This window comes from Rhipicephalus microplus, chromosome 1 (assembly GCF_043290135.1).
Source record: "Rhipicephalus microplus isolate Deutch F79 chromosome 1, USDA_Rmic, whole genome shotgun sequence".
NCBI classification, from domain to species: domain Eukaryota; kingdom Metazoa; phylum Arthropoda; class Arachnida; order Ixodida; family Ixodidae; genus Rhipicephalus; species Rhipicephalus microplus.
Genome location: NC_134700.1, coordinates 79,713,126 through 79,779,885, shown reverse-complemented (window position 1 = coordinate 79,779,885; position 66,760 = coordinate 79,713,126). Strand labels below are relative to the sequence as shown.

Below are 66,760 nucleotides of genomic sequence, written 5' to 3'. Positions count from 1 at the left end.
GGCACCGGTGTCGATACGATGCGTAACAGAGGACGCGCGACCGAGAGAACTTCGCCCGACATCGAAAGAAGAACGGTATTCTTGCAAGAGGTCCAGAAGCTGGGAACGCTGTACTTACATAAGGTTGTCATCAATGTAGAGGCCAAATACATCAGGATATGATGGATTAGAAGTTGAAACAGCACTGATGGTACGCGAATCGGGACAACGCCAGTCTTCGGGTACGTCCACGACTTGTGCGTCGTCGACTGGTTCCACTCTGCAGAGACATTCCCCTCGAATCAAGGTAACTGTGTGCGGGAATGAGTTGGTCACAAAAATAGCGGCGTTACCCTTGGTGATTTGCACAGTCGCGAAAGGTACTGGCAACCCTTTCCTTCTGGAAGCATGGTCGGATGGCGAAACGAGTGCAATTGTGTCGGAGAGACCAGTGCAGTAGACCGATACACCCATCGTCGAGCTTGGAGGCACTATAGTATCGTCTTTCACAAGAACCTTGCTCAGTGTCGAGGGAGCGTCTTCTGGTGTCAAATGCGAGAAGGGCGAGAGTTCAATTTCGGCGGCGGCACAATGAATGATGGCGTCGTTGCGGGAGAGAAAATCTCATCCCAGGATGACGTCATGAAAGCATGCAGGAATGATGATGAATTGGGCGACATACAGAACGTCCTCAATGACAACGCCAGCAGTGCACCCTCCTCTAGGATGAATACGATGTGAACTAGTGGTACAAAGAGCCAACCCAGAAATTGGCGTCGTCACTTTTCGAAGCAAGCGGCAAAGGTTTTCGTTCATAACTGATACGGCAGCTCCAGTGTCAATAAAAGCAGATGCAGCAACACCGTCCACAAGCATGTCAATGACATTAGATGGGCGGCTCTGAGGGCTATCACAATGCAATAGCGTCGCAGTCCTTGCCTCTGGGACTGCGACGAATAGTTTTCTCGCTCATGAGCAGCCGAACATGGCCGCATCGGGGACAGGGACCGACGTCGTGGAGACAGCGACCTTCGAGGAGACGGAGCTGGGCGAGACGACAGTGGCATAGACGGCAGTTTGTCGTTATACGGACGGCTAAGCTGGCCAGCAACAGGCGAACAAATGGGATCCGGCAGTACTCGAGTGAAATAACGAGCTGCGTGACCAGCGTAACCACAAGCAAAGCAGATGGGCCGGTTGTCGGGCGTGCGCCATCGGTTCGCCGGGGTGGGTCTCCCCGGAACGGTGGCTGGAAAGGCTGCATGGTGGGCTGAAAATGAGGCTGAGGCGTGGCGCCAACATACGCAGCCGGCATACCCGCTGCAAATGACGGAGGTCGTGCGGCAGCTTCGGCGTAAGTTAGTTTGTCAGGCGCTTGAACAGTTGGAGGTGGTCTGGGGACCACTTGGGCGTAACCTGGGGGTGCAGGGGCCGGAAGTTGTTGTGGGTGGTACGCAGGCATGACCTTCGCTATTTCCTGCTCAATTGCTCGGCGGATGGGCGGAAGAATGGTAGTTGCCGATTGTTGAACACCCGGTGGGTGCACAAAGGGAAGGAGAGAGAACTGGCGCGCGATTTTCTCGCGTATGAAGGACTTGAGGTCTGCTAGTAACGCCACCTGATTTCATCTCGCCTCCAAGCCAGCAAGCCCTGCATCTCGTGGTGCGGAGCGACGGGTCATCGAACGCTGCCGGCGGAGCTCCTCGTAGCTCTGGCACAGCATGATGACCTCAGCCATAGTGTCTGGGTTTTTGGCAAGCAGCATCGTGAAGGCATCATCGTTAATGCCCTTCATGACGTTCCGGATCTTTTGGTCGGATATGCTGTCGTTAGATTTTTTGCACAAGTCCAGGACATCTTCCATGTAACTGGTGAATGATGCACCGGCCTGCTGAGAGCGTTCGCCTAAGCGCTGCTCAGCATGCAGTTTAAGAACGGCAGGGCGGCCAAAAACGTTGGTGATAGCGGTCTTCCAATCGAACCAGGTTGCGAAATCGGACGCGTGGTTGTTTTACCACAAACTTGCAACACCCGCAAGGTAGAACACCAAGTTTGTCAACTTGCCATTCTCGTCCCATTTGTTTGGGACGCTGACGCGCTTGTAAATGGTGAGCCAGCCCTCCACGTCAGTGCCATCGGCACCCGTGAAGATGGGTGGATCGCGGTTCCTGGGGACACCAGGACAAAGGGGTGGCCTGCGAGGAGGTGTTTGCTGAGAGGCGTCGTGGGACATGGTAGATTGAAGGGTACGTGATCATTGTTCTAAGGGCATCGAAGGGGATCGTAGCACTCTCCACCAGTGTGTTATGGCGTTTATTAGCCGGACACAGCGAGCATACACAATGGCGACAGTAACGGCCAAACGCGGACCCTCAGCTCGAGCGGTGTCCTTTTTGAGTAGACCCACTAGAAAGCACTTGAGAGTTCAACCCATTTTAGTGTTCGGATGCTTCTCTACACTATCTATCTATCTATCTATCTATCTATCTATCTATCTATCTATCTATCTATCTATCTATCTATCTATCTATCTATCTATCTATCTATCTATCTATCTATCTATCTATCTATCTATCTATCTATCTATCTATCTATCTATCTATCTATCTATCTATCTATCTATCTATCTATCTATCTATCTATCTATCTATCTATCTGTCTGTCTGTCTGTCTGTCTGTCTGTCTGTCTGTCTGTCTGTCTGTCTGTCTGTCTGTCTGTCTGTCTGTCTGTCTATCTATCTATCTATCTATCTATCTATCTATCTCTCTATCTATCTATCTATCTATCTATCTATCTATCTATCTATCTATCTATCTATCTATCTGTCTATCTGTCTGTCTGTCTTTCTGTCTGTCTGTCTGTCTGTCTGTCTGTCTGTCTGTCTGTCCGTTCGCATCTAGTCCTTTCATGATCACCTCCTAACTTAGGGTGATCCAAAAGTAGTTTCGGAAGGTAAGACGGCATATGATGAATTTGAGGCGCTGGTCAGCACATGAAAAATGCCTAATCCTTTTGTGCACATCGTGAAACACTTCCCGCAAGACAGTGGCACATACCCGCGGGTGGTTGTGTGCCTCAGGTATGCGAGGGTATGCCACGGTTGATTCAACTACCCAGGAATGACCAGAACACGCATGGGCAATTCCAACGCGTGAGTGTTAAGAAAAACCAGACATCGGCAGCGTTGACCCGACAATGACAACGAATTAATGTCACGGTTCCAGCAGGAATCGAACCCAAGCATTCTGGGTGACAATCACGAATTCTACCACCTGAAGCTTACATATGTACTCTAGTTAAAAAAATCAGGCATCACGTTTGGTTAACGTCAATTGTAGTTTGGCGCCGTGCTTTGGAGTGAATTTGTGTAGCAGTGTCCAGGGCTGCCATCTTCAAGAGCATCTGCGCCTATAATGAGCTTATTGCTTCTGGTGTTGCTAATACTCATTTTTTTTGTTTGGCATCATTGCACACGTGAAAACTGGTTATATATAGATCTGCGATTCTTCAACATTTGTCGGTGCGTGTAACATTTATAGATATACCTGCCGTCATTTGATAACGTGGAGCTCAGTAAAAAATTGCAACAGCGTCACCTTTTCTCCGCATGCTTTGCATTTGTCGATTCCTAAGGTACGTAAGTGGGATTTGCCGAATATTTTTACTCGTGTTATTGTGGCTCCCTGTCAAAATTCACAACCTTAAAGGGTATTTCTCCGAAACGGTTAGGAGAGCTGGTGCTTTTATTGAAGGAAAGGCGAAGATTAGGCAAATTGGTCAGCCATCTTTTGAGCTTTTACTCGCCCTACTTCTCCTGTCATTCCATCTCGTGAAAGAGACCAACGTAAGAGTTGAAGCTGCCATTTTCTTTATATTTCTTTTTGTATTTAGTTGGTATCTCTGTTAAAACGATAGCGTTAAAGAGCTCGTGTTGCAGAAAACCCGCCACTGGCGTCGGTCCCGTTGGTTGTAAGCGAAAAATTGTTTGTGCGTCACTGACTGAAAAATGAAGTTACCAAGATAGCCGCGGGACGCCTCCTCTTGTCACCGCGTGCATGAGCGACTACATTGAGAAAGTAGCGCATTCGAAGAAACAAAAAGTGCTCAAGGTCACGAGGCGCGGTAGGTTCTTTGCCCTGCCACCTTTCTCTTCTTAGCTTCCAGCGCTTTCGTCGGGACGAGAGAAGAGATGATGCAATTGCAGCATGTGAAAATCCTTTGTAACTCCACTCGCACTGGACGAATTAAAATTTTTGTGGCGTTCAATTCGTGATGCATTCAGATCTTCCAGTAAATTCATTCTATGGTTGACCTTTAACGCAAATAGGGCTGACCTTTAACGCAATTTGTTCGACAGGTGTCACGACGACAACGAACCCATTCGTCGATCATAGCGCGTGCTGATCATGTCCAGTGTGTGGGTGTTTGTGTGCGCGCATGTGTATGTTACAAAACATGTGAATAAGTATGCACTTAGCGGTTGAAGGGTGCACTAGGGGCCGGATTTCGCTATCGCGTTCAACTCCGAAAGGCGAAGCTTAAGGGTCCCCAAAATTTTCTTCTTGTTTCTGTCTCGTTTTTATTTCTTAATTTTTGTTTCACAAGTTCTAATTTGGCATGCCTCATGGCCAATCTCTCTAGGTGGGTTGTGCCATTTTCTCGCGAATCTGCTCGTTGCAGAACAACGCTAGACACCGCCCATTAGAACCATTGCTTTCTCACTTGACTGCTCATTCATGAAGTGTCAATGTCTCGCAAACGACTATCGAGTATTCACACTCATCTTCGAACATATGGAGAGGCCTAAACTATTTTCGCACTTCGAGTCATATGCCACTAGTTGCGTTTCTAACCACTGAACGAAATATGAAACAGGTGGTTTGGTTGTGTGAATTCGGACGACTAAGCGTGCTGCACGTGGATGCACAGGCCACGTGCACACACGTGCTTTCTTAAAATATTTATGTCGAGCAAATCGCATGCTGCAATCAAAGTTTTAAAGTGAAATACCTTTTTATTACTGAATAGCAGCAGTTACGGGGTGACTCGCAAGTTGTTTTTGACAGTCTTGCCCTACATGTCAATTTAAGCTTACTTTGCGCTTTACACTGAGGATGGCCAAAATGCTGCCAAGACAATTTGATGAGTTTACGTGTTTGCTATCCTAAACTTATTTTGGATCTTTTTAGGCACACAAAGTGGGCATCATCCTTATGCTTGTAATTGGGCTTCTAATGTGGCCTGCGCAACACGAGGGCGCGATATGGATTGCTCCTCACGGCAAAAGCATTTACATGAATAGTTTGCTCCCACCTTACCATGGACCGCCTCGTATCGTTCTCTTAGGTAATAACACCCGCTGAACTTGTCGCTTTGCCTGTTCAATGATTGATTTGTGGTGTTTAACGTCGGATATCTACCATACAAAATTGAGACACGACGTTGTGTAGGGCTCCGTAAATTTAGACCAACTTGAATTCTTTAACATGCACCCAAAAATAAGCAGTTGGGCCTACTACATTTTCGCCTCCATCGAAAATGCAGCTGCCGCAGCCGGAATCCAATACCGCGACCTGCGGGTCAGTATCCGAGTACCTTAGGCACTAGACCACCGCGGCGGAGGGTTTCGCTTCTTCGAAGCACCCAGTTTGCAAAGCAAGATAATGTATGCATATTTTGCTAGATGAATTCTAGTATCACATTATACACGTTTCGCACAGCAAAGCCAAGTTCTTCTGGTGGGCTGGTTGCAGCCTAAGTTTCGGCCGCCGACGCAAGATATCGGCCTATCTATATCACGAGCACGGCTACAGTTCAGCCAAGCTTGAACGAGGTGGCCTGGAATCCCCTATCCGACGACTTCTAAGCAGCGCTGTGCCACGGGTGACCCAAGCCAACTGCGATGACGCAGGACCGCAAGCGCGGAGAGCAGTAGGCGATTCGGGCGTTTTCGGCGCCTTCCTTATGCATGATGCATCTGTAGTACGCAGCATCTGGAGGTACTGACGCTCAACCACGCAGAAGCCGACGGAAGTGGTTGTATATTAGATGCAAAGCAGCTCCTTACTGTGTAACACCGTACGTACATGAATCCACGTGAACGCGCCGCAACACGCTCCTCGCTACAGGTGTTGGAGCGGTGCCAATAGATCACGCCGCAACTGCGCGTTACCGTCATGATCCCCTTGCAGTGTGCTCTGACGTCACTCTCTTCCTCGCTTGCGCTCGCGCCCAAGTGGTAACCTCGTCCATTCTTCCGCAACGTTTGCTGCTACCGCCTCTCGCAGCGCTGCCACGAACGCCACTCGCTACACCCCCGACTCGTTGGTACTGGAAGAATGATCCAGAACCTCTCGAAGAAGCTCCTGTACCGAGTGTGTTGCCTTGCGCGACCACGACCTCATGGTCCTTGCGCTGTTCCTCGTTCCCAACCTGCCATAGGAATGGGTTAAGCGCTGCTTGTGAGGAGCCGCTGACTGATTGAGGCCAAACATGTTAACGAGCGCCTCCTAAAAGTGTACTGACACAGAATAGCACTGCCGAAATAGCCTTAGAAATCGATTTCCGTAAGGAAGCGTATATCATCTGCAAATATCAACAGCGAATATAATTTGAAAGGTATCTTAAATCGCCCAATGAGGCTTACTGAGCGATCGACTCCATCGTGCTATTGACACCATCGAAGAGTACCCTATAAAAACCCCCTATTTCCCTCCCATCACCGCGCTGCAGTCAATAAAATGGGTAAAGACGACGTCCTAGCCGCCATATTTCTTTAGCCGCGTATGTTACTGCAATTGCTGGTCGCGAGTGCATGGCCTTGGCGCACGCTGTGGTGTTTTGTGTTAGGTGCATGGACCCTGCAGTCCCGTTTATTTCTCGACAGTAATTCTTGATGGGGGCTATGCGGAAGTGCGTCACAGTTCCGTGTGCTGATGCGATCGAGAGTTGCGCACACTAGGTGGCGATACTTTCATTCTGATGACTTCTCGTTTTTGGAGCTCTCTAACCAAAACTGTTAAATAATGAGGGGCTTGTAATTGGTGATCTGTTTCGTGTTGCAGCAAACGATGTGTCGTGTTTTGAATAACAGGCCCCGAACAACACATTGCACCTGAGAGCACGAGGCCTTAGTTTTTGTGTCAGAACCCCTTTAGGGCCTGAGCCCATGCACCCGTTACAGCGCTTGGCTTTTCTGACGCGGCAAAACGCCCTCTCCCCAAGGGGAGTTGGGGCTGGTGGCTACGCGACGCTGTGCGCCCTCTCTATCCATAGGGAGAGGGCGAAGCGCCCCGTCCAGAAAGCGGCCCCCTTGACGCGCTATAACATGTACGTATGGTCAAATCTTTGTAGACGCGGGAGACTTCAACGTCACCAGGAATCATAATGGTACAAAAATACTTTTCTTTCCTTTTCTGCGTACCTAAAAAATGTCAATGTTATATATTGACTCTGCGTGTCCTCAATATTGTTTGGGCAAAGTATTGGTTGGCACTGTTTTGATATAAAAAAGAATAAAATAAATCAGGAAGTGTCACATCTCCTTCTCTACCATTTGTAGTCTTTTGAACGTGCGATAATCACTTGCATTTTATTTGTTCAGTGTACAAACATGCCACTTGCTAAGACATCTGTGCTATAGCCGGAAATGAAAAAAAGTGGACAAGAGTGCACGTAGGTACAGAGTATGCCGACCCGTCTGACGTGCATATACTGTTTATCGTGGTTGGCTTGGGCGTAAAGTGAATAGAAGCGAGCCCAGTGAAAATATATAATGCAGGACGGACTATTGAAACCTTACAGTCAATTATTAGTAGATGAGGCTTCCCCGAACCGTGGCTTTCAGTGATGAAACTCAGTTCACTAGTGCGCAGTATCAGTTATTCATGAACGAAAACAGAATACGCCACCTTCGCATTGCACCTTATCATCCGCATTTCTACGGTTGAGCCAAAAGGGAAGTGTGAGCGACTAAACTTGGACTGCGCAAGAACGCTAGTGGTACACTCACTGAAAGGTTGATTAAACTGAATCTAGCAGCAGTATAACAACCCACCAGATCTCTGTAAAACTCCTCCGCTATTTTAACTATCCTATCCATATTGGTAGTTATTTTGACAAAGAAGGCAAAATAACTACCAATTGGATAGTTAAAATAGATAGGATAGTTAAAATAGTGGAGGAGTTTTACAGAGATCTGTACAGTAGCCGAGACAACCACGACCTTAATACTCTAAGAACTAGCAGTAACCCAGATGACGCCCCACCAGTATTGATAGAAGAAGTCAGAAAAGCTTTGGAGAGCACGCAAAGAGGCAAAGCAGCTGGTGAGGATCAGGTAACATCAGATCTGCTGAAAGATGGAGGACAGATTGTGTTAGAAAAATTAGCCACCTTGTTTACGAGGTGTCTCCTGACGGGAAGAGTACCAGAGTCTTGGAAGAACGCTAACACATCTTAATACATAAAAAAGGAGATGACAAGGACTTGAAGAATTACAGGCTGATTAGCTTGCTCTCTGTAGTATACAAGCTATTTATAAAGGTAATTGCTAACAGCGTAAAGAAAACATTAGAATTCAATCAACCAAAGGAACAAGTAGGATTTCGAACAGGCTACTCAACAATTGACCACATTCATACTATCAATCAGGTAATAGAGAAATGCTCAGAGTATAACCAACCACTATACATAGCCTTCATAGATTACGAGAAGGCGTTTGATTCAATAGAAATATCAGCCGTCATGCAGACACTGCGGAATCAGGGCGTAGATGAAGTATATATAATTATTCTGGAAAAAATATACAGGGGATCAAATGCTACCACAGTGCTTCATAAAGAAAGCAACAGAATACCAATCAAGAAGGGTGTAAGGCAGGGGGACACAATCTCCCCAATGCTATTTACCGCGTGCTTACAGGAGGTTTTCAGAAGCCTAGAATGGGAACAGTTAGGGATAAGAGTTAATGGAGAATACCTTACTAACCTGCGCTTCGCCGATGACATTGCATTGCTGAGTACCTCAGGGGACGAATTGCAACTCATGATTACGGGGTTAGACAGGGAGAGCAGAAAGGTGGGTCTTAAAATTAATCTGCAGAAAACGAAAGTAATGTAGAACAACCTCGGAAAGGAGCAGCGCTTCGAGATAGGTAATAGTGCACTTGAAGTTGTAAAAGACTGTCTACTTAGGGCAGGTAATAACCGCAGAACCCAACTACGGGATTGAATAACTAGAAGAATAAGAATGGGGTGGAGCACATTTGGCAAGCACTCTCATATTATCACTGGTAGATTGCCACTATCCCTCAAGAGGAAGGTATATAACAGCTGTATCTTGCCGGTACTTAGCTACAGAGCAGAAACCTGGAGACTTACAAAGAAGGTTCAGCTTAAATTGAGGACGACGCAGCGAGCAATGGAAAGAAAAATGGTAGGTGTAACCTTAAGAGACACGAAGAGAGCAGAGTGGATTAGGGGACAAACGGGGGTTAAGGATGTCATAGTTGAAATAGAGAAGAGGAAATAGACATGGGCCGGGCATGTAGCGCGTAGACAGGATAACCGCTGGTCATTAAGGGTAACTAACTGGATTCCCAGAGAAGGGAAGCGGGTTAGGGGGAGACAGACGGTTAGGTGGGCCGATGAGATTAAGAAGTTTGCGGGTATAAATTTGCAGCAGCAAGCACAGGACCGAGTTAACTGGCGGAACATGGGAGAGGCATTTGTCCTGCAGTGGACGTAGTCAGGCTGATGATGATGATTATGATGATGATGATGATGATGATAACAAACCACAACTGCCAAGTGGCAAAACACCAGCCTTCACGATGCTTGGTTTAGAGCCTCGTTGCAATAGATGCCGTTGTTTCACGCCAACACTTTTCTAACGCAGATACTGGGAAGTTAGGAGACTCTAGTTAGGAAAGTTAGGAAATTAGGATACAGTAACTACAGGATTAAATTCGGGTGTGAAGCTGGCATTGTGCAGGCCCATGATGGCCACCGCACGGTATCCATCAAGGCTACAGACAGCGAACATCATCGTTAGCAACTGAGAGCCTGCTCGGAGCAAGAAAAACAGTGTGGGACTCGTGCCGTTGAAGAGGACGTCAAACAAGAGCCTGGTACTGAGGCACCATAACAGAAGCTGGCTAGGCTGGGGCGCCAGTGGCCTTAAGCAGATTGCACTGCTGACTAGACAATTGTTGGGATTTAACATCCCAAACCGACGTGATAATGACAGACGCCGTTGTGGAGGCCGTCGAGAATTTTAACATTGGGCGATCTTCAAGTTGCACCTAAGTTTTATTGTTTGTTTGTGTCATCTATGTACTGACACATACCCACTTTGGGTGATTTTCCATCAAATCAAGTAGTAGCCTACATGTGATACACTGATTGAGAGCGCAAGTGCAAGGGCTGCAGTCATTTTTGTCTTCGTTGCAAAAGCGGCGGTCGCCATAGGGATTTTTCATAAAGACCAGCGGGCCATCGTAACGGGTTGCAAGTTATTTCTAATCCAAACTATTCATATCACGCTCTACAGCCATCACGGTAGCCTTCCGAGCATATTAGGTTGCCTTGTTGACGCCCTAAATTTGAACTTCTTACCCCCCTTCTAGTGCATTGTTTCAATGTGAACAAGGCCGTCGCAGGAGAGTCAAAACGTTCACTATTTCACTATTTTTAAATTTGGTGAGCATCTTTGTTTAAAATTGAGCGTGAACATTCCCGAACACACCAATTTACATGGAACTGATGATTTCAAGAAAATGTTGTCAAAACGCGCCGTTTAGGCGCGAGAATCTCCATCCACTGAAGAAGAAGTTGCACGTGCGTTGCATTCATCGAGATCGGCTCGATAGTTGGAAATTACAATCACCAGATTATGATACAGAATTCCACATCTGAATTACTACCTACATAAAGCTGGACTAACAGCATCTCTATTATGTCTCTTTTGAAGGAATCAAAATCAATAGATCATTTCTTCTTGTCCTGTCAACGATATTATTATCAAAGGAAAAGATAATGCAGGAAAAGATACTTGGTCAAACCAATTCAGAAGCTAGGTTTAAAAATAAACGTGGAAGTAATTTTACCCTTCGGAGGCATTACATTAGGTTATAGCCACAGGGAGGTTTACTCTGCCGTATGTTAGTACATAATGGCAACAAAAAGATCACCTTGTTAGTGTATTGTTATTATTTACGGCTACGAGACTACCTGAATGCCTGACCTAGCACACTTGATGATCCTGCCTCCCGGTTCTTGGCCGATCCCCCTTTGTGGGCGAGTGCCAGCAAAGCTGAAGGCTAATCGTCATCATCATCATCTGCTTGTTCTAGAACAATGCTGGACACCGCCACGGTAAGACGCCATTTTCTAGTCTCCTGTTTTAGCTAGTCGACGCTGTTGGTTTCTCATTTAACTGCGCATTCATGAAGCATTCAATGTCTCGCAAAACTCCTCTGAGTATTCACACTCACCTTGAAACATATCTAGACCAAAACAATTCAGTTTAAACATAAGTTGTGTCATCGAACTTCGTGTCTTCACAACTGTAGTCGCGTTTCTAACCTGTTCATCAGAATCCACAGGAGTTCCAATGGTTATGAGTAGCGAGAGCGTGCATTGAAAAAAAAACTGTCGGTTGTTTATGCATTATTTCAAACAAATGGTTTGGTTGTGTGGAAGCTGCCACTGAAAATTTCAGTATGTGGATTCGCAGCCTGTGTGAAGCACATGCTTTTTTCGCACCTTTATATCGAGGACAATGCCTGAAGAAATCGCAGCGACAAAGTAAATAACGTTGTATTCTGCAGCAGCAGCATTTATGCGGTGACTCTCATGCCATTTTGGTCACTTTAGACATGAACTCCAGGCCGATTTTTTTTCCTGGCCGCTACTTGTTCATTCTAGCTTACATTTGCGCATTTCACTGTGGATGATCAATTAGCTCCCCGAACCACTCAATGAGTTGACATGCAGTAGCAGCATTTATGTGGTGACTCGCATACCGGTTTGGCCACTTCTGCATAAACTTCTTGACGGTTTCTTTTGCTGCTAACTTTTGATGTAAGCTTATTTTTGCAGATTATATTGCAGGTTGCAAGTAGCTTCCAAAATGACTCAATCAGTTGAGGTGTTTGCTATTGCTATAGGTCGAGAAACTTTTGCGGTTTTCAGTTCATGTGTATATTTTTTTACATAGATAGTTGGGCTTTTAAATTGGCATTACGCAACATGAGGGCTCGATGCAGATTCCTCTTAACCACAGATGCATTTAGATGGGTAGGTTTGTAGCCCCCAACACTGCGTGTTTCGTATTGTGCGTGTCGTGCATAACTACCAATAATTGTGCCTTCTTGCTCCTTTATTGCACCTAGTTTTCATGCAAGCCATGAAGATGTTACAAGCATGTTTTGATAGACGAATTCTAGTGTTCTTTGTATACGTTTTACAGAGCAAGGCCCACTTCTTATCTCGTGCTGGTTACCGCCTAACACTCGGCCACCAACGCAATCCTGGCTTCCCTGCATCAGCTGCACACCAGGAGTTCAGCCCCGATCGACAGAGGTGGTTGGGACTCCTCTATCCGAAGCCTTCCACGTAGCGTGGTGATACGGTCGACTCGACTCAACAGGGACGACGCAGTACCGCACGTGCGGACAGCAGTTGGCGACTAGGGCGTTTGCGCCGCCTTCCCGATGCATGATGCACCTGTGGTACAGCGCCTGGAGGCGCCAATGCTCGACTACACTAGGAAGACGGCTCTGGTGGGTGCATATATAAACATATATATGCTGCTTCGTTGCACCAGACGAACTACTAGACGTGGTAAAATAGGCTGTTGTCGTATACAGTAAAAAAACAAAGAAACGGGGCTGATTCCTCTTTTTAGAAATTGTTATAACAAGGAAGTGAAGCGCGTCTTCACAAAGGTAGCTGAGTGTTTATTGTGCATTGTTTTGCCACAGGGGCGAAGGAATGATTGCTACAGCTACAACTTGCAAATTCACGCTAAAACGACAACCACCTCAAAACTTTCAGTGTGCAGCTTAAGCCTAAATCTCCCACGAAACGAGGATACACAACTCGTGTGCAGGCTTATGACTATTACAGATCGACTTTTTAAGCGTCCTGTTCAACCAGAAAAAAATATGCACCAAACGAACGCACAAGTATAGACCGGACAAGCGCCAACAGTCACACTACTGACTTCTTCGTGTGTGAGAAGCGTGCCCAATTTTAAAGTGCGGCCGCAGAAGTAAGCGAAGTGACCTTTTTGCTCTCCCAAACCACGAGTGTAATAAGCGTGCGCGCAGGAGGAACTGCGCTCTGTGGAGGTGGCACTTAAAGAAATGCTAGAGGCGACGACCTTCGGAGCGCGCCCGACGCGAAGCGATCGCACCAACTCGCTACTGATGACAATAGCGCGATGAAGTCAGAGCTCTTATGACCGACAAATTTTGTGTATAAATGGCTTGTCATTGGCATGTTCGGCAACGTACATTTCGTGGCCTCGTGAATAGCGGTGCGCGTTGCTGATAGAGAGGTTTATGGATCGACGCATCACGACGTAAACATTGCGGCTTGTTTCTTTTTTATGGAATCTGCTAGATTATTTTTTTGCAACATTTTTCTTTTACATGACGAAAATACGTCAGCGGGGCCTAAATCGACCCCGACATAAAACACTTTTGTGTTAAAAAAGAAAAAAAAGAACGCCGTCTTCCTATCCCAGCGTAATATTCAGCATTTATCTTGCTTGTGTTGCATTACCGACGCGTGCCTCGCATTTTCTAGTAACAAATGGCATGTGCATTATCTGGATTCGGGACGTTAAACCCCACATATCAATCATGCGCAATATCAAGGTGACAATAGTGTAGCGATGCTGAAGCAGACAGGCTAAAAAACGAGCGTCTTTATTAGGGCGAACTTGTGCCCACGAGTCTAATGTCTATGGTCGTCGAGTCCGAGTAGCCGAGTGGCACAGATTCAACTATCTTCCTCTTCCTTGTAGGCCAAACGCACGAACGCGTGGCGCATGCCAGCCGGGTCTTGCTGGTGCTCTTGCCACGATGACCGCGGCGGGCTACTTGAACGTGGCCAACCTGTCGCGGCATTATCTCTCTCTTCAGACGCATCGTCCCGATGCTTGAGACAGTGAAATTATACATGCGCACTCTCACTCGTTTTCTGACGATCTGTCACGATAGGGTTTCACGCGGACTACGTGTACCACTTCCGTGGGATTGCGGCGTCTTGAGCTCACGTGTCCCGCGGATCTGACTTGATAAGTGACATCGCTGATACGGTTGAGTACTTTATATGGGCCGAAGTATCGACAAAGAAGCTTTTCAGAGAGTCCGCGGCGGCGCACTGGGATCCATAACCACACTTTGTCACCGGGATGATAAAGTGCGTTACTGCGTCGCTTGTTGTACCGACTAGAGTCGACGCGCTGCTGACGGCGTATTCGGTATCTTGCCATTTGTCGTGCTTCTTCGGCTCTTTGCAAGAATTGATTGATTTGTGGGGTTTAACGTCCCAAAACCACCATTTGATTATGAGAGACGCCGTAGTGGAGGACTCCGGAAATTTTGACCACCTGGGGTTCTTTAACGTGCACCCAAATCTGAGTACACAGGCCTACAACATTTCCGCCTCCATCGGGAATGCAGCCGCCGCAGCCGGGAATCGAACCCGCGACTTGCGGGTCAGCAGCCGAGTACCTTAGCCACTAGACCACCGCGGCGGGGCAGGCTCTTTGCAAGAAGTCCTCTAAGTCAGGTGAATAGCTGTTTTCGTCCTGTAGTGGTAACATGGTATCCAGTGGGGTGGTCTCTCTTCGGCCGAATACTAGTTCGAAAGGGGCATCGTGGGTTGTTTCTTGAACGGCTGTATTATATGCGAATGTTAGGTAGGGTAATATTTCATCCCACTGTTTATGTTCAACATCGACATACTTGATAGCATGTCGGTCAGAGTTCTGTTGGGGCGTTCGGTTAAGCCATTTGACTGAGGGTGATACGCCGTTGTTCTGTGATCGGTGTTTGTCATGCGCATCAGACATTGCATAAGGTCTGCAGTAAATGTGGTGCCCCGATCCGTAATAACGATGATGGGCGCACCATGTCTGAGCACTATGTTGTTCAGAAAGAACTTGGCGACTTCGGCAGCTGTCGCACTGTACAGAGAGTCGGTCTCAGCATAACGGCTCAGATAGTCTGTAGCTACAACAATCCATTTCTTGCCTGCACATGATGTCGGGAAAGGTCCTAGGAAGTCTATGCCGACTTGTTGGAATGGGGCATCAGGAGGGTCTATTGGCTGGAGAAGGCCGGCTGGTTTTACGGCTGGAGTTTTGCGCCGTTGACATTGACGACAAGTTTTCACGTAGCGCTGCATTGATTCGAGCAACTTAGGCCAATAGTACTTTAGGCGAATTCTGGTGAATGTTCGGCTCACACCCATGTGTCCACATGATAGCTCGTCGTGGCATGCATGCAGAATTTCCTGTCGCATGGCTGTGGGCACGACTAGTAAAAACGTTTCGCCATTAGGTTCGAAGTTCCTCCTGTAAAGGACACTTCCTCGAAGGCAGAACGTGGAGAGCCCTCTGGAGAATTTGCGAGAAACTTGAACGTCGAGACCCTGCAGGTGTTGTATAAGCGCCGGCAAATCCGGGTCATCTCGTTGTTGTTGAGCGATTTCGGATGCGTCGACAACGCCTAGAAATGGGAAGTCTCCCTCTTCAGGTACACTTGGATCAACGGGAGAGCGTGACAGGCAGTCGGCATCACTGTGTTTCGTTCCAGATTTGTATACGACAGTAATGTCATACTCCTGCAGCCTAAGGCTTCATCTGGCTTGTCGACCTGACGGATCCTTGAGATTTGCCAGCCAGCATAGTGCATGGTGGTCACTGACAGCTCTGAACGGTCTGCCATAAAGGTAGGGTCGAAACTTATGTATTGCCCAGATTACTGCGAGGCACTCTTTTTCAGTTGCAGAGTAGTTTGCTTCAGCTTTTGAGAGTTTGCGGTTGGCATAGGCTAACACTTTCTCTTGACCATTTTGCCACTGGACCAGGATGGCGCCGAGGTCGACATTGCTGGCATCAGTATGGACTTCAGTGTCGGCTGTCTCTTCAAAATGGGCAAGAATTGGTGAACTCTGTAGCCGTTTTTTTAATTCGTCAAAGACGTTCTGTTGTTCGCTTCTCCATGTGAAGGGCACGTCGTCTTTCGTTAGTTTTGTAAGAGGTTCCGCAATGTTTGAAAAGTTTTCCACAAATCGCCTATAGTAGGCGCATAAACCCAAAAAGCGACGCACTGACTTTTTGTCTTTGGGTGTAGGGAACCTCTGAACAGCGGCTGTCTTTTCGGGATCAGGACGAACACCGTCAGAACTAATGACATGTCCAAGGAATCGCAGCTCTTCGAAGCAGAAGTGGCATTTTTCGGGTTTGATTGTCAAGTTTGCTGACCGGATGGCTTGTAATACTGTGTGCAGTCGCTCTAGATGTTTGTCGAACGTTGCAGAGAATACCACCACGTCATCCAAATACACTAGGCATGACTGCCATTTCAATCCCGCGAGGACAGTGTCCATCATTCGCTGGAACGTCGCTGGCGCGGAACAGAGGCTGAATGGAAGCGCTTTCAATTCGTAGAGGCCATCTGGTGTTACGAATGCCGTTTTTTCACGGTCCCGCTCGTCGACCTCCATTTGCCAATATTCGCTTTACAGATCCAAGAAAAAGAAAAAACTTTGCGGATCGCAGCCGATCTAGTGTATCGTCGATACGTGGCAAGGGATAGACATCTCCTTCAGTTACACTGTTGAGTTTTTGGTAGTCGACACAGAATCTAAGCGTGTTGTCTTTCTTCTTAACGAGCACTACGGGGGACGCCCATGGACTATTCGAAGGCTGGATGACATCATCCGAAAGCATTTCGTCCACTTGCTTCCTAATGATTTCCCGTTCTTTCTGTGACACTCGATATGGATGCTGGCATATAGGCCTCGTGTCGTCTTGCGTTATAATTCTGTGTTTCGTAATTGACGTGCGCTGGACCTTCGAGGCAATCAAAAAGCAATCAGAGAATTCCTTTACCAAGGCGTAATTTTTTTTTTGACTGTCCGGAAGGTCAGTTCTGGAGCACGCAGTCCTCAAACGCGTGACTGACTTTCTCGAAGTCCGCGATGTATTTCCGCACACCATGCTAGGATTCCGCCGCAATCTCTCCGCACAAGACGCGTTGCTTCAGCTGAAGCACCACATTGTTGATGACATTACCAGCTCAACCAAGGCGATCCTTGGCCTAGATATTAAAAAGGCCTTCGACAGCGTTAAAAACGAAGCAATTTTAAACAGAGTTCAAACATTAGGACTAGGACAAAAAACATATAATTACATACGTGACTTCCTTGCCGGCAGACGCGTACGCGTCGTCGTTGGAGATGTGGAACTGCAAGAATTTGAGATGGGCTCGAGGGGCACGCCACAAGGCTCCGTAATTTCGCCATTACTCTTTAATTTAGTTCTATTGGGGCTACCCGAGAAATTATTAGGCATACAAGGATTGTATCACAGTATCTACGCGGATGACATCACCCTCTGGGTTCCCGGCGGAGGTTGTGATGGTCACGTCGAGCGTACGCTCCAGGCAGGTGTAGGCGAAGTTTAGGAGTACTTGCGAGGAACGGGCCTCGAATGCTCGGCAACTAAGTCGGAACTTCTAGTCTACAAACCTACAAGTAGAGGTCGCAAAACCCCGCGTGACGAGGAAAGGGAGTGCTACAAAATAAGCGTTCTATTGGCAGATGGCACTCCCATTCCACACGTAGACAAAATTAGAATTCTGGGGTTACACCTGCAGGCAAACGGCCATAATGGTGAGACGGTGCGAAGACTACGTCGTTCGGTAGACGACACGATCCGACTCCTACGTCGTATCACGAACAGACGTACTGGTATGCGCGAACACTGCGCGATCCGTCTAGTGCAGGCGTACGCAATAAGCCGTATAACATACGTTGCCACCTACCTCAAATTGCTAGGCTCAGAAAAAAAACAAGATCGAATGTATAATACGAAAGGCTTTCAAGAGAGCAATTGGAGTTCCACTGAATGCGAGCACTGAAAAGTTACTAGAACTTGGACTGCACAACTCACTCGACGAGTTAATTGAGGCCCATGTCGTTTCGCAAAACGAACGCTTGTCGGGGTCTAAGACGGGTCGACACATCCTCGAGTCACTTGGCATCCGGTACCACACTCAGCAGGGAGAAAAAGCGGATGTTCCTGCCTCGGTTCGCGACCACCTAATTGTTCCGCCGCTTCCTAAGAATATGCACCCGACGCACCACGTCGGGCGCCGTAACCAGCGAGCTAGTGACCTTCAAAAGAAGTACGGCACTAGCGACGAAGTTGTGTACGTAGATGCCGCGAGATATGGGGACGGGAGACACGCACACGCCGCTGCGGTCGTTGACCGTGCGGGCAAATGCCTCGCGAGCGCCACGGTGACCACGGGACATACGGAGGCGGCCGAAGAAGCCGCGATAGCCCTAGCAATGGCCACGGTGCCGAACGCTACGATCGTAATCAGCGACTCGCAGGCAGCAATCCGCGGCTTCGCGCGCGGCCGCGTCTCGCGGGAAGGGGCCGCATCCTTAAGATGTGCGGTGATGGTGACTCAGCGTCGCGATCACCACAATGAAATTTAACAGTCTTCCTCCTTTGGACCCCGGCACACACCGATGTCCCGCTTCCGGGCAACGAGGCGGCCCACGCCGCGGCTCGAGGTCTCACTCGCCGAGCTGCGGCACATTCCGTGGCCGCCGCCTCCGCTCCCGAGAACGGGGCTTCTGATCTGCCGGATCGAGACACTTCGACAGACACGCAGCGACAACACAGACCACAATGGTCGTGGGGTGATCGTCTCATCACGTTCCGAGATATTACGCAACACTACAGACTGGGAAGGCGAAAGTTCCCGCCACCGCATGACAAATTAAACAGACACGATGCCGTAAGCTATCGCTTACTACAAACCCACTCTTACCCCAGCCCGGTCGTCTTACGCCATTGCTACCCGCACTTACACATTACCGATCTATGCAAAGCATGCGGGCGCAGAGCAACGCTGCGCCACATGCTCTGGGAATGCGCCGGTAACAATGGTCGAGAAACGGCCGCCGTTCGCGATGCGCCTATGGCGGCTGCCAATACCAGGCAACAGGAAGCCTCGAGCTCACTCGTTCCCGCCGCCATCCCGTCTGCGGGAGCCGCGGGGGACCTTCTCCGTCGGCGACGCCGCCGCTGGGAGGCGGCGCTCAGAAGCTCGGAGCTCAACGACCAGCTCTGGGCTGTCCGGCAGGCCGAAGATGCCGCCCGAGTTCAGGGACTCAGTGCCGCCATCTGAGGCCACCAAGACCAAGCTGCCGGCCAAGTTCTAATAAAGTTTCCTCTCTCTCTCTGTCCGGAAGGTTGTGGTTGACGATCACGGATGTGTCGATGTTGCAGGCCACTGTTCGAGTGGTTGACGTCGTTAAGCTGCATAGTTCGGTCGCCCTACAGAAGTCGTGTAAATAACAATAGCCGTGCCTTGAGTGACGTGTTGAGGTTCATTGGAGAAATTCGTAAATAGAACATCTGCACGGCCATTCGTCAAGTGAACAAGACCCGAGCTACGCAGACACCTTTTTTCAAAAACAGCCTTACATTTGTATCCGCTATGCCTTCGCGCTTGTACAATGCGTCATTCTCTACGAGCACCATTATACTGCAGCGTGGCGGCACAGTTACGTCATCATGAACAACGCGTAGAGAAGTTAGGCGTCGTTCCTCAGATTCCTCTACAGGTATAGCTCGTTCAGTCGAGAACGACACGCTGGACCTCCGCAGGTTAATTACGGCGCCATTAGCTCGCAAAAAATTCATTCCTATAATGAGGTCCCTTGAACATTCTGGTAGCACAATGAAATCGGCAACGCAAATAAAGCCCCGTATTTCAAGTCTTGCAGTCCATCTGCCAAGGGGCGTAATAATGTGACCACCTGCCGTGCGTATCTGCGATCCACTCCACTGTGTCACAACTTTGTTTAGCTACTTCACCATCTTGTGACTTATCACTGAATAATCAGCACCGGTGTCGACTAATGAATTCAGCTCCCATCCTTCCACTCTCAACCGCAAATCTGAAGTAACGCTTTCGTTGCTGCACCCTTTTACCGGAAATACACCGTCGTCGCCCTCAAGCCATATTGTATGATCTTCGTAACTGACGTTATCAGCGGCCTCACCTCCACAGGTCGCTTGCTTCAGTTTTTCGGGAGTGGACTTGGAGAGCGATGACCAGGCTGCCTTGAAGGTGCACGTGGGCTGGATGACGGGTAGCGCATGGGCGATGGTGACCGTGACCGATGTTGGCGTAGAGGTGGCGAGTTATGGCGCATGGACAAGTACTCCTCAATCTCCGCTGGTCGCTCGCAGTTTCGGGGGCTTGGTGCATACGACAGGAAGCCTCTTAATCCAGCCTGTCGTAAGGGCAGAATCTGTACAAATGACCCGCCTCGTCACAATGGAAACACAGAGGCCTGCGCTCGTGATCACGCCAGACGTCACTTTTCCTGGGCCTAGGCTCCACATAGTGATGTGTGCTACGTGCTCCTGGGGGCAGATAGGTAGCCGTTGGTTCCCGTGGACGAGGTGCGCTGCGTGCTGCAGGTGGGAGAGGAGTCGCCGCCATCGCAACTGCTGCATTGCTGTGTACTGTGGGTTGTCTGAGAACTTTAGAGTACGTTCGGATAGGTCGAACCGGCTGCAGCTCACGCTGTGGTTCTCGTATGACCTGCCTCAGTTCGTCACGAACAACGTCTGTAGCAGATAGTGCAGTTGGAGTCTGGGCCATTTGCAGTCTGCTCAGTTCTTCCCTAATAACTGATCTAATGAGCTCTCGCATGGCTTCAACGTCGTTTCGAACGCCTCCAGAAAATACCTGTGCAGATGCGCAGTTAAGATTCCAGTTGTACTGCCGAGCCCGCTGTTCCAGTGTTTTTTCGATGGCCATCGCTTCCGAATAAAACTCAGCAACTGTGCTTCGAGGATATCGGACGAGAACGGTGAACAGCCTTTGCTTCACTCCGCGCATTAGATGGCGCACCTTTTTATACTCAGCCATGTCGTAATCCGCACGCTTGAACACAGGGACCACGTCCTCAATGTACATGGCAGCACTCTCATTTGTGAGCTGGTTCCTGGATTGAAGTGCAGTTTCCGCTTTTTCTTTTCGGTCTATGTTGGTGAACTTAGCCACCGCTTGTCGTCAAAATACCTGCCAGGTAGACAACGAGGTTTCATGGTTCTCAAACCATGTCCTTGCGAAGTCTTCCAGGGCGAAGTATACGCGACGGAGCTTCTCTCTTTCGTCCCATCCATTTAAGCTCGCCACTCTCTCGAACAGGTCCAACCAATCTTCCACGTCCTCGTATCTAGTCGCCGTGGAATACTGGCGGCTGTTGCGGTTGGCTGATAAACACTTGTGCTGGTGTTACCTGGCTAGTCATTGTGGTGGCGTTCATCGTTTGACTTCCCCTTGGTGTGAAGTGGAGAGGACTGAACTCAGGTGAGTCACCTCGAAGACGGCGACTTGCCCTCAGGTGTACAGGAGTCACTTCCACCGGGTTGACAGGCTGGTCGTCGGGGCTACGCTGTCTTGAGCTCGCGGGGCTTCGATTCATTACCCAGCACCTCCGCCAGAAATGTAGCGATGCTGAGGCAGACGGGCTAAAAAACAAGCGTCTTTATTATGGCGAACTTGTGCCCACGAGTCTAATGTCTATGGTCGTCGAGTCCGAGTAGCTGAGTGATGATGACGATGATGATGATGATGATGATGATGATGATGATGAACCTTCAGCTTTGCTGGCACTCGCCCACAAAGGGGGATCGGCCAAGAACCGGGTGACAGGATCATCAAGTGTGCTAATTCAGGCATTCAGGTAGTCTCATAGCCGTAAATAATAACAATAGTCGAGTGGCACAGATTCAACTATCTTCCTCTTCCTCGTAGGCCAAGCGCACGAACGCGTGGCGCATTCCAGCCGGGTCTTGCTGGTGCTCTTGCCACAATGATTGCGGCGGGCTACTTGAACGTGGCCAACCAGTCGCGGCAATAGTATTATTGATAATAAAGGTGTGCCTAGTTTTCAAAAAGCTAGCAAGCCAGATGACCAATAATATTTTAGTAATGTAATCATTTACGGGGCAGATTTGAGCGCACGTTAAAGTACCACCGATGGTTGAAATTTCCGGAGCCGTCCACCGCGGCGTCTCTCATAATCATATGGTGGTTTTGGGACGTTAAAGTCCATGTATAAATTATTATAACAGGGTGATAACAATAATATCTTAGGTTTCGATACTTCCTGAAACCATTATAAGACTATAAGAAACGCAGTTGTGAAAGGCTCCAGGAATTCTGACCATATGTTTTTTTTTTGCAATTTGACATCGCACAGCACACAGGCCCCTGGCAACTCTCTTCTACCAAAATACAGCTACAATGGCTTGTTTTGAATCCAAGACCTACTGGTCAGCAGCCAGATAATGATCGTTGTAGGTTAAAAAAGGCGCTTTTAACCCAACCACATCTTAGAGTGTATAGCGATATATGCGTAACTTCAGAAATGAAACATGACGCGAAAATTTGCGTTCACTAGGATCTATGTCAACCAAGTGGAAATCCGCGCTGTTTATTTATGCGTAACAGCCAGGATTCTATACCACGACGTGCGGGTCAGCAGCCGAGTACCTTAGTCACTAGATCACCGCGGAGAGGCAACGCCATAACTAGCGGTTAAATTTACTGCGGTAAGAAGACAAGAAACTCGCCCTCGCTACATTGCTTACGCCTCGCGTCATTTATTCTCCCGGTGGCATATCTGCGTGAGTAGCCCTGATTATAAACACGAATTGTCATAAGGCAAGTATTAAAGCTGAATATAAATAAATATATATGACCGTAGGTCGGCAGAAGACGTGGAGATTGATTATACTCACTAAATAAATGTATTTTATGTTTCAAGCTCACTCGCATGCACGCTCGCGCAAATTTATCGCTACTGGGCTCACTCAGACTTTAATTCATAATTTTTCCTCAAATGGACTAACACTGTCACCGACATTTCTTTACATAAAGGACTCACTTGCTTTTACAACTCACCAAATTATTCCTCCAGCGACTCTCTGAGATTTGGATTCACGTTGCGATGTGAGTCGGAGTCAGTCGACTCGCTAGTCTGCCGTCTTACAATGCTCACCATGGCGGTGTTTCGCGCAGGGCCACGTTCTGAAGGCTCGCGCATCGCCGACGCTGTATGCCCTGCACGTGCTGGCCGCGCAGCTCGCCGTACCACCCGATATATCGGGTAATAATTACATCGTATTTTGACACGTAATATCCCAGATATATTAATTTTGGTAGGGCACAAGTGACGCACAGAAAAACGAGAATACCGGCAGATTGTTTAGTGGCACGTGTGTGTAAGAGGCTCTGCTGCACATCCGGTCATTACAACTACTCGAGCGAGAAATGGGTCAATAGCGAAAGTTGAGTGGCAATTGAAAGTATTGCTGACGCATGCGCAATGTCACACCACATTGCATGAAACTTTGAAATGCCAAAAAAGTGTGCTTTATTTAGCGTATTGTTGCTCTGTGACCCCATTGCAGGTTCATTAGCGAAGACTTTTGTGATACATGCTTGCAAAGAGCCTCAATTTTATGCGTAGAACACAAAACACAGAACAGAATCTGAAAGACAAGGTTTGATTTTTTATTTGCCAATAGCTTTCTGTACACTATAACCGTGTCGTTCGTTCGTTGTGCGGTGACGAGCTTTGGTTGGCACTTATGCGGATGATGGCGTCAAAGATGGCGGTGCTGTCATCGCTGAGCGATGACAGCACCACCATCTTTGACGGAGATGTGTTCTGCCAGCTCGTTAGGAACGTTCTGCTTGTGTCGGTAATTTTCTTGGTGTTTGACGCATAACCTTCAATAGGGCACGCATTACCTCCTGAAGACAATTCATAGGCCAACAACAAGTTCTGACACAAAGGCACGGCTAGCGATGTCGAGAGAACCCTGCACCAGCGCGATAACAAACAGAACATAAGCTTTGCATTGGTTACTGCCACTATCAAGATAGTGCGCTGCAAGAAAAGCTGCCTGCCAATTGTGTTATCATTTAAAAGTTTGTATTAAAAGTTTTATTGTACTAACTTTTTATCAAAACACACATACAAGCGAAACACTCTTTTTGATGTTACATACGCCAAGTGAGGAGAGCAACAGTAGCCAATTCTTGTACGCGAAAAGCTTCGTGAATTTTCGTCCGACACCTCTCCTTGAAAAATTATTTTTTAAAGAGGTTGTCATCGTGAGCACAAACACTTTCTAAATAAGCGAGAATTCAACCAGAATATCAAATGGCGTAATTACGGCAGTGATGTACTTGCAGTCGTTTCCGGAAGTATAATAATTGACCTACTTATGTAATCAGCGACGTCTTCACTCTTGTTTTCTTTATTCTAGGCACGGCTTTTATTCGTCTTAGGCTCATTCACACTATTTTAGGGGCGCAGCTCCTTGAGCCGTGAGTCGTGCGTCTGCGATGTATGTAGTAGTAGCAGTTGTCGCCGTCGTCGTCGTGGTAGTGGTAGGTAGGTAGGTAGGTAGGTAGGTAGGTAGGTAGGTAGGTAGGTTGGTAGGTAGGTAGGTAGGTAGGTAGGTAGGTAGGTAGGTAAATAGGTAGGTAGGTAGGTAGGTAGGTAGGTAGGTAGGTAGGTAGGTAGGTAGGTAGGTAGGTAGGTAGGTAGGTAGGGACGTCTATGGCCGGAATAGAGGAGCGGCACGCATGCACCCTTTTTGATTGAGAAGGGAACCCGCACATGTGAATCATAAATAAAAAGATAGTTGTTTCTGATGAAATACCTTACAAAGAAAAGTATCAGTGACATATTCTCCAAACAACTTTGCCTTGAATTTGATGCTTACTAAAAAAATTTAAAGGACGGGTTTCGAGCCCAATCTCCCCAGAAAAGGTTGCCACGTTGAACTCGCTGAGCGTAACTTCCTTGGTTTTAGCAAGGTTTAGCGAGGATTGGGCCACAGTGCCATGAACAAGTGGCGGTGAAAGGCGGGAACTAGACACGTAGCGCAGTCCACAAGAAAGTTAGCGAATGCTACTCACCCTAGTCCAGCCGTGCCAGCTCTCGTTTAGTCTTTGGAATGTCCACTCTATGGCGGTACTTATATATGATGAATATATGATGAAAATATGCGAGATGGCGGTACTTGGAGTGTTCACTAGATAAACGAACTGATGGACAGGCGCACGGTCAGTAAGACAGGCAGTTGGATGGACGAACGAACGGACGGACGCAAGAACGGATGGATGGACTGATGTATGGATGAACGAATGCACGAACGGACAATCGGATGGAACGATAGATGCACGGACAGATGGATGCGCGAACGGACCGACGCACGGACGGACGCACGAATGGATGAACGGATGGTCACACAGTTGGACGCACGAACGGACAGAAATAAGAACGATTGGACAGATGGCAGCGCAGAAGGACTGGCGGATGCTTCGCCCCACTCATCATCATGCACTCCATGGAAATGCTGTAATTTTTTTTTAATCTCGGGATGACGCTCATTCTCCCCTTAGGGGGTGACGATGGCGCTCGGCAGTCTTTGTCCGTGCACAGAGATAACTGGAGCACCATACATATTAGACCAGCATAGCGGTTTCGAAGTTGTTCTTCATCCAAAATATTGTATACTACGCCGAACAGCATCCTTTCTTCTACGCATGCGATTTTGTTGCACAATGTGCATGCGCTGTAGTGCCATATATTTAAAATGCTATACCCAACTTCTACTGCCACTGCCTCATTGCAAACAAGGCCACTGTACGACAGTTTAATCCTCCACTGCTTTATAATTTCTTTTTATTTGGTTAGCACCTCTGTTTACGTTTGACCGTGAATGATTTCGATTAGAACATTTTTCATTGAAGCTGACATTTCCCGGCAAGGTTGTCGAAATGCGCATTTTATATACGTGGTTCACCATCACCTGAGGAATAAGTTGCAAGCGCGTTGCAGTCGACATGTCCTCAAGATCTGCTCGTTCAGAACACGGTCACCGCCACGGTAAGGTGCCATATCCTTCTCCTGTTAGAGCTCGTCAGGGCTATTGTTTCTCTTTACTTCACTGCCCATTCATGAAGTGTTCAATGCCTCGCAATCTTCGATCAAGCGGTCACTCATATTGAAACATGTCGAGAGCCCTAAATCATCTAGTTTAAATATGAAATGGTTGATAGAATTTCGTGTCTTCTGAGACTAGTTCCGTTTCTGACAACTTGACCAGAATGCACGGTCATCGCAGCTGTTATGAGTAGTGAGGACGTGGATGCGAAAAAATGTACGATATTTGTGCGCTTTCAAACAGACGGTTTGGTTTTGTAGAATCTTGCGATGGAACGCACACCCTTGAAAACGTGCAGTGCTCGGTTTCACAGCCTGTGAGCACCATCGTATTTTTCTTGCACGTTTAGATCGAACTGTTCCAGCAGCGAAATGACTGCGATAAATTATTTACATTTTACTTAGGTTGTAGCAGAATTTACACGGTGACTCGCACGTTGGTTTGGCCAATTAAGACATGAAATCTTTGTTGGGCGTTTTATGTCGCTATATGTCGATCGTAGCTTACAATTCTCTTTTCTACTGAAAAAGTCCAAGTAGCTTTCAAGACTACTAAATGAGTTGACGTGCTCACTAGTTCTATAAGTCGAGAACCTTTCACTTTCGTGGTTTCCAGTCGGTGCGAGGGCGGTATACTCTTTATACCACTGTTAGGGCTTCCATTGTGACATTGTGCAACACGACCACAAGTTGTGGGATCGGCAACGTGTCCTTGTGTTGCGCAATGCCACTTTGAAATCATCTCAACAGCAGATACATTTAGATAAGTAATTTTCTAGCTGCGCAACACTGCACGCCTCGTTAAGTGCATTTGCTTCATAACTCCCATAAACTTGTCTTTCGGCTCTTTCAAAGCACGTCTTTTTCAAGACACTCTGATGCCATAAGCATGTTTCTCCAGCTTGATTCCGGCCTCTGATTATATTGAAACGTTTTGCAGAGCATGACAAAGTTTTTTTCTCGGACAGGTTTGCGCCTAAGAATCGGCCGGCGGCGCAAGATCCCGGCCTCCCCACATCAGCAGCGCACCCGGAGTTCAGCACCGGCTCAACGAGGCGGCCTGGACTCCGCTATTCGGCGCCTTCCACGCAGTGCACTGCCACGGATGACTCGAGACGACAGCGATGACACAGGACCGCAGGCGCGGACAGCACCGGGCGACTCGGTCGTTTGCAACGCCTTCCCGATGCATGATGCGGCTTTAGTACGACGCCTGAAAGCGCCTGCATTCGTCAACGCTGGAGACCCCGACACTGGTGGGTGCATATTTATTCACATATGTTGCAGCTTCATTCTTTCTAACAAGCCTAGGACTAATTGTTGACCTACACTAAAAAAAGAGTAATAAACATGAGTAAAAAGGGCGTGTTTGTATTCTACCCTATGAGTCAACATATATATCTCGCTTGCGTAGCATTGCCGCTGCGCGTCCGAAATTTCCTAGTCACGAACGGCATGCACGTTGTCGGAGTGACAATAGCATCCTTGATGGAAACAGGCGAGCTTCGAGTTTGCAAAACGGAAGCACGCCAGATGACGATTGATAATGCTATACTATACGATGTGTTTAGGTACATCCTCAAACCATATCGTGCTTTTGAGAAACGCTGTAGTGGAGGGTTCCCAATATTGCAACCAAAGGTCTTTATTGCGCGCTGACATCGTATACAGTGAACAGACCTCTGACAATTCTTCTCGACTGAAATTCTACCGTCATGGCCGGTATCGAACTTGTGCCTCGAGGGTGAGCAGCCAGATGATTAAAGTTCTGGGTTAAAAAGAGGCATTTTTGCTCAGCCGTTTTTAATGTGGTCACATAAGCTTATCTTTCGAAAGTAGCTGAAAAAAAGTGAGTTTCACCGTTTCATTGAAATGATGATTGCATTAGCAAAAAAATTTGAATAGCACGCGAAAAAGACGCATGCAGCTAGATACTTTCTACACACCACTGAAGCACAAAAAAAATGCATGCCACCTTCCAAAAGGGAGCAGCATGGCGCACGTACGGGTGGCGTCACGGGTTCAAGGGCGCTAATGCGGGTGATGCGTTGAGCGTTAAAAAAATCGTGAGCGGTGGTTGCGGTAGCGGCAGGTGTTGCCGCTTTAGCCAATCAGGTGGGGAACGTGCTTTAAATGTCTCCGATGCAGATGGCTATGCTGTTTTATTTTAAATGTGAATCATCTCTTAGCAAACTTGCGCGAATCGGCCATATATGTCTATCAATGTAGCCGCCTACAACATTTAACTCTCCTGGCCGTTTGGATTATGTTAGGAATGCCAAAATTGGTGCGGCCTAAAATAATTGTATGACGACCATAAGTGATTAGCCATTACATGAAAATCATAATATGTATGCCATGAATGTCATGATTTTAATGTCATTGTCTTGCTGCGATATCTGTGGTTTTGTTTAATGACATATTGTAAAACTGGTATAGAATGACATGGCTGCAAGGCGAACGTAAGCGGTAGGCCTTACCTAATGTGGGAATCATGACATACATGTCATGTAAGTCATGACTGCTCGCCGCGCTCATGGTACGCTCGCGGACATCTCGCTAGCTTCACAAATACCAATTTTGTATTACGTGAAGTGAATGGAGGACCAATGTATATGACTGGTGCAAACATGACAATCCTGGTATGTGTGTCACGTAAGAAAATGACTACATCTCGCGCTCATGATGCGCTCGTGGCCGTTTTGCTAGCTTCACACAAACAGAATTTGATATTACTTGACGTGAAATGATTACGAAGGTAGACACGTGCAAACATGATAATCATGATAAGTGTGCTATGTAAAACTGACTACATGCTACGCTGATAGCACGCCCGCGGCCGTTTCACTAGCTTCAAATATACTATATTTGGCATTATGTGACGCAAACGGACGAGAAAGGTAAATGACGTCCAAACATGACAATCATGGCGTGCATATCATGTAAAACACGACTACATGCTGTGCTCATGGTGCGCTCGCGGCCGTTTCGCTAGCTTCACATATAACACATTCGGTGTAACGAAACGTGAATGGACAACGAACACAAATGGCTGGCGCAAAATTGATAATCATGACACGTAAGTCGTGTACGGCGTAGTTTACATTCCTACGAGAGCTGGGGCTGGTGTTGCAAACGTTAGTGGAGCCATCGTTACGCGACAATAAACAGCATCCTTGCACCTTATTTATAGTTATCTGGGTGCGCATAACATTTCTACTTGTGTTCGCTGTGAGCTTCTCGTCTGCCTCGTAACGTTAGTTAGATTAGGGAGCGGTATATTAACCCTCCTTATTCGTGCTTCGCATATCATCTAAACCCTATGTACCTTGGATCTGCGTATTTTTTAACGCTTTGTACATATTTGTGCGGATTTTTATTCACTGCTTCATTCGACTAGTGTCCCATAAAGAGCAAAGTAGCTTTTGATGAATTAAACATGCTACGTTACACATGATTCAGAATCTAACTTCATTTTCCTCTGGGCTGCTCACGCGTAGGTTGCTAGATCGAATTCCTAATGGGAAGCGCCATTTTTGATGGAGGCTAAAATGTATGAGGCTGGTTTACTTATAATTAGGTGCATGTTAAAGAGCCCCAGGTGGTCGAAATTTCAGAAGCCCTCCACTACGGCGTCTGTCAAATCGATGTGGTTTTGGGTTGTTGAACCTCATATATCAATAGTATAACTTTGATTTGCAGTATACTGTTGCTACTATAGGCACTACTATGTTGGTGAAGTCGTTAGACGTGCCAATTTCCGCGAGTCATGGAACAAGAGCTTGATCTGGGCGAGTTGATTTATCGGTGTTATATATCGTAGCTGAAGCCTGACAACGGTATGACGAAACAATATGAACGTGATAAGAGCTGACTTTCAAGTGAAATGATTGAAGACACTCCCACAACTTTTTTCTAGCGGGAAAGATGAATGCGCTTGCGCGGAAACACGTGTGTAACTTCGCGTTACGTTAACTCAAAAAATAAATACCCTTTCTTGGATAGGTCCAGAGATGGCGCCCGAGGTTCGCGCTGATTCTTCAGTCAATATCTTATCCGTCGTCGCTGCCCTCTTTGCCTTCACTAGTATGCGCCGCGAGAAGCTCGTGGGCCGCGAAGAAGCCCACGATGCCGGGTTTCTGACGGGTCATCGATGCCGACGACGACGACGTCCAGGGCTGTGACAGCATATTCGAGATCACGCTGGGCGCTAGACCGACGGGTCCATGCTGGTGCTGCAGCTGATACACTGGAGAATTTTACATGGACTCTACTTACTAAATTGTGCAAATTATTTTGTTTCTCGCGCACTTTCGCACTTTGAGAATTAGTTTTTAAAGATTAAATAAATGTTCATTTGAAATGAACTGCAGTGTTTTAAAGTCAAACGTAGCGTTAGAAGAACTCATTTTAAACTAAAATAATGCTCATGTGCTTGCAAGTGCATGTACTTGAGGAATTCAACTCTCACACCTGTTCAATGAAGCCCTGCATGCATAGCTTCGTTCACGCATGGGCGCAAAATATGACAGCGAAAGGAAAGAGCTCTTATGCCAGAGGGCTCCATACTTTACAAGCCTACGTGTATTTGGTCCTGCTGTAATTCCATGGTAAAAACATCATACATGACAAGTAAATACGCCAGAAAATCTGTACTTCTCCGAATGGTGAGGCACCCACTGAGAAGCGAACACGGGTACTGAATACACAAATTTATACTTCTACATTCTTTCCGTTGATGTTGAGAGTCGCGTTACACGTCGTGAAAAAGGCAGAATTTCTTAGCAGTTTTTCTTTATAATCATCATTAGTATTTCTCAGCTTCTATGCGTGCGATCTGCCAGATCCCACGCATAGTGGGTATTGATATGACTGGAAAACATTGCGGTACAATTTCTCCAGAAAACGAAGTTAGGAAGAAGACAAAAAAAAAGTGGACTGTACAAGCGCAAATTATCAACTGAAGTTTATTCAACGAACTTGGAAGAATCAGGGATTCCTGAAAAGAGAAAAATCGGTTTACGAAGAAGATGGGAATCGGCAATCTTGCTACGGTTTTCAGATGCTACACGTCAAATCTGGAATCTGAGTATGCAGAATACTCGGGTAAGAATTTTTATTCAGCACCCCATCTGGTAATCGTAATCACCTCACGTTTTGCATCTGAAGACCGTGGATCAAGATTTCGAGCCCCACCTACTTCGTAAAACAAATTTTCTCGTTCCGGGAAGCCATCATTCATCCAAGCTCGTTTCATAAACTTCAGTTGATAGTTTGCGCATGTACTCTCCACTTATGTTTTGTCTTCTCCCTAACTTCGATTTGCGCAGCAAAGGTCGCGCAATTGTAAAACCAAATAGCCCAAACACTCACTGAGCTAAGAAAATCAATATTTCGCGCCAAGCAGTCAGCGAATATCAGCCAGCTTATGCAGATTTTTTTCGATTTGAGCCAAGCGATACAAGATGGTTAAATGTCTCCGTGTATATTGAGCTGTAGAACGCGTATCGTTCACCGAACTGGTTAGGTAGCTGCATGCGTCAATAGAGGGTAGTTCAGTGGAGGATTTTCCTCACAATAATTCAGTTTCATAACCACGAAAAACACGTTACGGGGCGATGATGCGCATATCGTATACGTAGCGGTCATAGGAGGGAACGTACGAGTTTCCTATGAGGAATCATAGATATGTATTGTTTGTTTCTTTGAAATGCTAGTTGATCACTCGCACTGCTACCACAACCACTGTTGTCTTCATATTACGCTTGTTCTGGGTCTTTTATGCGGAACAAGAGCCCTGTGGTGGCTTTGAGCTAGAAAAAAATACTATGATGAATGCTCAAGTTCAGTTCTGGGAGCTAGAATTTTATTATTGTTTCTCCCATCGCAGTATTTATTGAATCGGCAACGACACCAACAAAAACATCCCATTTCCTTTGACACAGTCTCCTTGTCAATCTGGAGTCTATCACCTGTGGGACAACCCGCCACAAGCGGCGAAGGCAGTCGGCTGGTGACCCGCAGGTCGCGGGGTGGAAACCCTGCCGCGCGGGACTTGCCAGGGAGCCTGTGACATAGCCGAAAATCAAAGAACACTTGGCAAGGGTGCACGTACAAAGTATGCCGACCCGGTTGACGGACATGTGTTGCTTATCGCGGTTTTCTCGCACAGAAAGTGGATAGAGGTGAGTCCAGTGAATATAGCCAATGCGGGACCGACTATCGAAGCCTTACAGTATATGTTTGATAGATTTTGCCTGCCCGAGCGGTGCTTTCCGATAATGGAACAACGTTCACTAGTGGGCAGCGTTCATAAATGAAAATAGAATACGCCACTTTCGCATTACGCCTTTCTACAGCTGAGCAGAAAGAGAAGTGTGAGCGACTGAATCGCGACAGCGCAAGAACGCTAGTGGCACACTGAAAGAGCGCTAAGACTGAATTCTATTGCAGCATCACCACATAACTGCCAAGCAGCAAAACACTCTTCACGCTGCTTGCTTTGCAACTTTACTTCCATAGCTGCCGTATTTTCACGTCATCCATTCTTTCACGCAGATACAGAAGAACTCGGATATTCGAATACCGTAACTACAAGACGAAACTCAGGTGTGAGGCTGGCATTGTACAGCCCCTTGACGGCCACCACATGTTAACAATCAAGGTCGCAGACGGCGATCATCATCGTCAGCAAGTGGGAACCAGCTGGGAGCAAGGAAAACAGACAGTGCGGAAGTTGCCACTGTTGAAGCAGACGCCTGGGCCTGATGCACCGCAGACGGAAGCTGGTGAGACCGGGGCACCAGTGGCCTTAAAATATTGACCCCTGAGCTGACGAGTTAATTTTTGGCGTTTAACGCCCCAAACACACATGATAATGAGAGACGCCGTTGGAGAGGCCGTTTAGAATTTGAACCACCGGGAGTTCTTTAACACGCACCTAAATCTAACTACACGGGCCTCAGGTATTTTTGTCTTCATCGAAAATTGGTAAGCCGGCACCATGATTTTCAATGACGACCAGCGGGTCAGCAGCCCAGCACCCTACACATAAGACCACCGTAGGTGGCTACAAGTGTTTGCTAATCGGAACTATTAGTACCACCCTCTACAGCAATTACTGTAGCCTTCAGAGTATAATAAGTTTCAATTGTTGGCGGCATCGATTTTAGCTTTTATAGCACAATTCTACTGCAATGGCTCAATGTGAAACGCTGCCGTAAGTGTCGAAACCTTCCCTATTTTATATGTTTTTTTATATTTGATCAGTATCTCTGTGTAACTTAAACCGTGGACATTTCCGAATAGACCACTTTTCACCGAAGTCATTATTTTAAAATAAGGTGGCCGAAACGTGCATTTCACGCGCGATAATCACAATCCACGAAAAAAGAAGTTGCATGTGCGTTGAACTCCTCATGATCTGCTCGCTCTAGAACAACGCTAGAACAATGTTATTCTTATCAGAAAAAAAGATTTTTAGTAACCCCATTACAAAAGCTAGAAGTACAAGTTAATATGCCAGTAATTTTATCATTTGGCGGAACTTCATTTGGTTACTGTCGCAGGGATATATGCTCCACTGTGTTTGATTACATCAACGCAACTAAAAGATTACTGTGCTAGTGAACTCCAACCTTTTCGGATCTTTAGAATATAATTCGTAGCTGTGTCTATCAAAAACAAGAGATGGTTTAAGCGCTTGCTCAGCAAATAGCTTTGTTTTTTGGTAGTATTATTTTTAAACTACTTTTTCAGATTGGCTTCAGTTCCATTTTAGTTTCCATTAGGTATCCTGCCGCCCGGTTTTGGACCCATCACCCTCGTTGGGTAAGCGCCATCCATCAGAGGTCATCAGCATCAGCATCAACGCTGGACACCGCCATGGTAAGGCGCCATTTTCTAGTCTCCAGTTTGAGCTAGTCGACGCTGTTGTTTCTCATTTAACGGCTCATTTATGAAGCGTTCAATTTCTGGCAATTAACCCCTGAGTAGTCACACTCACCTTTCAGACATATCAGGACCAAAAACAATCCAGTTTAAACATAAAATGTGGCATCGGACTTCGTGTCTTCACAACGGTAGGCGCGTTTCTAACCTGTTCCTCAGAATCCACAGGAGTTTTGATGTAGACAGTCCGTGCAGTGAAAAAAAAAAAAAAACGTCGGCTGTTTATGTGCTTTTTAAATTGGATGTTTTGGTTGTGTGGAATCCACCACTGCAAATCACAGTATGTGGATTCACAGCCTTTGTGAACCACATCCCTTTCTCGCGCCCTTAAATCGAGGACAACGCCTGGAGCAATAGCAGCGATTAATAAATAACGTTTTATTATACAGTAGCAGCATTTAGGTGGTGACTCTCATGCCTTTTTGGTCACTATGAACATAAAATCCTGGATAACATTTTTTTGCAGCTACCTGTATGTTAGCTTACTTTTGCACATTCTGTTGTGGACGGTGAATTAGATCCCCAAACCACTAAATAGTTGACATGGAGTAGCGGCATTTACTTGGTGATTCACATATCGGTTTACAAACCTAAGCATAAAATTCTTGATTGATTGATTTGGGGGTTTAAAGTCCCAAAACCACCATAAGATTATGAGAGACGCCGTAGTGGAGGGCTCCGGAAAGTTCGACCACCTGGGGTTCTTTAACGTGCACCCAAATCTGAGCACACGGGCCTACAACATTTCCGCCTCCATCGGAAATGCAGCCGCCGCAGCCGGGATTTGAACCCGCGACCTGCGGGTCAGCAGCCGAGTACCTTAGCCACTAGACCACCGTGGCGGGGCATAAAATTCTTGGTTTCTTTTGCTGCTAACTATCGATTTATGCTTACCTTAGCGTATTCCACTGTGGACGGCAAGTAGCTTTCAAAACGACTACATGAGTTGACGATGTCACTATTTCCATGAGAAGCTTTTTACTTTTGGCTGCTTTCAGTATTGGCTAAAAATGTGTACACTATCCTTTCTTCATAATTGGGCTTATAATGTGGCTTTGCACAACACGAAGGCACGATGCGGATTCTTCTTAACGGCAGATGAATTTAGTTGAGTAGTTTTGCAGCCCCTCACAACTGCATGCCTCGTATCGTGCCTGTCATTTATAACAACCATTAAATTTGCCTTCTTTCTCTTTTAAAGCACCCAATTTTTAAGTCACAAAGAAGTTACAAGCATGTTTCGATAGGCGAATTCCAGTGTCCGTTTATATACGTTTCACAGGGCAAAGCCCAATTCCTCTCTCGGGCTGGTTACGGCCTAACACTCAGCCGCCGACGCAATGTCCTGGCTTATCTACATCAGCAGCACACCAGGAGTTCAGTGCCGATCGACAAAGGTGGTCTGTACTCCTCTTTCTGGAGTCTTCCACGCAGCCTGGTGCTATGGTCGACTCGACCCAACAGCGACGATGGAGAACCACACGAGTGGGCAGCAGTTGGCGACTCGGGCGTTAGCACCACTTTCCCGATGCATGATGCACCTGTGGTACAGCACCTGGAGGCGTCAACGCTCGGCTTCACAAGAAAGACGGCGCTTGTGGGTGCATTTTATACACATATACGCTGCTTCGTAGCACACGACGAACTACTAGACGTGGTCGAATAGGCTGTTGGCTTATACAGTAAAAAAACGTGACTGATTCCTCTTTTTGGAAATTGTTATAACGAGAAAGTGAAGCCTGTATTCACAAAGACAGTTGTGCGTTTATTGTGCATTGTTTTGCCACAAAGGCGATGGAATGAATGCTAATGCTACAAATTTCAATTTCAAACTAAAAACGACAACGCCTTCGAAGCCTTCAGCATACACCTCAAGCAGAAAGCACGCACAAAATGAGCATTCACAACACATGCGTGCACTAAGTACTGTCACAGCTTGACACTTCAAGCACGCTGTCCCATCAGTAATAAAAAACACTATACAAACGCAAAAGTATACACCGGACAAGCATGAACAATCGCAGTCCTTATTTATTCGTGTGTGAGAAGCGTGCTCTTTTTCTAAACGTGGCCGCAGAAGCGAGCAAAGTGACCTTGGTCCTCTTTCGAACCATGAGTGCGATAAGCGGGCACGCAGAAGAGACTGCGCCCTGTGGAGGAGACGGTTATCGAAAAGGTAGCAACAACCTTAAAAGCGTGCCCAAAGTGAAGTGATCGCACCATCTCGCTACTGATAACAATAGCGCGATGAAAATACAGCTTTTAAGACAGCCAAAAGGTATATGCTCTTTGTATATGGCTTGCCGTTAACAACGTTGGCAACGTGCGTTTCGTGGACTTCTGGTTAGTGCCGCACATGGCGGATTGAGATGTCACTACATCGACGCCCCAAGGCAAATACAATCCGTCTTGTTTCTTTCCTTTGAAATCTGTTAGATTATATTTTGCAACGCTTTTTCCCTGACGGAAATACGTCAGTGGAGCCTTAATGAACCCCGGCATGAAACAAGTTTTTGTTAAAAAAGAAAAAAATACTGTGTTTCTTTCCCGGCGTATTAAGGGGCATATCTTGCTTGCGTTGCACAGCCACCATTTGCCTCAAATTTCCTAGTCATTAATGACATGCGCATTATCGATGTAAATCCTTGATAGCAAAGGGGCGTCTAGTTTTCAAAACGCAAGCGAGCCAGATGACGAATAATAATGTAGTAAAGCAATATTATCTGGGCCTTTACATACTTCTTTAAACCAAGATATGGTCATTATAAACACGGTTGTTGAGAAACACGGTTGTTGAGAAACACGGTTGTGGAGGTTGTTGGTTACGACTGAAGGACCACTTTGTGCGTGACCGAGAAATGGAAAATGATGCAAATCAAATAAATAATAAAAATACTGCGTCAGAGGGGGGATCGAATGAAGGCGGTTTGCAAGGTGCGCGGATGTTTTACCAAACGCCCATGCGTTTACTTGTTAATATATCGAAGTTAATTTCCTCTGCTTGGGATTGCAGTTAAAGTAACTTCCATGCTTTACAAACACACCCGTCCTGTAGACTTGCTTCACAATGCAACACGAAATGTTTTCGTAATGATGTGTGGTACAAGTGGCCTTTGGCAGAGGGCGTCAGAACATGCGATTATCATAATGACCTCCTGGTTTAAAGCTGGTCGCCCACTACAAAAGCCACACACGCATTTCCGTCTATTCTCTTAAGTCAACGTAGTGGGTGCATAGCAAGTTCGAAAAGGTTTCGTGCGCTGAGTATTTAAGGTACGCACTAGGAAATATAACGCTATACTACAAAAGACAAAGGTTTGGGGCATTCTTATTTTTTGCCTTTTTTGTTCGCAGTGCTGGTTATTTTCACTTTGATGATCTTGCTCAGTATGGGTCGGCAGAAAAAATTGGAGCCTACCTAAGCTCATTCATCAAAATTTTTCTAAGCTAGACTTGTACAGTCTCACGGCTCAAGTGATTCAAGCGACTCAAGAATACGTCAATGTGCAATTAGGAATTTGATCATGAGGCCCGTACGCTTTAACGCCAATAACTTGCCGTTATAGTGATTGTGACGAGAAGCCAAGGCACACGCCCTTAAAGGGCTCGTTCTGGCAGAGACTCCTGTGGCAACGTCGGCGTCGTTGGTTAGGATCGAAATAATATTTTATGCGTCACTGAGAAATCGATAACAATGCAAATAAAATAAATAATAAAAATACTGGGTCAGAGTAGAGATTGAATCCTGGCCGGCTGCATGGCTTATGCATGTTCTACCACACGGCCATGCGTTTCCTTGTGAAAACAGTGAAAAGAACTTCCTCTGCTTGGAAATGCATTGAAAGTAACTTTCATGCTTTAGGAACCCACGCGTCCTTTATACCTGCTTCGAGATGCAACATGAATATTGCAGCAACGATGCGTGGTACAAGCGCCCATTGACAGCGGGTGCCAGAACAAGCAACTATCATAATGGCTTCATGGTTTAAAGCCGGTACCACACTACAAGAGGCACACACGCACCGCGCCTCTTCCCTTAAGGCCATGTAAAGTATAGCAAGTTCAAAAAGATTTCTTGCGCTAAGTATTTCAAGCAGGCACTATAGGAATTATCTCACTAAACTGCAAAAGGCGAAGGTTTGGGGTGTTCTTATTCTTTTTTCTTTTTTGTTCGCATTACCAGTTAGTTTCACTTTTATTTCACTGGGTCAGCAAAAAAGTTGGAGCACACTTAACCTTATTTATTGACAGTTTACTGGACTTGTTCGGTCTCACGGCTAGATATAGTCAAGCAACCCATGAGTTTGTAATGCGTAATCAGGTTCTCAATCATAATGTTCGTGCGCTTTAATGCCAATAACTTGCCATTGATCAGATTGCGGCTAGAAGTAGAGGCACTCGCCATTCCTCATACTCTATTGCTCACGCCTCGCGTCACTACATATCCCGCTGGCGTACGTGCGTTGAAACACGTGCGAGTAGACTGATTATTAATATAAATTGTCATGAGCCAAATCGAAAGACTGAATATGAGTAGATACGGCCATAGGTTGGCAGAAGACGCGGTCATCAGTTATACCTAATAACGAAATATATTTTCTGTTTAGAGCTCACTCGCCCTCAGAATCGCACAATTTCTTTTTTCAACTGGGCTCATCAGATTCCGATTCGTATTTTTTTTCTCAATCGTACTCTCTTGCCAAATTTTTTAAAAGCCGGACGCACTCGCGTTTACACCTCGCCGAAATATTCCTTAAGAAACTCTCTCAAGACAGGAATTACGTTCTCTTGTCAGTCCGAGCAAGTCAACTCACGAGCTTAGCTCTCATTATGGCGGCGTTACGCGCAGGACCACGTTCTGCTTCGCGCATCGCCGTCGCTGTAAGCCCTGCAACTGGTGGCTGCGCCTCTTGCCGTAACACGCGACCTGTCGGAGACACGTAAAGTGGCCATGGTGTGAGACGACGTCGGTGGCGTCACGAACGACAACGACGACGGCGATGACGGTGACGCTGGAGGCGTCGCGACAATCCACCGAGGTTAGCCACAGGCGAGCGCCTTGGCCGACGTGTTAAAGTTTTCTGATTGATTATACGACAATGCTTGCACAATTTGCTTCTCAAGAATTGTAGAGCAAGACATGTTTTGTGCGACTTAAATAAAGAATTTGTATACAAACTGTGTCACACTGTTGTTGTTGCTCTGGTTGTATTGTGGGCGCTTCGTTAAACATGGTCAGAATGACTTTTTAGTAGCGAATTGTGGATGTGATGCGCAGAGAAAACAAAAACTGGATAATGGGCTTTTCAGAATTTAGCTTTGAGTGCGGAAATTTTATGATCGCTCAATAAAACTAGTGCAGTTGAGCGCTAGAGAAAATTGTCAGAAAGCGGCAGAGCATGCAGTAACAAAAATGTAATCGTCCGATTATTACCCTAAGAGGTCAAGAGCGCCAATTTAGACGTGTGCAGATTCATCTAACAAGCACAGGTCTTTACATTGCAAGTTTGCTAACTGCGATTATAAAATAATTTTCATGGGCGAGCGAAAACGTCTAAAACTAAAAGTTACAAATGAACGGTTTAGAGTGACGCAGAATTGACCAGTTTAGACGCAAAAAACTGTAATAAAAATTCACGCAGTTCCTTACGCAAATTTCGCAAAAAGCAACTCGAAGGGGAAAGAATTTTGGTGTGGGTCTTTTGTTGTTGTAGTCACCATTGACAGCGCAGCGTAAGAGCTTTTTTTACACTTTCGGTGTAGAGACAATTGCAACGACTTATAGCTAAGCCCTCCGCACTAGGGTCGTAGCTTTCAATCGCGCTCACGTTGTGCATTCACATAGCGTGACGCCTGGTATGATTCTATGGTTTCACCAGGCAATCTATCTATCTATCTATCTATCTATCTATCTATCTATCTATCTATCTATCTATCTATCTATCTATCTATCTATCTATCTATCTATCTATCTATCTATCTATCTATCTATCTATCTATCTATATATCTATCTATCTATCTATCTATCTATCTATCTATCTATCTATCTATCTATCTATCTGTCTATCTATCTATCTATCTATCTATCTATCTATCTATCTATCTATCTATCTATCTATCTATCTATCTATCTATCTATCTATCTGTCTGTCTGTCTGTCTGTCTGTCTGTCTGTCTGTCTGTCTGTCTGTCTATCTATCTATCTATCTATCTATCTATCTATCTATCTATCTATCTATCTATCTATCTATCTATCTATCTATCTATCTATCTATCTATCTATCTATCTATCTATCTATCTATCTATCTATCTATCTATCTATCTATCTATCTATCTATCTATCTATCTATCTATCTATCTGTCTGTCTGTCTGTCTGTCTGTCTGTCTGTCTGTCTGTCTATCTATCTATCTATCTATCTATCTATCTATCTATCTATCTATCTATCTATCTATCTATCTATCTATCTATCTGTCTATCTGTCTGTCTGTCTGTCTGTCTGTCTGTCTGTCTGTCTGTCTGTCTGTCTGTCTGTCTGTCTATCTATCTATCTATCTATCTATCTATCTATCTATCTATCTATCTATCTATCTATCTATCTATCTATCTATCTATCTATCTATCTATCTATCTATCTGTCTGTCTGTCTGTCTGTCTGTCTGTCTGTCTGTCTGTCTGTCTGTCTGTCTGTCTGTCTGTCTGTCTGTCTGTCTGTCTGTCTGTCTGTCTGTCTGTCTGTTATGGCGTTTATTAGCCGGCACACAGAGAGCTTACACAACGGCGACAGTAACGTCCAAGCACGGACCTTGAACGCGAGCGGCGTCCTTTTTGGGTAGTCCCACTAGAAAGCACTTGAGCGTTCAACCCATTTCAGTGTTCGGAGGCTTCTCTACAATTACCTCGGGGTCGAAGAGGAAGCCGCCTGGCGACCTAAGAGCTTGTCACTATGAGCGCGTCATAGTAAGCCTTCAGGCGCTCCACGTTGACTATGTCGTGCCCGCGACGGCGCATGTCCAAAGATTGTTCAATTGGTTCGATAAAATAGTTGACATGAGATGTGCGCTCGATGACACGGTAGGGACCTTCATATTTCGGGAGTAGTTTGGAAGAAAGGCCAGCTACAGAGGTCGGCATCGAGAGCCATACAAGAGAACCAGAAAGGAACGTGGGCTCAGAAATGTCGGAGCTACCACGAATGCTCTTCTGCCGCTCTTGCTCATGCGTCGCAAATGTCTTGGAAAGCTCGCGACACTCTTCAGCAAGCCTGGCCGTCTCGGAAATAGGTGTACACTCAGATAGATTCGGCGTTTACGGGAGTGTCGTGCCGATGGTGTGTGACGGGTGCCTTCCGTACAGCAAGAAGAAAGGTGAAAAACCCGTCTTGCTATGAGGGGCGGTGTTGTAGGCGTATGGCGAAGGGTAGTATAGTATCCCAATTCGTGTAGTTGGCGGTGACGTACATCGAATGCATGTCTCCGAGGGTGCGGTTAAAGCGTTCGGTGAGACCATTCGTGTACGGGTGGTAAGCAGTAGTTTTGCGGTGAACATAATGGCACTCAGTGAGAATGGCGTCGACGAATTCTGACAAGAAGACACGGCCTTGATTGCTCAGAAGCTCCTGGGGTGGACCGTGCCCCAGTATGAATCGATGCAGTAGGAAGGACGCAACATCACGCGCAGTAGCCGCAGGGAGAGCGGCGGTTTCGCCGTATCACGTTAAATTATCTAAGGCGCCGATGGCCCAGCGGTTGCCAGTGGACGTCAGAGAGAGTGGTCCATACAAATCGATGCCTATGCGGCCAAACGGACGACCAGGGCAAGGTGACGGTTGCAGACCGGCTGGTGACATGTGTGCTGACGGTTTGCGGCGTTGGCAAATGAGGCAGGAGCGAACGAACTGCTGCACGTAGCGGTCCATCCCGTGCCAGAAGTAGCGTTGTCGAATGCGATGGTAGGTTTTGAATACCCCAGAGGGCGCCATTGCGGATCAGAATAGAAGGATTCACATATCTCCGACCGCTGACTGCGGGGTATCACGAGTAACGACTGCCGGCCATCGGTGTCGTAATTACGTCGGTGTAGGAGGCCGTCACGAATGGCGAAATAGTGAGGTCGACGATGCAAGGCACGCGTGGATGGCGTTGAGGACGGATCAGAGAGCAGGTCGATCAGTGGGGCGATCCAATCATCATTTCGCTGTTATGTAGTGATGATGTCAACATCAATGGCAGAAACAGCAACCGAGGATACTGAGCAGAGCACGTCAGCTTCAGGCAGAGGGAAGCGCGAGAGGGTGTCGGCGTCAGCATACTGGCCTCCGTTGCGGCAGAGCACGCGGATGTCGTAGTCTTGTGAGCGAACAGCCCAACGGGCGAGATGGCCTGAGGGATCCTTCAATGATGACAGCCAGCATAGTGCATGATGGTCGGTGAAGACATTGAATGGAGGACCATACAAATAAGGTCGAAACTTTGTAAGGGCGCCGACGATTGCCAGGCACTCGTTTTTTGTGACGGTGTAGTAACTACGCCAGGACAGCGCCGAGGCCTTCGCCGCTGGCGTCCGTGTGCACCTCCGTTGGGACCGTAGGGTCGTAGTGGCGTAGAATGGGAGGAGACGTAACAAAACGCGGAGCTTCGCGAACGCATCGTCGCACTCGGACGACCACAAATTGAGGGGCCCGTTACTTCCAGGGAGCTTCGTCAGCGGTGATAGGATCGTAGAAAAGCTTTGTATGAAGCGTCGGAAGTATGAGCACAGGCCCATGAAACTACGCAGTTCTTTGACGGACGCAGGTTTGGGGAATTCGGCCACAGCCCGAAGCTTGGCTAGGTCAGGAAAAATGTCATTCTTGGAAGAGACGTACCCTAGGATGGTGAGTTGGCGTGCTGCAAAGCAGCTTTTTTTCAGATTTAGTTGCAAGCCGGCATTGCTCACACGTGCGAAAACTTATTTCAGACATTAGAGATGCGTGTAGAAATCTAGAGCGAAGACAACAACGTTATTCAGGTAACACAAGCACGTGTGCCATTTCAAGTTGCGGAGAATGGTGTCCATCATGCACTCAAAGGTCACAGGTGCATTACACAGACCAAACGGCATGACATTGAATTCCCACAAGCCGTCGGGCGTGATGAAGGCAGTCTTCGGTCGAGCGTCATCAGCCAGTACCCTGAGCGCAGATCGAGAGAAGAAAAAAAAATTGTGCTCCGTGAAGGCTGTCAATTGCGTGATCGATGCGCTGCAGTGGGTAGACATCCTTTCGAGTGATCTTATTGAGCCGTTTGTAGTCCACACAGAACCGCGCAGAACTATCTTTCTTCGCAACAAGAACAACAGGAGACGCCCATGGACTGTTCATGACGTCGCGTCGGAGCATATCGTCAACCTGCCCGTTAATTTTCTGGCGTTCAGCAGGCGATACGCGGTATGGACGTTGCCGCAATGGTGGACGGGCACCGGTGTCGATACGATGCGTAACAGAGGACGCGCGACCGAGAGAACTTCGCCCGACATCGAAAGAAGAACGGTATTCTTGCAAGAGGTCCAGAAGCTGGGAACGCTGTACTTACATAAGGTTGTCATCAATGTAGAGGCCAAATACATCAGGATATGATGGATTAGAAGTTGAAACAGCACTGATGGTACGCGAATCGGGACAACGCCAGTCTTCGGGTACGTCCACGACTTGTGCGTCGTCGACTGGTTCCACTCTGCAGAGACATTCCCCTCGAATCAAGGTAACTGTGTGCGGGAATGAGTTGGTCACAAAAATAGCGGCGTTACCCTTGGTGATTTGCACAGTCGCGAAAGGTACTGGCAACCCTTTCCTTCTGGAAGCATGGTCGGATGGCGAAACGAGTGCAATTGTGTCGGAGAGACCAGTGCAGTAGACCGATACACCCATCGTCGAGCTTGGAGGCACTATAGTATCGTCTTTCACAAGAACCTTGCTCAGTGTCGAGGGAGCGTCTTCTGGTGTCAAATGCGAGAAGGGCGAGAGTTCAATTTCGGCGGCGGCACAATGAATGATGGCGTCGTTGCGGGAGAGAAAATCTCATCCCAGGATGACGTCATGAAAGCATGCAGGAATGATGATGAATTGGGCGACATACAGAACGTCCTCAATGACAACGCCAGCAGTGCACCCTCCTCTAGGATGAATACGATGTGAACTAGTGGTACAAAGAGCCAACCCAGAAATTGGCGTCGTCACTTTTCGAAGCAAGCGGCAAAGGTTTTCGTTCATAACTGATACGGCAGCTCCAGTGTCAATAAAAGCAGATGCAGCAACACCGTCCACAAGCATGTCAATGACATTAGATGGGCGGCTCTGAGGGCTATCACAATGCAATAGCGTCGCAGTCCTTGCCTCTGGGACTGCGACGAATAGTTTTCTCGCTCATGAGCAGCCGAACATGGCCGCATCGGGGACAGGGACCGACGTCGTGGAGACAGCGACCTTCGAGGAGACGGAGCTGGGCGAGACGACAGTGGCATAGACGGCAGTTTGTCGTTATACGGACGGCTAAGCTGGCCAGCAACAGGCGAACAAATGGGATCCGGCAGTACTCGAGTGAAATAACGAGCTGCGTGACCAGCGTAACCACAAGCAAAGCAGATGGGCCGGTTGTCGGGCGTGCGCCATCGGTTCGCCGGGGTGGGTCTCCCCGGAACGGTGGCTGGAAAGGCTGCATGGTGGGCTGAAAATGAGGCTGAGGCGTGGCGCCAACATACGCAGCCGGCATACCCGCTGCAAATGACGGAGGTCGTGCGGCAGCTTCGGCGTAAGTTAGTTTGTCAGGCGCTTGAACAGTTGGAGGTGGTCTGGGGACCACTTGGGCGTAACCTGGGGGTGCAGGGGCCGGAAGTTGTTGTGGGTGGTACGCAGGCATGACCTTCGCTATTTCCTGCTCAATTGCTCGGCGGATGGGCGGAAGAATGGTAGTTGCCGATTGTTGAACACCCGGTGGGTGCACAAAGGGAAGGAGAGAGAACTGGCGCGCGATTTTCTCGCGTATGAAGGACTTGAGGTCTGCTAGTAACGCCACCTGATCTCATCTCGCCTCCAAGCCAGCAAGCCCTGCATCTCGTGGTGCGGAGCGACGGGTCATCGAACGCTGCCGGCGGAGCTCCTCGTAGCTCTGGCACAGCATGATGACCTCAGCCATAGTGTCTGGGTTTTTGGCAAGCAGCATCGTGAAGGCATCATCGTTAATGCCCTTCATGACGTTCCGGATCTTTTGGTCGGATATGCTGTCGTTAGATTTTTTGCACAAGTCCAGGACATCTTCCATGTAACTGGTGAATGATGCACCGGCCTGCTGAGCGCGTTCGCCTAAGCGCTGCTCAGCATGCAGTTTAAGAACGGCAGGGCGGCCAAAAACGTTGGTGATAGCGGTCTTCCAATCGAACCAGGTTGCGAAATCGGACGCGTGGTTGTTTTACCACAAACTTGCAACACCCGCAAGGTAGAACACCAAGTTTGTCAACTTGCCATTCTCGTCCCATTTGTTTGGGACGCTGACGCGCTTGTAAATGGTGAGCCAGCCCTCCACGTCAGTGCCATCGGCACCCGTGAAGATGGGTGGATCGCGGTTCCTGGGGACACCAGGACAAAGGGGTGGCCTGCGAGGAGGTGTTTGCTGAGAGGCGTCGTGGGACATGGTAGATTGAAGGGTACGTGATCATTGTTCTAAGGGCATCGAAGGGGATCGTAGCACTCTCCACCAGTGTGTTATGGCGTTTATTAGCCGGACACAGCGAGCATACACAATGGCGACAGTAACGGCCAAACGCGGACCCTCAGCTCGAGCGGTGTCCTTTTTGAGTAGACCCACTAGAAAGCACTTGAGAGTTCAACCCATTTTAGTGTTCGGATGCTTCTCTACACTATCTATCTATCTATCTATCTATCTATCTATCTATCTATCTATCTATCTATCTATCTATCTATCTATCTATCTATCTATCTATCTATCTATCTATCTATCTATCTATCTATCTATCTATCTATCTATCTATCTATCTATCTATCTATCTATCTATCTATCTATCTATCTATCTATCTATCTATCTATCTATCTGTCTGTCTGTCTGTCTGTCTGTCTGTCTGTCTGTCTGTCTGTCTGTCTATCTATCTATCTATCTATCTATCTATCTATCTATCTATCTATCTATCTATCTATCTATCTATCTATCTATCTATCTATCTATCTATCTATCTATCTATCTATCTATCTATCTGTCTGTCTGTCTGTCTGTCTGTCTGTCTGTCTGTCTGTCTGTCTGTCTGTCTGTCTGTCTGTCTGTCTGTCCGTTCGCATCTAGTCCTTTCATGATCACCTCCTAACTTAGGGTGATCCAAAAGTAGTTTCGGAAGGTAAGACGGCATATGATGAATTTGAGGCGCTGGTCAGCACATGAAAAATGCCTAATCCTTTTGTGCACATCGTGAAACACTTCCCGCAAGACAGTGGCACATACCCGCGGGTGGTTGTGTGCCTCAGGTATGCGAGGGTATGCCACGGTTGATTCAACTACCCAGGAATGACCAGAACACGCATGGGCAATTCCAACGCGTGAGTGTTAAGAAAAACCAGACATCGGCAGCGTTGACCCGACAATGACAACGAATTAATGTCACGGTTCCAGCAGGAATCGAACCCAAGCATTCTGGGTGACAATCACGAATTCTACCACCTGAAGCTTACATATGTACTCTAGTTAAAAAAATCAGGCATCACGTTTGGTTAACGTCAATTGTAGTTTGGCGCCGTGCTTTGGAGTGAATTTGTGTAGCAGTGTCCAGGGCTGCCATCTTCAAGAGCATCTGCGCCTATAATGAGCTTATTGCTTCTGGTGTTGCTAATACTCATTTTTTTTGTTTGGCATCATTGCACACGTGAAAACTGGTTATATATAGATCTGCGATTCTTCAACATTTGTCGGTGCGTGTAACATTTATAGATATACCTGCCGTCATTTGATAACGTGGAGCTCAGTAAAAAATTGCAACAGCGTCACCTTTTCTCCGCATGCTTTGCATTTGTCGATTCCTAAGGTACGTAAGTGGGATTTGCCGAATATTTTTACTCGTGTTATTGTGGCTCCCTGTCAAAATTCACAACCTTAAAGCGTATTTCTCCGAAACGGTTAGGAGAGCTGGTGCTTTTATTGAAGGAAAGGCGAAGATTAGGCAAATTGGTCAGCCATCTTTTGAGCTTTTACTCGCCCTACTTCTCCTGTCATTCCATCTCGTGAAAGAGACCAACGTAAGAGTTGAAGCTGCCATTTTCTTTATATTTCTTTTTGTATTTAGTTGGTATCTCTGTTAAAACGATAGCGTTAAAGAGCTCGTGTTGCAGAAAACCCGCCACTGGCGTCGGTCCCGTTGGTTGTAAGCGAAAAATTGTTTGTGCGTCACTGACTGAAAAATGAAGTTACCAAGATAGCCGCGGGACGCCTCCTCTTGTCACCGCGTGCATGAGCGACTACATTGAGAAAGTAGCGCATTCGAAGAAACAAAAAGTGCTCAAGGTCACGAGGCGCGGTAGGTTCTTTGCCCTGCCACCTTTCTCTTCTTAGCTTCCAGCGCTTTCGTCGGGACGAGAGAAGAGATGATGCAATTGCAGCATGTGAAAATCCTTTGTAACTCCACTCGCACTGGACGAATTAAAATTTTTGTGGCGTTCAATTCGTGATGCATTCAGATCTTCCAGTAAATTCATTCTATGGTTGACCTTTAACGCAAATAGGGCTGACCTTTAACGCAATTTGTTCGACAGGTGTCACGACGACAACGAACCCATTCGTCGATCATAGCGCGTGCTGATCATGTCCAGTGTGTGGGTGTTTGTGTGCGCGCATGTGTATGTTACAAAACATGTGAATAAGTATGCACTTAGCGGTTGAAGGGTGCACTAGGGGCCGGATTTCGCTATCGCGTTCAACTCCGAAAGGCGAAGCTTAAGGGTCCCCAAAATTTTCTTCTTGTTTCTGTCTCGTTTTTATTTCTTAATTTTTGTTTCACAAGTTCTAATTTGGCATGCCTCATGGCCAATCTCTCTAGGTGGGTTGTGCCATTTTCTCGCGAATCTGCTCGTTGCAGAACAACGCTAGACACCGCCCATTAGAACCATTGCTTTCTCACTTGACTGCTCATTCATGAAGTGTCAATGTCTCGCAAACGACTATCGAGTATTCACACTCATCTTCGAACATATGGAGAGGCCTAAACTATTTTCGCACTTCGAGTCATATGCCACTAGTTGCGTTTCTAACCACTGAACGAAATATGAAACAGGTGGTTTGGTTGTGTGAATTCGGACGACTAAGCGTGCTGCACGTGGATGCACAGGCCACGTGCACACACGTGCTTTCTTAAAATATTTATGTCGAGCAAATCGCATGCTGCAATCAAAGTTTTAAAGTGAAATACCTTTTTATTACTGAATAGCAGCAGTTACGGGGTGACTCGCAAGTTGTTTTTGACAGTCTTGCCCTACATGTCAATTTAAGCTTACTTTGCGCTTTACACTGAGGATGGCCAAAATGCTGCCAAGACAATTTGATGAGTTTACGTGTTTGCTATCCTAAACTTATTTTGGATCTTTTTAGGCACACAAAGTGGGCATCATCCTTATGCTTGTAATTGGGCTTCTAATGTGGCCTGCGCAACACGAGGGCGCGATATGGATTGCTCCTCACGGCAAAAGCATTTACATGAATAGTTTGCTCCCACCTTACCATGGACCGCCTCGTATCGTTCTCTTAGGTAATAACACCCGCTGAACTTGTCGCTTTGCCTGTTCAGTGATTGATTTGTGGTGTTTAACGTCGGATATCTACCATACAAAATTGAGACACGACGTTGTGTAGGGCTCCGTAAATTTAGACCAACTTGAATTCTTTAACATGCACCCAAAAATAAGCAGTTGGGCCTACTACATTTTCGCCTCCATCGAAAATGCAGCTGCCGCAGCCGGAATCCAATACCGCGACCTGCGGGTCAGTATCCGAGTACCTTAGGCACTAGACCACCGCGGCGGAGGGTTTCGCTTCTTCGAAGCACCCAGTTTGCAAAGCAAGATAATGTATGCATATTTTGCTAGATGAATTCTAGTATCACATTATACACGTTTCGCACAGCAAAGCCAAGTTCTTCTGGTGGGCTGGTTGCAGCCTAAGTTTCGGCCGCCGACGCAAGATATCGGCCTATCTATATCACGAGCACGGCTACAGTTCAGCCAAGCTTGAACGAGGTGGCCTGGAATCCCCTATCCGACGACTTCTAAGCAGCGCTGTGCCACGGGTGACCCAAGCCAACTGCGATGACGCAGGACCGCAAGCGCGGAGAGCAGTAGGCGATTCGGGCGTTTTCGGCGCCTTCCTTATGCATGATGCATCTGTAGTACGCAGCATCTGGAGGTACTGACGCTCAACCACGCAGAAGCCGACGGAAGTGGTTGTATATTAGATGCAAAGCAGCTCCTTACTGTGTAACACCGTACGTACATGAATCCACGTGAACGCGCCGCAACACGCTCCTCGCTACAGGTGTTGGAGCGGTGCCAATAGATCACGCCGCAACTGCGCGTTACCGTCATGATCCCCTTGCAGTGTGCTCTGACGTCACTCTCTTCCTCGCTTGCGCTCGCGCCCAAGTGGTAACCTCGTCCATTCTTCCGCAACGTTTGCTGCTACCGCCTCTCGCAGCGCTGCCACGAACGCCACTCGCTACACCCCCGACTCGTTGGTACTGGAAGAATGATCCAGAACCTCTCGAAGAAGCTCCTGTACCGAGTGTGTTGCCTTGCGCGACCACGACCTCATGGTCCTTGCGCTGTTCCTCGTTCCCAACCTGCCATAGGAATGGGTTAAGCGCTGCTTGTGAGGAGCCGCTGACTGATTGAGGCCAAACATGTTAACGAGCGCCTCCTAAAAGTGTACTGACACAGAATAGCACTGCGGAAATAGCCTTAGAAATCGATTTCCGTAAGGAAGCGTATATCATCTGCAAATATCAACAGCGAATATAATTTGAAAGGTATCTTAAATCGCCCAATAAGGCTTACTGAGCGATCGACTCCATCGTGCTATTGACACCATCGAAGAGTACCCTATAAAAACCCCCTATTTCCCTCCCATCACCGCGCTGCAGTCAATAAAATGGGTAAAGACGACGTCCTAGCCGCCATATTTCTTTAGCCGCGTATGTTACTGCAATTGCTGGTCGCGAGTGCATGGCCTTGGCGCACGCTGTGGTGTTTTGTGTTAGGTGCATGGACCCTGCAGTCCCGTTTATTTCTCGACAGTAATTCTTGATGGGGGCTATGCGGAAGTGCGTCACAGTTCCGTGTGCTGATGCGATCGAGAGTTGCGCACACTAGGTGGCGATACTTTCATTCTGATGACTTCTCGTTTTTGGAGCTCTCTAACCAAAACTGTTAAATAATGAGGGGCTTGTAATTGGTGATCTGTTTCGTGTTGCAGCAAACGATGTGTCGTGTTTTGAATAACAGGCCCCGAACAACACATTGCACCTGAGAGCACGAGGCCTTAGTTTTTGTGTCAGAACCCCTTTAGGGCCTGAGCCCATGCACCCGTTACAGCGCTTGGCTTTTCTGACGCGGCAAAACGCCCTCTCCCCAAGGGGAGTTGGGGCTGGTGGCTACGCGACGCTGTGCGCCCTCTCTATCCATAGGGAGAGGGCGAAGCGCCCCGTCCAGAAAGCGGCCCCCTTGACGCGCTATAACATGTACGTATGGTCAAATCTTTGTAGACGCGGGAGACTTCAACGTCACCAGGAATCATAATGGTACAAAAATACTTTTCTTTCCTTTTCTGCGTACCTAAAAAATGTCAATGTTATATATTGACTCTGTGTGTCCTCAATATTGTTTGGGCAAAGTATTGGTTGGCACTGTTTTGATATAAAAAAGAATAAAATAAATCAGGAAGTGTCACATCTCCTTCTCTACCATTTGTAGTCTTTTGAACGTGCGATAATCACTTGCATTTTATTTGTTCAGTGTACAAACATGCCACTTGCTAAGACATCTGTGCTATAGCCGGAAATGAAAAAAAGTGGACAAGAGTGCACGTAGGTACAGAGTATGCCGACCCGTCTGACGTGCATATACTGTTTATCGTGGTTGGCTTGGGCGTAAAGTGAATAGAAGCGAGCCCAGTGAAAATATATAATGCAGGACGGACTATTGAAACCTTACAGTCAATTATTAGTAGATGAGGCTTCCCCGAACCGTGGCTTTCAATGATGAAACTCAGTTCACTAGTGCGCAGTATCAGTTATTCATGAACGAAAACAGAATACGCCACCTTCGCATTGCACCTTATCATCCGCATTTCTACGGTTGAGCCAAAAGGGAAGTGTGAGCGACTAAACTTGGACTGCGCAAGAACGCTAGTGGTACACTCACTGAAAGGTTGATTAAACTGAATCTAGCAGCAGTATAACAACCCACCAGATCTCTGTAAAACTCCTCCGCTATTTTAACTATCCTATCCATATTGGTAGTTATTTTGACAAAGAAGGCAAAATAACTACCAATTGGATAGTTAAAATAGATAGGATAGTTAAAATAGTGGAGGAGTTTTACAGAGATCTGTACAGTAGCCGAGACAACCACGACCTTAATACTCTAAGAACTAGCAGTAACCCAGATGACGCCCCACCAGTATTGATAGAAGAAGTCAGAAAAGCTTTGGAGAGCACGCAAAGAGGCAAAGCAGCTGGTGAGGATCAGGTAACATCAGATCTGCTGAAAGATGGAGGACAGATTGTGTTAGAAAAATTAGCCACCTTGTTTACGAGGTGTCTCCTGACGGGAAGAGTACCAGAGTCTTGGAAGAACGCTAACACATCTTAATACATAAAAAAGGAGATGACAAGGACTTGAAGAATTACAGGCTGATTAGCTTGCTCTCTGTAGTATACAAGCTATTTATAAAGGTAATTGCTAACAGGGTAAAGAAAACATTAGAATTCAATCAACCAAAGGAACAAGTAGGATTTCGAACAGGCTACTCAACAATTGACCACATTCATACTATCAATCAGGTAATAGAGAAATGCTCAGAGTATAACCAACCACTATACATAGCCTTCATAGATTACGAGAAGGCGTTTGATTCAATAGAAATATCAGCCGTCATGCAGACACTGCGGAATCAGGGCGTAGATGAAGTATATATAATTATTCTGGAAAAAATATACAGGGGATCAAATGCTACCACAGTGCTTCATAAAGAAAGCAACAGAATACCAATCAAGAAGGGTGTAAGGCAGGGGGACACAATCTCCCCAATGCTATTTACCGCGTGCTTACAGGAGGTTTTCAGAAGCCTAGAATGGGAACAGTTAGGGATAAGAGTTAATGGAGAATACCTTACTAACCTGCGCTTCGCCGATGACATTGCATTGCTGAGTACCTCAGGGGACGAATTGCAACTCATGATTACGGGGTTAGACAGGGAGAGCAGAAAGGTGGGTCTTAAAATTAATCTGCAGAAAACGAAAGTAATGTAGAACAACCTCGGAAAGGAGCAGCGCTTCGAGATAGGTAATAGTGCACTTGAAGTTGTAAAAGACTGTCTACTTAGGGCAGGTAATAACCGCAGAACCCAACTACGGGATTGAATAACTAGAAGAATAAGAATGGGGTGGAGCACATTTGGCAAGCACTCTCATATTATCACTGGTAGATTGCCACTATCCCTCAAGAGGAAGGTATATAACAGCTGTATCTTGCCGGTACTTAGCTACAGAGCAGAAACCTGGAGACTTACAAAGAAGGTTCAGCTTAAATTGAGGACGACGCAGCGAGCAATGGAAAGAAAAATGGTAGGTGTAACCTTAAGAGACACGAAGAGAGCAGAGTGGATTAGGGGACAAACGGGGGTTAAGGATGTCATAGTTGAAATAGAGAAGAGGAAATAGACATGGGCCGGGCATGTAGCGCGTAGACAGGATAACCGCTGGTCATTAAGGGTAACTAACTGGATTCCCAGAGAAGGGAAGCGGGTTAGGGGGAGACAGACGGTTAGGTGGGCCGATGAGATTAAGAAGTTTGCGGGTATAAATTTGCAGCAGCAAGCACAGGACCGAGTTAACTGGCGGAACATGGGAGAGGCATTTGTCCTGCAGTGGACGTAGTCAGGCTGATGATGATGATTATGATGATGATGATGATGATGATGATAACAAACCACAACTGCCAAGTGGCAAAACACCAGCCTTCACGATGCTTGGTTTAGAGCCTCGTTGCAATAGATGCCGTTGTTTCACGCCAACACTTTTCTAACGCAGATACTGGGAAGTTAGGAGACTCTAGTTAGGAAAGTTAGGAAATTAGGATACAGTAACTACAGGATTAAATTCGGGTGTGAAGCTGGCATTGTGCAGGCCCATGATGGCCACCGCACGGTATCCATCAAGGCTACAGACAGCGAACATCATCGTTAGCAACTGAGAGCCTGCTCGGAGCAAGAAAAACAGTGTGGGACTCGTGCCGTTGAAGAGGACGTCAAACAAGAGCCTGGTACTGAGGCACCATAACAGAAGCTGGCTAGGCTGGGGCGCCAGTGGCCTTAAGCAGATTGCACTGCTGACTAGACAATTGTTGGGATTTAACATCCCAAACCGACGTGATAATGACAGACGCCGTTGTGGAGGCCGTCGAGAATTTTAACATTGGGCGATCTTCAAGTTGCACCTAAGTTTTATTGTTTGTTTGTGTCATCTATGTACTGACACATACCCACTTTGGGTGATTTTCCATCAAATCAAGTAGTAGCCTACATGTGATACACTGATTGAGAGCGCAAGTGCAAGGGCTGCAGTCATTTTTGTCTTCGTTGCAAAAGCGGCGGTCGCCATAGGGATTTTTCATAAAGACCAGCGGGCCATCGTAACGGGTTGCAAGTTATTTCTAATCCAAACTATTCATATCACGCTCTACAGCCATCACGGTAGCCTTCCGAGCATATTAGGTTGCCTTGTTGACGCCCTAAATTTGAACTTCTTACCCCCCTTCTAGTGCATTGTTTCAATGTGAACAAGGCCGTCGCAGGAGAGTCAAAACGTTCACTATTTCACTATTTTTAAATTTGGTGAGCATCTTTGTTTAAAATTGAGCGTGAACATTCCCGAACACACCAATTTACATGGAACTGATGATTTCAAGAAAATGTTGTCAAAACGCGCCGTTTAGGCGCGAGAATCTCCATCCACTGAAGAAGAAGTTGCACGTGCGTTGCATTCATCGAGATCGGCTCGATAGTTGGAAATTACAATCACCAGATTATGATACAGAATTCCACATCTGAATTACTACCTACATAAAGCTGGACTAACAGCATCTCTATTATGTCTCTTTTGAAGGAATCAAAATCAATAGATCATTTCTTCTTGTCCTGTCAACGATATTATTATCAAAGGAAAAGATAATGCAGGAAAAGATACTTGGTCAAACCAATTCAGAAGCTAGGTTTAAAAATAAACGTGGAAGTAATTTTACCCTTCGGAGGCATTACATTAGGTTATAGCCACAGGGAGGTTTACTCTGCCGTATGTTAGTACATAATGGCAACAAAAAGATCACCTTGTTAGTGTATTGTTATTATTTACGGCTACGAGACTACCTGAATGCCTGACCTAGCACACTTGATGATCCTGCCTCCCGGTTCTTGGCCGATCCCCCTTTGTGGGCGAGTGCCAGCAAAGCTGAAGGCTAATCGTCATCATCATCATCTGCTTGTTCTAGAACAATGCTGGACACCGCCACGGTAAGACGCCATTTTCTAGTCTCCTGTTTTAGCTAGTCGACGCTGTTGGTTTCTCATTTAACTGCGCATTCATGAAGCATTCAATGTCTCGCAAAACTCCTCTGAGTATTCACACTCACCTTGAAACATATCTAGACCAAAACAATTCAGTTTAAACATAAGTTGTGTCATCGAACTTCGTGTCTTCACAACTGTAGTCGCGTTTCTAACCTGTTCATCAGAATCCACAGGAGTTCCAATGGTTATGAGTAGCGAGAGCGTGCATTGAAAAAAAAACTGTCGGTTGTTTATGCATTATTTCAAACAAATGGTTTGGTTGTGTGGAAGCTGCCACTGAAAATTTCAGTATGTGGATTCGCAGCCTGTGTGAAGCACATGCTTTTTTCGCACCTTTATATCGAGGACAATGCCTGAAGAAATCGCAGCGACAAAGTAAATAACGTTGTATTCTGCAGCAGCAGCATTTATGCGGTGACTCTCATGCCATTTTGGTCACTTTAGACATGAACTCCAGGCCGATTTTTTTTCCTGGCCGCTACTTGTTCATTCTAGCTTACATTTGCGCATTTCACTGTGGATGATCAATTAGCTCCCCGAACCACTCAATGAGTTGACATGCAGTAGCAGCATTTATGTGGTGACTCGCATACCGGTTTGGCCACTTCTGCATAAACTTCTTGACGGTTTCTTTTGCTGCTAACTTTTGATGTAAGCTTATTTTTGCAGATTATATTGCAGGTTGCAAGTAGCTTCCAAAATGACTCAATCAGTTGAGGTGTTTGCTATTGCTATAGGTCGAGAAACTTTTGCGGTTTTCAGTTCATGTGTATATTTTTTTACATAGATAGTTGGGCTTTTAAATTGGCATTACGCAACATGAGGGCTCGATGCAGATTCCTCTTAACCACAGATGCATTTAGATGGGTAGGTTTGTAGCCCCCAACACTGCGTGTTTCGTATTGTGCGTGTCGTGCATAACTACCAATAATTGTGCCTTCTTGCTCCTTTATTGCACCTAGTTTTCATGCAAGCCATGAAGATGTTACAAGCATGTTTTGATAGACGAATTCTAGTGTTCTTTGTATACGTTTTACAGAGCAAGGCCCACTTCTTATCTCGTGCTGGTTACCGCCTAACACTCGGCCACCAACGCAATCCTGGCTTCCCTGCATCAGCTGCACACCAGGAGTTCAGCCCCGATCGACAGAGGTGGTTGGGACTCCTCTATCCGAAGCCTTCCACGTAGCGTGGTGATACGGTCGACTCGACTCAACAGGGACGACGCAGTACCGCACGTGCGGACAGCAGTTGGCGACTAGGGCGTTTGCGCCGCCTTCCCGATGCATGATGCACCTGTGGTACAGCGCCTGGAGGCGCCAATGCTCGACTACACTAGGAAGACGGCTCTGGTGGGTGCATATATAAACATATATATGCTGCTTCGTTGCACCAGACGAACTACTAGACGTGGTAAAATAGGCTGTTGTCGTATACAGTAAAAAAACAAAGAAACGGGGCTGATTCCTCTTTTTAGAAATTGTTATAACAAGGAAGTGAAGCGCGTCTTCACAAAGGTAGCTGAGTGTTTATTGTGCATTGTTTTGCCACAGGGGCGAAGGAATGATTGCTACAGCTACAACTTGCAAATTCACGCTAAAACGACAACCACCTCAAAACTTTCAGTGTGCAGCTTAAGCCTAAATCTCCCACGAAACGAGGATACACAACTCGTGTGCAGGCTTATGACTATTACAGATCGACTTTTTAAGCGTCCTGTTCAACCAGAAAAAAATATGCACCAAACGAACGCACAAGTATAGACCGGACAAGCGCCAACAGTCACACTACTGACTTCTTCGTGTGTGAGAAGCGTGCCCAATTTTAAAGTGCGGCCGCAGAAGTAAGCGAAGTGACCTTTTTGCTCTCCCAAACCACGAGTGTAATAAGCGTGCGCGCAGGAGGAACTGCGCTCTGTGGAGGTGGCACTTAAAGAAATGCTAGAGGCGACGACCTTCGGAGCGCGCCCGACGCGAAGCGATCGCACCAACTCGCTACTGATGACAATAGCGCGATGAAGTCAGAGCTCTTATGACCGACAAATTTTGTGTATAAATGGCTTGTCATTGGCATGTTCGGCAACGTACATTTCGTGGCCTCGTGAATAGCGGTGCGGGTTGCTGATAGAGAGGTTTATGGATCGACGCATCACGACGTAAACATTGCGGCTTGTTTCTTTTTTATGGAATCTGCTAGATTATTTTTTTGCAACATTTTTCTTTTACATGACGAAAATACGTCAGCGGGGCCTAAATCGACCCCGACATAAAACACTTTTGTGTTAAAAAAGAAAAAAAAAGAACGCCGTCTTCCTATCCCAGCGTAATATTCAGCATTTATCTTGCTTGTGTTGCATTACCGACGCGTGCCTCGCATTTTCTAGTAACAAATGGCATGTGCATTATCTGGATTCGGGACGTTAAACCCCACATATCAATCATGCGCAATATCAAGGTGACAATAGTGTAGCGATGCTGAAGCAGACAGGCTAAAAAACGAGCGTCTTTATTAGGGCGAACTTGTGCCCACGAGTCTAATGTCTATGGTCGTCGAGTCCGAGTAGCCGAGTGGCACAGATTCAACTATCTTCCTCTTCCTTGTAGGCCAAACGCACGAACGCGTGGCGCATGCCAGCCGGGTCTTGCTGGTGCTCTTGCCACGATGACCGCGGCGGGCTACTTGAACGTGGCCAACCTGTCGCGGCATTATCTCTCTCTTCAGACGCATCGTCCCGATGCTTGAGACAGTGAAATTATACATGCGCACTCTCACTCGTTTTCTGACGATCTGTCACGATAGGGTTTCACGCGGACTACGTGTACCACTTCCGTGGGATTGCGGCGTCTTGAGCTCACGTGTCCCGCGGATCTGACTTGATAAGTGACATCGCTGATACGGTTGAGTACTTTATATGGGCCGAAGTATCGACAAAGAAGCTTTTCAGAGAGTCCGCGGCGGCGCACTGGGATCCATAACCACACTTTGTCACCGGGATGATAAAGTGCGTTACTGCGTCGCTTGTTGTACCGACTAGAGTCGACGCGCTGCTGACGGCGTATTCGGTATCTTGCCATTTGTCGTGCTTCTTCGGCTCTTTGCAAGAATTGATTGATTTGTGGGGTTTAACGTCCCAAAACCACCATTTGATTATGAGAGACGCCGTAGTGGAGGACTCCGGAAATTTTGACCACCTGGGGTTCTTTAACGTGCACCCAAATCTGAGTACACAGGCCTACAACATTTCCGCCTCCATCGGGAATGCAGCCGCCGCAGCCGGGAATCGAACCCGCGACTTGCGGGTCAGCAGCCGAGTACCTTAGCCACTAGACCACCGCGGCGGGGCAGGCTCTTTGCAAGAAGTCCTCTAAGTCAGGTGAATAGCTGTTTTCGTCCTGTAGTGGTAACATGGTATCCAGTGGGGTGGTCTCTCTTCGGCCGAATACTAGTTCGAAAGGGGCATCGTGGGTTGTTTCTTGAACGGCTGTATTATATGCGAATGTTAGGTAGGGTAATATTTCATCCCACTGTTTATGTTCAACATCGACATACTTGATAGCATGTCGGTCAGAGTTCTGTTGGGGCGTTCGGTTAAGCCATTTGACTGAGGGTGATACGCCGTTGTTCTGTGATCGGTGTTTGTCATGCGCATCAGACATTGCATAAGGTCTGCAGTAAATGTGGTGCCCCGATCCGTAATAACGATGATGGGCGCACCATGTCTGAGCACTATGTTGTTCAGAAAGAACTTGGCGACTTCGGCAGCTGTCGCACTGTACAGAGAGTCGGTCTCAGCATAACGGCTCAGATAGTCTGTAGCTACAACAATCCATTTCTTGCCTGCACATGATGTCGGGAAAGGTCCTAGGAAGTCTATGCCGACTTGTTGGAATGGGGCATCAGGAGGGTCTATTGGCTGGAGAAGGCCGGCTGGTTTTACGGCTGGAGTTTTGCGCCGTTGACATTGACGACAAGTTTTCACGTAGCGCTGCATTGATTCGAGCAACTTAGGCCAATAGTACTTTAGGCGAATTCTGGTGAATGTTCGGCTCACACCCATGTGTCCACATGATAGCTCGTCGTGGCATGCATGCAGAATTTCCTGTCGCATGGCTGTGGGCACGACTAGTAAAAACGTTTCGCCATTAGGTTCGAAGTTCCTCCTGTAAAGGACACTTCCTCGAAGGCAGAACGTGGAGAGCCCTCTGGAGAATTTGCGAGAAACTTGAACGTCGAGACCCTGCAGGTGTTGTATAAGCGCCGGCAAATCCGGGTCATCTCGTTGTTGTTGAGCGATTTCGGATGCGTCGACAACGCCTAGAAATGGGAAGTCTCCCTCTTCAGGTACACTTGGATCAACGGGAGAGCGTGACAGGCAGTCGGCATCACTGTGTTTCGTTCCAGATTTGTATACGACAGTAATGTCATACTCCTGCAGCCTAAGGCTTCATCTGGCTTGTCGACCTGACGGATCCTTGAGATTTGCCAGCCAGCATAGTGCATGGTGGTCACTGACAGCTCTGAACGGTCTGCCATAAAGGTAGGGTCGAAACTTATGTATTGCCCAGATTACTGCGAGGCACTCTTTTTCAGTTGCAGAGTAGTTTGCTTCAGCTTTTGAGAGTTTGCGGTTGGCATAGGCTAACACTTTCTCTTGACCATTTTGCCACTGGACCAGGATGGCGCCGAGGTCGACATTGCTGGCATCAGTATGGACTTCAGTGTCGGCTGTCTCTTCAAAATGGGCAAGAATTGGTGAACTCTGTAGCCGTTTTTTTAATTCGTCAAAGACGTTCTGTTGTTCGCTTCTCCATGTGAAGGGCACGTCGTCTTTCGTTAGTTTTGTAAGAGGTTCCGCAATGTTTGAAAAGTTTTCCACAAATCGCCTATAGTAGGCGCATAAACCCAAAAAGCGACGCACTGACTTTTTGTCTTTGGGTGTAGGGAACCTCTGAACAGCGGCTGTCTTTTCGGGATCAGGACGAACACCGTCAGAACTAATGACATGTCCAAGGAATCGCAGCTCTTCGAAGCAGAAGTGGCATTTTTCGGGTTTGATTGTCAAGTTTGCTGACCGGATGGCTTGTAATACTGTGTGCAGTCGCTCTAGATGTTTGTCGAACGTTGCAGAGAATACCACCACGTCATCCAAATACACTAGGCATGACTGCCATTTCAATCCCGCGAGGACAGTGTCCATCATTCGCTGGAACGTCGCTGGCGCGGAACAGAGGCTGAATGGAAGCGCTTTCAATTCGTAGAGGCCATCTGGTGTTACGAATGCCGTTTTTTCACGGTCCCGCTCGTCGACCTCCATTTGCCAATATTCGCTTTACAGATCCAAGAAAAAGAAAAACTTTGCGGATCGCAGCCGATCTAGTGTATCGTCGATACGTGGCAAGGGATAGACATCTCCTTCAGTTACACTGTTGAGTTTTTGGTAGTCGACACAGAATCTAAGCGTGTTGTCTTTCTTCTTAACGAGCACTACGGGGGACGCCCATGGACTATTCGAAGGCTGGATGACATCATCCGAAAGCATTTCGTCCACTTGCTTCCTAATAATTTCCCGTTCTTTCTGTGACACTCGATATGGATGCTGGCATATAGGCCTCGTGTCGTCTTGCGTTATAATTCTGTGTTTCGTAATTGACGTGCGCTGGACCTTCGAGGCAATCAAAAAGCAATCAGAGAATTCCTTTACCAAGGCGTAATTTTTTTTTTGACTGTCCGGAAGGTCAGTTCTGGAGCACGCAGTCCTCAAACGCGTGACTGACTTTCTCGAAGTCCGCGATGTATTTCCGCACACCATGCTAGGATTCCGCCGCAATCTCTCCGCACAAGACGCGTTGCTTCAGCTGAAGCACCACATTGTTGATGACATTACCAGCTCAACCAAGGCGATCCTTGGCCTAGATATTAAAAAGGCCTTCGACAGCGTTAAAAACGAAGCAATTTTAAACAGAGTTCAAACATTAGGACTAGGACAAAAAACATATAATTACATACGTGACTTCCTTGCCGGCAGACGCGTACGCGTCGTCGTTGGAGATGTGGAACTGCAAGAATTTGAGATGGGCTCGAGGGGCACGCCACAAGGCTCCGTAATTTCGCCATTACTCTTTAATTTAGTTCTATTGGGGCTACCCGAGAAATTATTAGGCATACAAGGATTGTATCACAGTATCTACGCGGATGACATCACCCTCTGGGTTCCCGGCGGAGGTTGTGATGGTCACGTCGAGCGTACGCTCCAGGCAGGTGTAGGCGAAGTTTAGGAGTACTTGCGAGGAACGGGCCTCGAATGCTCGGCAACTAAGTCGGAACTTCTAGTCTACAAACCTACAAGTAGAGGTCGCAAAACCCCGCGTGACGAGGAAAGGGAGTGCTACAAAATAAGCGTTCTATTGGCAGATGGCACTCCCATTCCACACGTAGACAAAATTAGAATTCTGGGGTTACACCTGCAGGCAAACGGCCATAATGGTGAGACGGTGCGAAGACTACGTCGTTCGGTAGACGACACGATCCGACTCCTACGTCGTATCACGAACAGACGTACTGGTATGCGCGAACACTGCGCGATCCGTCTAGTGCAGGCGTACGCAATAAGCCGTATAACATACGTTGCCACCTACCTCAAATTGCTAGGCTCAGAAAAAAAACAAGATCGAATGTATAATACGAAAGGCTTTCAAGAGAGCAATTGGAGTTCCACTGAATGCGAGCACTGAAAAGTTACTAGAACTTGGACTGCACAACTCACTCGACGAGTTAATTGAGGCCCATGTCGTTTCGCAAAACGAACGCTTGTCGGGGTCTAAGACGGGTCGACACATCCTCGAGTCACTTGGCATCCGGTACCACACTCAGCAGGGAGAAAAAGCGGATGTTCCTGCCTCGGTTCGCGACCACCTAATTGTTCCGCCGCTTCCTAAGAATATGCACCCGACGCACCACGTCGGGCGCCGTAACCAGCGAGCTAGTGACCTTCAAAAGAAGTACGGCACTAGCGACGAAGTTGTGTACGTAGATGCCGCGAGATATGGGGACGGGAGACACGCACACGCCGCTGCGGTCGTTGACCGTGCGGGCAAATGCCTCGCGAGCGCCACGGTGACCACGGGACATACGGAGGCGGCCGAAGAAGCCGCGATAGCCCTAGCAATGGCCACGGTGCCGAACGCTACGATCGTAATCAGCGACTCGCAGGCAGCAATCCGCGGCTTCGCGCGCGGCCGCGTCTCGCGGGAAGGGGCCGCATCCTTAAGATGTGCGGTGATGGTGACTCAGCGTCGCGATCACCACAATGAAATTTAACAGTCTTCCTCCTTTGGACCCCGGCACACACCGATGTCCCGCTTCCGGGCAACGAGGCGGCCCACGCCGCGGCTCGAGGTCTCACTCGCCGAGCTGCGGCACATTCCGTGGCCGCCGCCTCCGCTCCCGAGAACGGGGCTTCTGATCTGCCGGATCGAGACACTTCGACAGACACGCAGCGACAACACAGACCACAATGGTCGTGGGGTGATCGTCTCATCACGTTCCGAGATATTACGCAACACTACAGACTGGGAAGGCGAAAGTTCCCGCCACCGCATGACAAATTAAACAGACACGATGCCGTAAGCTATCGCTTACTACAAACCCACTCTTACCCCAGCCCGGTCGTCTTACGCCATTGCTACCCGCACTTACACATTACCGATCTATGCAAAGCATGCGGGCGCAGAGCAACGCTGCGCCACATGCTCTGGGAATGCGCCGGTAACAATGGTCGAGAAACGGCCGCCGTTCGCGATGCGCCTATGGCGGCTGCCAATACCAGGCAACAGGAAGCCTCGAGCTCACTCGTTCCCGCCGCCATCCCGTCTGCGGGAGCCGCGGGGGACCTTCTCCGTCGGCGACGCCGCCGCTGGGAGGCGGCGCTCAGAAGCTCGGAGCTCAACGACCAGCTCTGGGCTGTCCGGCAGGCCGAAGATGCCGCCCGAGTTCAGGGACTCAGTGCCGCCATCTGAGGCCACCAAGACCAAGCTGCCGGCCAAGTTCTAATAAAGTTTCCTCTCTCTCTCTGTCCGGAAGGTTGTGGTTGACGATCACGGATGTGTCGATGTTGCAGGCCACTGTTCGAGTGGTTGACGTCGTTAAGCTGCATAGTTCGGTCGCCCTACAGAAGTCGTGTAAATAACAATAGCCGTGCCTTGAGTGACGTGTTGAGGTTCATTGGAGAAATTCGTAAATAGAACATCTGCACGGCCATTCGTCAAGTGAACAAGACCCGAGCTACGCAGACACCTTTTTTCAAAAACAGCCTTACATTTGTATCCGCTATGCCTTCGCGCTTGTACAATGCGTCATTCTCTACGAGCACCATTATACTGCAGCGTGGCGGCACAGTTACGTCATCATGAACAACGCGTAGAGAAGTTAGGCGTCGTTCCTCAGATTCCTCTACAGGTATAGCTCGTTCAGTCGAGAACGACACGCTGGACCTCCGCAGGTTAATTACGGCGCCATTAGCTCGCAAAAAATTCATTCCTATAATGAGGTCCCTTGAACATTCTGGTAGCACAATGAAATCGGCAACGCAAATAAAGCCCCGTATTTCAAGTCTTGCAGTCCATCTGCCAAGGGGCGTAATAATGTGACCACCTGCCGTGCGTATCTGCGATCCACTCCACTGTGTCACAACTTTGTTTAGCTACTTCACCATCTTGTGACTTATCACTGAATAATCAGCACCGGTGTCGACTAATGAATTCAGCTCCCATCCTTCCACTCTCAACCGCAAATCTGAAGTAACGCTTTCGTTGCTGCACCCTTTTACCGGAAATACACCGTCGTCGCCCTCAAGCCATATTGTATGATCTTCGTAACTGACGTTATCAGCGGCCTCACCTCCACAGGTCGCTTGCTTCAGTTTTTCGGGAGTGGACTTGGAGAGCGATGACCAGGCTGCCTTGAAGGTGCACGTGGGCTGGATGACGGGTAGCGCATGGGCGATGGTGACCGTGACCGATGTTGGCGTAGAGGTGGCGAGTTATGGCGCATGGACAAGTACTCCTCAATCTCCGCTGGTCGCTCGCAGTTTCGGGGGCTTGGTGCATACGACAGGAAGCCTCTTAATCCAGCCTGTCGTAAGGGCAGAATCTGTACAAATGACCCGCCTCGTCACAATGGAAACACAGAGGCCTGCGCTCGTGATCACGCCAGACGTCACTTTTCCTGGGCCTAGGCTCCACATAGTGATGTGTGCTACGTGCTCCTGGGGGCAGATAGGTAGCCGTTGGTTCCCGTGGACGAGGTGCGCTGCGTGCTGCAGGTGGGAGAGGAGTCGCCGCCATCGCAACTGCTGCATTGCTGTGTACTGTGGGTTGTCTGAGAACTTTAGAGTACGTTCGGATAGGTCGAACCGGCTGCAGCTCACGCTGTGGTTCTCGTATGACCTGCCTCAGTTCGTCACGAACAACGTCTGTAGCAGATAGTGCAGTTGGAGTCTGGGCCATTTGCAGTCTGCTCAGTTCTTCCCTAATAACTGATCTAATGAGCTCTCGCATGGCTTCAACGTCGTTTCGAACGCCTCCAGAAAATACCTGTGCAGATGCGCAGTTAAGATTCCAGTTGTACTGCCGAGCCCGCTGTTCCAGTGTTTTTTCGATGGCCATCGCTTCCGAATAAAACTCAGCAACTGTGCTTCGAGGATATCGGACGAGAACGGTGAACAGCCTTTGCTTCACTCCGCGCATTAGATGGCGCACCTTTTTATACTCAGCCATGTCGTAATCCGCACGCTTGAACACAGGGACCACGTCCTCAATGTACATGGCAGCACTCTCATTTGTGAGCTGGTTCCTGGATTGAAGTGCAGTTTCCGCTTTTTCTTTTCGGTCTATGTTGGTGAACTTAGCCACCGCTTGTCGTCAAAATACCTGCCAGGTAGACAACGAGGTTTCATGGTTCTCAAACCATGTCCTTGCGAAGTCTTCCAGGGCGAAGTATACGCGACGGAGCTTCTCTCTTTCGTCCCATCCATTTAAGCTCGCCACTCTCTCGAACAGGTCCAACCAATCTTCCACGTCCTCGTATCTAGTCGCCGTGGAATACTGGCGGCTGTTGCGGTTGGCTGATAAACACTTGTGCTGGTGTTACCTGGCTAGTCATTGTGGTGGCGTTCATCGTTTGACTTCCCCTTGGTGTGAAGTGGAGAGGACTGAACTCAGGTGAGTCACCTCGAAGACGGCGACTTGCCCTCAGGTGTACAGGAGTCACTTCCACCGGGTTGACAGGCTGGTCGTCGGGGCTACGCTGTCTTGAGCTCGCGGGGCTTCGATTCATTACCCAGCACCTCCGCCAGAAATGTAGCGATGCTGAGGCAGACGGGCTAAAAAACAAGCGTCTTTATTATGGCGAACTTGTGCCCACGAGTCTAATGTCTATGGTCGTCGAGTCCGAGTAGCTGAGTGATGATGACGATGATGATGATGATGATGATGATGATGATGAACCTTCAGCTTTGCTGGCACTCGCCCACAAAGGGGGATCGGCCAAGAACCGGGTGACAGGATCATCAAGTGTGCTAATTCAGGCATTCAGGTAGTCTCATAGCCGTAAATAATAACAATAGTCGAGTGGCACAGATTCAACTATCTTCCTCTTCCTCGTAGGCCAAGCGCACGAACGCGTGGCGCATTCCAGCCGGGTCTTGCTGGTGCTCTTGCCACAATGATTGCGGCGGGCTACTTGAACGTGGCCAACCAGTCGCGGCAATAGTATTATTGATAATAAAGGTGTGCCTAGTTTTCAAAAAGCTAGCAAGCCAGATGACCAATAATATTTTAGTAATGTAATCATTTACGGGGCAGATTTGAGCGCACGTTAAAGTACCACCGATGGTTGAAATTTCCGGAGCCGTCCACCGCGGCGTCTCTCATAATCATATGGTGGTTTTGGGACGTTAAAGTCCATGTATAAATTATTATAACAGGGTGATAACAATAATATCTTAGGTTTCGATACTTCCTGAAACCATTATAAGACTATAAGAAACGCAGTTGTGAAAGGCTCCAGGAATTCTGACCATATGTTTTTTTTTGCAATTTGACATCGCACAGCACACAGGCCCCTGGCAACTCTCTTCTACCAAAATACAGCTACAATGGCTTGTTTTGAATCCAAGACCTACTGGTCAGCAGCCAGATAATGATCGTTGTAGGTTAAAAAAGGCGCTTTTAACCCAACCACATCTTAGAGTGTATAGCGATATATGCGTAACTTCAGAAATGAAACATGACGCGAAAATTTGCGTTCACTAGGATCTATGTCAACCAAGTGGAAATCCGCGCTGTTTATTTATGCGTAACAGCCAGGATTCTATACCACGACGTGCGGGTCAGCAGCCGAGTACCTTAGTCACTAGATCACCGCGGAGAGGCAACGCCATAACTAGCGGTTAAATTTACTGCGGTAAGAAGACAAGAAACTCGCCCTCGCTACATTGCTTACGCCTCGCGTCATTTATTCTCCCGGTGGCATATCTGCGTGAGTAGCCCTGATTATAAACACGAATTGTCATAAGGCAAGTATTAAAGCTGAATATAAATAAATATATATGACCGTAGGTCGGCAGAAGACGTGGAGATTGATTATACTCACTAAATA

General features: G+C 47.3%; 1 protein-coding gene across 4 annotated transcripts; it reads left to right on the top strand.

The window, feature by feature from the left end:
• The first annotated feature begins 25,868 nt into the window (after nt 1-25,868).
• Nucleotides 25,869-39,378, top strand: LOC142768292 (uncharacterized). 4 transcript variants are annotated; one of them, XM_075870258.1, is made up of 7 exons: nt 25,869-26,232; nt 27,258-27,545; nt 32,235-32,474; nt 32,848-33,077; nt 34,048-34,176; nt 35,522-35,836; nt 39,089-39,378. In XM_075870258.1, exons 4-7 carry the CDS (start codon nt 33,057-33,059, stop codon nt 39,122-39,124), a joined length of 501 nt encoding a protein of 166 aa, XP_075726373.1. In that variant the 5' UTR covers nt 25,869-26,232; nt 27,258-27,545; nt 32,235-32,474; nt 32,848-33,056; the 3' UTR covers nt 39,125-39,378. The 4 variants fall into 3 exon arrangements, 2 of the variants coding, with proteins under 2 accessions (XP_075726373.1, XP_075726368.1); XR_012885259.1 differs by lacking the exon at nt 39,089-39,378 and having other exon boundaries at nt 35,522-35,995; XR_012885260.1 differs by lacking the exon at nt 39,089-39,378 and having other exon boundaries at nt 34,080-34,176; nt 35,522-35,995.
• Nucleotides 39,379-66,760: the final 27,382 nt, after the last annotated feature.

Bases quoted from the DNA above. Each gene is read 5' to 3' on its own strand.
- LOC142768292 (XM_075870253.1), top strand. From the start codon at position 33,057: ATGCACCGCAGACGGAAGCTG. The intron at 33,078-34,047 runs GTGAGACCGGGG...CTACTTTTTCAG, and splicing joins TGCACCGCAGACGGAAGCTG to ATTGGCTTCAGTTCCATTTT. The intron at 34,177-35,521 runs GTAAGGCGCCAT...TACGTTTCACAG, and splicing joins CAACGCTGGACACCGCCATG to GGCAAAGCCCAATTCCTCTC.